The 72,089-nt window shown below is 41.1% G+C and overlaps 2 protein-coding genes across 2 annotated transcripts; one reads left to right on the top strand and one right to left on the bottom strand.

Moving 5' to 3' along the window:
• The first annotated feature begins 17,165 nt into the window (after positions 1-17,165).
• CBLL1 (Cbl proto-oncogene like 1) lies at positions 17,166-36,475 on the top strand. Its single transcript, XM_047095180.1, has 6 exons — positions 17,166-17,269; positions 22,331-22,498; positions 25,752-25,852; positions 26,506-26,589; positions 29,262-29,335; positions 31,851-36,475. The coding sequence occupies exons 1-6, from the start codon at positions 17,257-17,259 to the stop codon at positions 32,884-32,886; spliced, it is 1,476 nt and encodes a 491-aa protein (XP_046951136.1). The 5' UTR covers positions 17,166-17,256; the 3' UTR covers positions 32,887-36,475.
• A 4,464-nt stretch (positions 36,476-40,939) lies between these two features.
• Positions 40,940-68,585, bottom strand: SLC26A3 (solute carrier family 26 member 3). Its single transcript, XM_047096565.1, has 20 exons — positions 68,455-68,585; positions 67,631-67,770; positions 65,804-65,914; positions 65,376-65,548; positions 63,906-64,070; positions 61,470-61,622; positions 60,977-61,059; positions 56,441-56,588; positions 56,229-56,342; positions 56,045-56,122; positions 52,588-52,683; positions 51,580-51,686; positions 50,410-50,479; positions 50,226-50,318; positions 48,546-48,641; positions 47,762-47,995; positions 45,670-45,724; positions 43,585-43,727; positions 43,393-43,458; positions 40,940-40,963 (listed from the first exon to the last, which is right to left on the bottom strand). Exons 1-20 carry the CDS (start codon positions 68,583-68,585, stop codon positions 40,940-40,942), a joined length of 2,280 nt encoding a protein of 759 aa, XP_046952521.1.
• Between the last annotated feature and the right edge of the window lie 3,504 nt (positions 68,586-72,089).

Raw genomic sequence — 72,089 nt, 5'->3', positions numbered from 1 at the left:
GTAGGGTCCTAAGCCTTCAAGAAGCTGTAATGGGAAAGCACTTAAAGGTTTTAAACTGGGGGATGGTCAGTTTTGTGTTTCCGGAAGATTACTCTGAGAGATATATTGACTTGTTTCTATGTGCAGCTATATCTGAAGGGATCCACAAGGATCTGGTCATTCGGGTTACCGATAGGCAGAGAAACTAGGTGGCTGAGGGACAAGGGTGTGACGCAGTTTTACTGCGGACCTTTTATTAACTTCTGAGTTTGACAGTATCATATATATCCCAAGACCGGGAGCAGGAACAGAAGGCTACTGCAGATGTCCAGAACAAAATTCAGACACACTTCAAGAAACTCGGTGATCAGACTGTGGGAGTGAAGAAGGGGGAGGCATTAAGATAATCCCTGCAACTAAGTGGATGGTGATGATAAATGATATTGGAGAGAGGTGAAGAGGGACAGTTTGGGGGCACGGACAGTTGCAGAATTTCTATTAGGAGAGGCTTAGGGGTGGTTAGCGAATTGGAAGCAGGGGCTGGAAGAGATTTGTCTGCAACATGCATTTGCATAGCCTTTATATCATCAGGATAGGTTCGATTATCCAGCTGTAACCTAAACAACACACACAACATGCACACACCTCAGAACTAAAAATAACAAAAAACTCGGTGACTTATATAACAGAGATTTTTTTGTTTTCGTTTTTGTTTTTTTCCTTGCTCAAAGTTTGCTACAGGTCCAAATGACTCTCTGGGCAATTTTCCTGCACGTGATGGCTCAGCATTCCAGGCTGCTTTGATCTTAGGGATCTGTATCTCAACACATGATAACTTTGGGACAAAGAAAGGGGGGAAAAAAAAAAGAAAAAGAGAAAGAAAAACAGCAAAGAGAAATTGTGCACCTGTTCCTAAATATTTCCACCCACATGCGAGATGTGTAATTTCCCCTCATATTCCGGTGGCCAGAGTAACTGCCATCACCCAGTCTCCCTTCAAAGAGATGGATAAATATAATTCTCCCAAATGTCTAGGAAAGCAAGGAGAGCTAGAAATACACTTATTAGTAAAGCACTAGTGCTGTCACTATGATACTTTACATAAGAATGAAAAAACTTCTGGGGCACCTGGGTGGCTCAGTTGGTTGAGCGTCTGACCTCAGCTTAGGTCATGATCTTGCACTCTGTGAGTTCGAGCCCCGCGCCGGGCTCTGTGCTGACAGCTCAGAGCCTGGAGCCTGTTTCTGATTCTGCGTCTCCGCCTCTCTCTCTGCCCCTCCCCCGCTTATGCTCTGTCTCTCTCTCTCTCTCTCTCTCTGTCAAAATTAAATAAACATTAAAAAATTAAAAAAAAATGAAAAAACTTCCAAAGTTTGTATCAAAGAATGGGGTACATAAAAAAAGGGGGCTCCTGGCTGGCTCAGTTGGTAGAGCATGTGAGTCTTGATCTCGGGGTCATGAGTTTGAGCCCTATTGTGGGTGTAGACATTACTTTAAAAAAAAGGAATGGGGTACAGGTTATGAAGAGAGTTGAAACATAGGCCATCAATGAGCACGTTCCCCCTCCCTCCCTGTCAGTGCTGTGTTTTGTGTGTGTGTGTGTGTGTGTGTGTGTGTGTGTGTAGGGATGACTGAAAAATTCCAATATTGGACACATTAAATTCAAGATGCCTCTATCCAAGTGGGTGTCAAATAAGCAGCTAAAAGAAAATGTCAGAGGACAGATCTGGGCTAGGGATGGAATTTGGGGAGATTTTGGGGTGCCTGGGTGGCTCACTCAGTGGGATGTCTGGCTCTTGATTCCTGCTCAGGTCATGATCTCATGGTTCATGAGTCTGAGCCCCGCATCGGCTCTGTGTTAATGGGGCAGAGCCTGCTTGGGATTGTCTCCCTCTCTCTCTGCCCCTCCCTGCTTGCTCTGTATCTCCCTCTCAAAAGAAACAAAAATAAACAAACAAAAGAGTCTGGGAGATTTAAAAAATATCTATGTATATCTGGGTCTGAGAGTGGGAAGTCCAGGACAGGGGTCTAGGCTGTTGTGGTTGGGGAGAAGATGATCTAAGGAGGATGCAGAGGACAATTCAGACAGTTGTGGACAGAACCCTGCCACCGACCAAAATTAAAGAGGGGTCTGAAAAGGAGACAAGAAACAACCGCAGAAGAAGGGAAGAATCAAGAGTGACGTTGTTACACCTAAGGGGAAGAGCTTGAAAGGGTACGTGTCTTTCTTCTGAACTTGTCAGAGCAAACTCCTCCGACCAGGGCGATGGATCCCTGCCCCTTCCGTATCTCCACTCCTGTCTCTCCATTGAATTAGAGCTGTTAGCACTTAACGCGCTCTAGTGGCTTTTCATTGTGTGTTTACATGGTGGACGGGGGCAAGGGATCTTTGTGGGGTCTTGTATTAAGGGCACTATTCCTATTCGTGAGGGCTCTGCCCTCAGACCTTGTCGCCTCCCAAAGGTCCCATCTCCTAACACCGTCACCTTAGGGGTTAGGATTTCAACATATGAATTTTGGGGGGGGACACGAACATTCAGATTATAGCAGCGCTTCACGTCACACTGCCCTGCTGTTTCCTTTGCAGCATTTACAATTCAACACTTGATCTTAGAAAAGGCCAAGCAATGCTACAGCATTTACAATTCTAATTATTAATTAGATGTATAATGTATACTGTGAGTCCCCAGCCCCAACACAAAGCAAGCTACTGGAAGATATAGGAAAGCTTAGCTGGGGGAAGGGATGTGGATTGGCAAGCGTAAGTGGTGGTTATTTCCTTCCAAAGTATCACATTTTCACCAATTGTATGATAGTGTGTTGATAAGAGAGTTGTCGATATGATGAAAATAACATTTGAGCAAGCAGTCTGAAATTCAGATTGTGAAGCAAGCAGAGGAGTTAGTCAAAGTTTGGCACCTCAAAGTCATGGGCTCACCATCCCCCTCGACAGGGCCCCGGGACAGACAACTCTGATGCTACAACCTGGGTACCCCCTTGAGACAGGACCTCGTCTATCTATACATCACAGGGCCTAGAATGGTGCCAAACATAGTAGGTGCTCAATAATTACTGAAGTTGTATTTACACAATCTTACATAAATTATTTTATTTATGCTATAATATGTATAATTATATAACATACATTATTTCATTATTTATACAATAAATAAAGAAAGTTGCAAGTATTGTGGATAGCTTAGTTAGATTCAGGCTGAAAACTCCCTGGTGATTTTGACATGAAGTTCACTGGTAATCTCAGAGGGAGCATCTGCAGTCAGGTGTTGGCAAAATGGCCACAGTGCAGGGAAGGAACAGTAAGTGGAACCGGGGAGACTGCTCTTTCTAGAGGCTGGCAGCAAAGGGAAGAAAACAAGACAGTAAACTAGGAGGTGCAAAATGACAAGAGTTTTTGCTTTGTTTTAAAAGGTAGAGACTTTAATGGGGCGCCTGGGTGGCTCAGTTGGTTAAGTGTCTGACTTCGGCTCAGGTCATGATCTCGCGGTCCGTGGCTTCGAGCCCCGTGTCAGGCTCTGTGCTGACAGTTCAGAGCCTGGAGCCTGTTTCGGATCCTGTCTCCCTCTCTCTCTGACCCTCCCCATTCATGCTCTGTCTCTCTCTGTCTCAAAAAATAAACGTAAAAAAAAAAAATTTTAAAAAAGGTAGAGACTTTAACATCTTTTGTATGTGTAGAGAACAGAGCCAGCAAAGAAAGAACTGAGGGGGCTTAGAAATGACAACTGATGGTGTGTGGACAAGAGGAGATCTGGCATGTATAGAACCAGGAATTCCCTTTCCCCTGGGACAGAAACGAAGGACAGGCTGGGGGCCCGCCAGTGGCCTCTATCATCTTTCCAAACGCAAAGAGCTGAAGCGCGACCTTTCCAAACTGCTCTTTTCAACTTGCCCTCTTCCCCAACTTAATTTGCTTCCACATTTGTTTACAGACCCTCTTCGCTTCTGCCCACTTATGCGTCATCTGTCAACTCCTCCCTGTTCTGGATCCACCTGCAGCCCCGAGGTTTTCCACCGGCCTAGTGTATTACCATGGCCAGTTGTCTGGGATCGTGCTGCTCTTTGATACCCAAATGACAAACTCTTGCATCCCGTGGAACTGTAGGGATTCCAGGCTTTTATCTGCTGTCTCTGAGTACAGGTGAGGATCCTCATGGAGTGCCCTCACATCTCACAAACTCTTAGCACCCTACTTCTGTAGCTCAGTTCCAACTGGTCTAAAAATTCCGAAGATGGACACAAACCTCTCCCTTTTTTCCCCAAAATATAACTAAGAAATCTGAAACATTTTATTTGAAGGCTTAGGGATAACAGAAAAGAACGACAAGAAAGTAAAAAAGTGTTGTAACTCAAATGTCCAGGCCATTTTGTTCTTGCTGTACCTTGAGGTCATTTTCTCAGATGTCAGAAAAGCAGATCTCATTGCAAAAGCACTACTGATATTCCTTATCACATAGAAAAATCTGCTAAAGCCCCATTTGAACACTTCCGTACTTCCAACCAAGTTTCTGTCCCCATGTCATTTCTGTCATTTCCCTTCTCTGTCCTTGCAGAAGGTCCCTCCCACAGCGCAAAGTCTCTGGCCTTCCGCAGGGTCCTCCGATCATGTCACCTCAGCAGAACAAGAGCTGGAGGAACAGAGGTCTGCAAAACAAATGCCCCAGTTGTTACCCAAACCTGACCAAGTGTCACTCCGCTGTACCTGGAAACAGAATAGGAGGGTTTTTCAAAGTTTCTCTGCTGATCCCCAGCATCAGAATCTCCTGCGGTCAGGGAATCAAACCAAAACGATTTGACTTGTACTGGTTTTAGACAATTGCTTCAGGACATTATTATGAGTCAAACACTTAGTTTGGGGGCCAAACTGCATTTACATCTATATATGTACATCGCCTTATCACCACAGTTTTTATTGGTCTCCTCACGGGACTTCTGAACTTATGAAATAGTGTTATGTGGGAGATTTTATTTACCTGTGGTTGGTGCCACCTAGTGGACATCATCTCCTAAACAGCTTAGAGTCTAGGATTTTTATCTACCTGGCAAAGGTAGTGACGAAGATGAAGGGGGCTAACACCAAGTTTTGTTTTGTTTTTGTTTTTTGTGTTTTGAATGTAGGGCTCCACATCAGGTGCAGAGCCCAATGCAGGCTTGAACTCACAATCCTGAGATCAAGACCTGAGCTGAGATCAAGAGTCAGACGCTTAACTGAGCCACCCGGGAGGCCCAAAGACTCGGTAAGTTTTCTATTATTTGTTAGGCATGGTGTTAGAGGTGATGCTAATCTATTTAAATTCATCTGGCTCATTTAATCTCCAAAACAAAACTAAGAGGAGGGAACAACTATTCCCATTTTGCAAAATACAGAGACTGAGACAAGGAAAACTTGAGAGTTGCCTCTCAGGAAGTAAATGGCAGAGCTACAATTCCCGAGTCCAAGCCCTTAACAACTGAGCCAAAACACCGAGTAAATTCTGTTAATGAGAGATTTCAGTACAATGTGTGTATATATTGGGAGGTGATGTTGATGGTGTGGGGTAGCACCTAGGAGGTGGCTGAAGACTAGGTACGTAGTACTTCGTTAGGTACTAACACATTCCAAGGAGTAGCTCAGTTGTCCCTTGAGGCATTAAGAAGGGGCCAAAGAAACGTCCCGCATGGGCCACTGGGCAGACAGGATTCATTCTTCTGGGTCCTAAATTCCTCTGGTGTCCACGATGCAGGCAGACCAAGCCATCATTTTTATTGCCTTTCATCATGAGAGAGAAGCAAATATTCACAGCAAGTGGGACAACTAAAGTAGGGTGAAGAAGGATGGATAGTCCCCGCCCCCCACACATCAAATCAGAAAGCTCAGACGCTGACAACCTGGTGTCTTTATTCCTGACAAGGGAAGAGTGTATCACTCTCTAGCATCTCAGTGAGAAGTCCGATGCACTCATGAGGACTTTTTCTGTGGAGCGGACCTCATGGTGCCGTCAGGGCTTTTCTGTGTAACTCGGAAAAGTTAGGTCATTCCCAGATGTCTTAGTCAGCTGGGGCTGCCATGACAAAACACTATGGCTTACACAGCAGAATTCATTTCCTCACAGTTCTGGACGCCAGAGGTCCGAGAACTGGGTGCAGGTTGGTTGGGTTCCGGTGAGAGCTCTCTTTCCGGCTCACAGAGCTTTTCCTGAGTGCGTGTACCAGGAGAGAAAGAGAGCAAGTTCTCTGCTGTCTCTTCATATAAGGTTACTAATCCCATCACCAGGGCCCTACCCTTAGGACCTCAATCTAATCCTAACTACCCTTCAAAGGCCCCACCTCCATCGCACTGGAGGATAGGAGTTCAGTATGACTTTGGAGAGGGCACAGATATTCAGTCCATAACATTCTGCCACTGGACCACCAAAATCCACATCCTTGTCACATGCAAAATACATTTATTCCATCCCAACAACTCTCAAGTCCTGTCTCATTCTGTCAGCTCTGAAGTCTAAAGCCCAGAGTTACATCCAAATATCATCTAGATCAGGTAGGCGTGAGCCTCTAGATAGGATTCATCCTGAGGTGAAATTCCTCTCTGGCTGTGAACACGGGAAACCAGACAAGTCACGCGCTTCCAAAACACAATGGGGGACGGGCAGAGGACAGACATTCCCATTTCCAGAGGGAGAAACAGGAAAGAAGGAAGGGGTGATGGGTCTCAAGCAAGCCCAAAACTTAGCCAGGCAAACTCCATTAGCTCTTAAAGCTGGAGAATAATGGACTTTGGCTCAATGCTCTGCCCGCCCTCCAGGTCCACTGAGGTGGCCGAGTCACCGTATCACCGCCCCCCCCCCCCACATGGCAGCCCTGCCCACGTGGCTCTCCGTGATGGCACTGTCCATGCAGCACTGCTGAGCGGTCCCACCCTTTGAAAACGAGGCCTCGCCTGTGGAGTAGCAGCCTTAATGATCTCTGAAATCCCCTGTGTGGTCCTTCTTCCCTGTTCTTGAAGGACCGCACACACATCCACGGCCAAATGGCTCCATGGTCTCGTGCTGTAAATCCAAGAAGCCCGACAGCCACCCCTCATTCCATCTTGTCTTCTACATTCCCTTCCGCTCACGCCAGCAGAGCCTCGGCTGGTACAATCCCATCTCTACGTGTGGCTTCGTTGAGATGGCTAAGTCCATCAACTGTTGTACCGATGATCCGTATCTAACGGCTGTTCAGCCGCACCTTTAGGGATCACTTCAAAACCAGTTCTCATTTTACGCAACACGGACAGGCTGAGAGCTTCCCAAATCTTCCTTTTCCGGTTCCCTTTTGCCTAACGACTCCATCTCTCTCATTTTGCACATCACTAGGAGCAGTCAGGAAGAAGCGAGCTGCTCCTTTCATAGCTGCTTGGGGATCTCCTGAGCTAAATACCTGGTCTCATCACTTGCAAGTTCCACCTTCTACGAAACACCCAACCACAGTGTGGCCAAACTGTCACTTTACAAAGGATTGCCTTTTCTCCTGTAAACATATTCCTCCAATAACACGTTCATTTGTCTGCGACTTCACCAGAACTGCCCTTAGCGTCCATGTGTCTACTGTGCACTTCAAAGTTCTTCTAAAGCTGCCAAAGCCACTTCCGCACGTTTAGGTATCTGTTATAGCAGCACCCACGTCCTGATACCTAAATCTACACTCGTCAGCTGGGGCTGCCGTAACAAAATACGGCAGACTGGCTGGCTTAAACAACAGAAATTTATTTCCTCACTGTTCTGGAAGTCTGAGATCAGCATGCCAGCATGGTCAGGCCCTGGTGAGAGCCCTCTTCCTGGCTTCCCTCTCACTGTGGGCTCACGTTGCCTTTCACTGGTGTATGTGTGTGACGAGGGAAGGAACACACTCTCTGGGGATTCTTCTTGTAAAGATACTGATCCCATCGTAAGGGCCCCACTCTCATGACCTCATCTAATCCTAATTACCTCCCAAAGGCTTTACCTCCAAACACCAACACACTGGGGGGTTAGAGCTTCAACATTTGAATCTGGGGTGGGGAATACAAACATTCAGTCCCTAACACCAGATATTATTTTAATTCCTTTTATTGCTTACATTTGTTTTTATTGCAAATGAGTCTCTCATTTTTTTTCTAACTTTTCATTATATAATATTTTAAACACCAGAAAAGTTGAAAGAACACAACAGTATATCACTTAGATTCATTAATTACCACATTTGCCATATCTATACGTCTACATGCCTACCTAGCTACATACTTCTTTTCAAAGTAACTTGTGGACATCATGGTATCCTATCCCTGTCAGCATACATCTCCTAACCAAAACATCATTATTACACTTAAGAAAATAATTCCCTTATGTCATCTTTCAGCCAAGTCATATTGAAATTTCCCCAGTATCTTTTATACCTGTTCCCCTCTGAATTTGGATCAAATGAAGATTTTTTAAAAATATTTTTTTTAATTTAAATCCCAGTTAGTTAATATATAGTGTAATAATGGCTTCAGGAGTAGAATTAGTGATTCATCACTTACATAGAACACCCAGTGCTCATCACAAGTGTCTTCTACACTACATTAATGCCCATCACCTATTTACTCGCTCCACCCACCTCCCCTCTAGCAACCCTCAGTTGGTTCTCTGTATTAAGGGTTTTATGGTTTGCTTCCCTCTCTGTTTTTGTCTTATTTTTCCTTCTCTTCCCCTTGCTCATCTGTTTTTTTTTCTTAAATTCCACATATGATTGAAATCATATGATATTTGTCTTTCTCTGACTTATTTTGCTTAGCATAATACATTCTAGTTCCACCGGATCAAATGAAGCTTTAAGCATTGCATTTAGTTGGTTCAGCTCTTTAGTCTTATTAATCTGAAAAGCCCTCCTACCCATTTTCCCCCCATGACACTGACTTTTTGAAGAGACAATGTGATAATGGCATTGTGACCATGTTAACTCTTTGGGATATACAAAAATATTTGCCAGTGAAATGGGGGAAATGCTGTTACAAAAATACAATGCATACTTAACTGGCCTCAGATTTAATTTAGTCTTCTCACCTGAGTAGAATCTGAAAGCTTATCAGTTGAGATGCCTGGGTGGCTCAGTCAAGTCTCTGACTCTTGGTTTCAGCTCAGCTCATGATCTCGTGGTTCATGGATTCGAGCCCTGCTTGGGGCTCTGTGCTGGCAGTGCAGAGCCTGCTTGAGATTTTCTCTCTCCTCCTCTCTCTCTCTGCCCCTCCTCTGCTCGTGCACACACTCTCTCTCCCACTCTAAATATTAAAAAAAAAAAGCTTATCAGTTGCAGAAACTGACATATTATTACATGGTGAGAATACTGGAAAACACATAATTCTAGAACTCTGCCTAAATTTACCATAGTTTTAAACCGATGTTCATTGATGGTTCGGCTCATCAAAATGTGGATGAAAATTTTTAAAAATCCAACCTAAAAAAAATTCTCAGTGCAGAAAAATATGAAGTTGCCAGAATCACTCAAAATCAGTCTATCCATAAATAACTGTTATTGCTACTAGGTAAACAGCACGTGTAGCTATCTATACATCTCTACGGGGAGATAGGTAGCAATACTTTTATAAAAATAAATGGTACTCTATATTCAATGCAGGGCCTGTGTGACCGTTCCTTGCCCTCTCTATCAGCACAGGGGTTTTGACCCTACCAGGCTGCATATCCCGGGCTCCTATGTTGGCTAACATCTGGCTGGGGTCAATTAATGAAAGACTGTTGGGAGACTAGAGGGCACAAGAAAGAGGGAAGTGAGGGCTCTATTCTTGACAGCAGCTGTGTTTTTTCTAGCTCTCTACGATTCAGGTAACGCTGCTTTCTCCCCTTGTCCCCTCAGCCTACCCTCAGTGGCTTCTGGCTCTTTTACCAATCACTGGATTATCTCATTGGTCGTATTTAGCTTCTTAGATTTTCCTTTACCTGTATAATCAATTCCTTGCACTAAATTCCCTCACTGAAAATACTCGAAGCAGTTTCTGGTTAGACCCTGACTGCTCTATGATAGATGCCATTTTTAATGAAAATATTCTAATTTTAATGAATTTTACTTGAATTTGATGCAACAAAAGAACATGAAGTAGAAAACTTTTTCCTTTAACGTGAAGGGTGTTGTGTTCTAAAAGCTTTTTCTACGTTAAGAAAGGAAATTTTGAAAAGCTGTCAGAAGTTGGAGTTGTTAGGCTTAATATCTTTAACTACTTTTCAATTTTAGACAGTTAAAGTAGACAATTCATGAAAACTAGTATTCACATGCTTTCTGTGACCTCTTCAAAATTTTTCAGTTATGTTTATTTTGCTCAGGTTTATAACATTCGTATTCTATTCTGTAACCATAATTTCCATAGTTGCTCAGTATTGGTGAAGATACATGTTCAAATCATTTCCTATTTCACTTGGAATTGGGTTTCACACAGGCAAGTAGGCTTACTTACTTTGTTCACTGTTGATTCCTTTTTTTTAATTAAAGAGTTTACTTTTAAGTCCTCTCGACATCCAGTGTGGGGCTCAAATCCCAACCTCAAGATCAAGCGTCACACGCTCCGCTGACTGAGCCAGCCAGGTGCCCCACGTTCACTGATACATTCAAAGCAACTAGAAGAGCGTCTGACCCAAATAAATACTTGTTGAATAAATTATTTACCAAAATTATTCACTTTCTTAGTTTTAAATTTAATTTCCCTCCTAATTGGCCGGACTTCGTGGTTGTATACGTTGATACGTATAAACACACACTTACACATAGTTTGTCACTCAGGAAAAACTCAGACATGTAGTGCTGTTTGAGTTTCTTCATGTTTGAAGACCTGGGCTGTTGTCTTCTGGCATTAGTGTTCTCTGCTCATTTTATTGAATGAACTCTGAACACGGTCATAATAAGCTGTCACAAATTCTTTACAATCCTACTGGTCAGTGCCCTCCTATCATAATTATTTTATACTGTAAGCTTTTATCTAGTTGTTTGCCACATTTGTGTGCAGAACTTCTAAATGGTGTTTTGTTTTTTTTTTTTTTTTTGACAGGGCCACACTCACTATCTTTGATGATATTCTTTGGTAAGTCAAAAAATATTTCGTAAGTGCCTTCTGCTAAACACTGTGTATTATGTGCAAATATAGATAACCGATGGACCCTATCCTCAAGGAGCCTGTCCCTGGAGGGTAGATAAAATATGCCTGCTGCTATAGTATGAAGCAGAGTGAGGTCTTAGGAGAAACACAGTTCCTGGATGTTTTGAAAAGACGGTAATTACCAAGAGGAATGAAGGAAATGAACACTTAGAGAAGGCCTGTTGTCTGGTGAGTAAAGGCAACATAAAGAGCCTTCATAGATGTTATCTCCTTTGATCTTCAAAACAATTCTGCAAGAAAAATGATCATTATCCTCATTTCGGTGACACCAATATTGAGCTTAAGTAGTTGTCCAGTATCACACAGGGAGAGTTGAGACTTGGACCCAATTCTGCCTGATTCCAAAGCTCATTCACTTTCTCTATTATATATATTACCTGTGGCAAGAATGTCAGAGAAGGCTTGATGAAGAAAGTGGCATACGAGCAAGAACCTTGATGGGTAGGTAGGTTTTAATGTAGGAGTAAAAATTCTAAATCTACGCCCGGCGTTTTCCTCAACTGAGGTATAAGTGGGTGTTAAATCTACTGTCATGAAATTGTTTTTGTTCACGGGGAGGCCCAGCTCTGAGGAGGTAGCTATTACCAGTTACAGGAAAGAAATTCCCAATAGCCTTGTTCTTGAGCTTCCTGGCATTCTTTGGTCTTGGATATCTATCTTCTTCCTCCTCACCCCTCTGCACAGCCACACAAGAATTAAGTCCTCCTGGGGTTAAGATTTATCCTTCCTCTCAGACGTTTCTAGAATAGCATAAATTCTTCAAAACACCATGGGAGCTATAAAGCAGTGGTTTCCAACTTAAATTCCAAGTCATTAGTGCACTTTTAGACATTTTAGTGAGTCATAACCAGCATTTTTTTTTTAAAGGGACAGAAGAGAAAACAAACAGCACAGGGAACTGCATATAGTTACTTATAACATTTACGTGTGTGATATGCAGGTGAGCTTGTTTGTGTACTGTGCTATGATGTAAAGTACATTTCTGATAGCAACAGACTCTTGTTTAAACAGTAACAGGGCCTATTTACAAACCATGTATACCAGGGAAATCTGAAATCCTTTTCTAATTGGGATGGAGTGGCAGCTGGGCTTAGGGTCAGGGAACCCTGAGATGACAGCTTTCTCAAGTCTAGGAAACAGTTATCACAGACTGCTTGCTTAAAAACATGGCACAGCTATCAAGCAGTGTTAATATCCTAAGCATTCTTTCAAGAGTAAGTTGAACAGAAATGTAGAGGACAAAAGGCAATTATCTCTTAGCAGAGGCTCTGGAGGGAGGAGTAGGTCCATCTAGCTCAAAGGTTACTGAGTACAAAATGTGCCTTCTTAGAAGAGAGAGAGGCTGCAGGACTTCTTTAGATTAAAGTACTCCTCTCTGAATGGGTATATATATTTCCAGAATGACAGTGGAGAAATGCCTTCAATCAGCAATATTTAGTCCTTGTTAAGTCTTTACTTCCTTCTTATTCCCTGAATCTGTCTCTTGCTCAGTTTTTGATGGTGTATGGAAAGCCAGCTGCCATATTTGATAAGGCTTGCCTGGGGTAATATGGTAATTAGGGTTCAGTTCCAAGAGCCCGTAGGGAGAGGAGGAAGCTGGGACTGTGTGGGGCTAGAATTAAGGTTACTAACCCGATTTAATTAAACTGCTTCCAATATAGAGAAGTCAGAGTCTTAGCTAAACATCAGTTTTGCTTTGTGTGTGTATCAGTATGCTGATAGGTGCAAATCTGCCCTAGGAACTCTATCTTCGAAACCTATCGCCAACCATTTTAATAGGTAATAATAAAATTGTAGCTAACATTTAATATTCATTTAATAATGTGTCAGCTGCTATGCTAAGTATTGTCTCATTTAATCTTTACTATCACCTCAAGAAGCAATGACTCTAGCTAACTACCCAGGTAATAAGAACTACTATTTCGTGACGGCCTACTGTGTGCCAGGGGGTACTAAGTGCTCCAGATAGGTCAAAACATTTAGTTCTCACAACTCGAAAGATAGGTGCTATCATCATCCCCATTCCACAAAGGAAGGAAATCAGCCACAAAGATTAGGTAATCTGCGTGAAGTCTCACAGCTGGGAAATGACGGCTCTGGCCTTAGAACCCCCGGCTGTTAACGCTCAAGTTCATCTAGCCAATCACTATATTCTACTGCCTTTCCCGTCTACTTCTGCTGATCCAACTTGTTGATGTATAGTGGACACTATCCTGATCAATTCTTCTCTTACTAACAGTCCATTCATACTTACTAGCAATTTGGACACCATAGGAGTCTCTGGCTGGCTACTTGGTCAACTGTTCTCTCTAAGATTTTGTTTTTAAGGAATCTCTACACCCAGTATGGGTCTCAAACCTACAACTTTGAGATCAAGAGCTGCATGCTCCACCGAGCAAGCCAGCCAGGCGCCCTAGTGAACTGTTCTCTTACAGGCAATAGTATTGATTCACTCCCCTGCCCACCCCGCCCCCCCCAAAAAATTTAAGTTCTGATCATTGTTTTCAAATGTATCTTGCTGAACTATGTTGCTTATATGAATGATATACCATGTTAGGTTTTGTTTATGTGCCTTTTTTTATTAAAAAAAATTAAGTAAACGCCACACCACAGGTGGGACTTGAACTCATGACCCCAAGATCAAGAGTCACACGCTCCAACAACTGAGCCAGCCAGCCTAGGTGTGCTTTCTTAACTGTTACTCTGGAATCATCTCATGGTTCTGCGTAAGCACACCTAATTTTCTTTTTCAGTACTCTCAAACGAGGACCAACAACACAAGTCAAGCTGATCGCTGTCCTCTACAGAAGTTACAATAATTCTCTATCTGTGCCCTCGCTCTCACCTGTTTCATATGCCTTATTGCTGTCCTACTCTCCAAATCCTCCTCATTCATCAAGGCTCAGCTTAAATCCCTCCAGAGTCTACCTAACTACCCTTGGTCCTACTGCTCATTATTTTCTCTGAATGTATGCAGCACTGCATTCCCTCAAAACACTTAAATTATATGTGTTTTTAATTATTTCTATAAATGCTAGCCAGTGTAGTCGTGTGTTTTTAATTATTTCTATAAATGCTAGCCAGTGTAGTCGTTGTAGGGACCATTATTTAATACAGTTCTTGCCCTTTGCAGTGTTAGGCACAACAGGGTGATATTACTGAAGGAGCATTAAGGAGACATCCTGACCTGGTATTGAGGAGTCTCAGACAAGCTCCTGGGAAACAAGCTCTCTGCTACCCACTGTACTTTTCTCTTAGCATAAACTAAGTGCTATATAAATGACAGGCTATTAAAACATCTTAAAAACATCAGCTTATAAATGATGGGCTGGCAGTTTGTCCGTAAGATGAATATCTGCACCTCAGTGCTTTAGATCACCCATTACTATGATGTTTTGTTTTTATAAACCTTAGGGCAACACCATGCTACAAAGTGAATATGAATGTCGGCTTTTTTTGTTGTTTCAAATCATGCTAATTTTATTTTTATTTAATGTTCTCCATTTTATAAAAGTTGATTAACAATCAACATAATGATAGATTATTAAATAGAAGGCACATGGAGGGGATACTAATAAGAATGTCGACTTTTAGGGGCGTCTAGGTGGCTCAGTTGAGCCTCTTGGTTTCGGCTCAGGTCACGAACTTGCGGTTTTGTGGGTTCAAGTCCTGCGGTTGGGCTCTCAGCTGGCAGCACAAAGCCTACTTGGGATTCTCTCTCTTCCTCCCCCACTCACGCTGTCCCTCTCAAAATAAATAAATAAGTAAACTTAAAAAAAAAAAAAGAATGTCAGCTTTTAAAGAAATTGTGACTGGTTATAGCACAGAGATCACCAACAATGGATACCAGAGGGCAGTAATAAAAGTGTAAGTACAGTTCCACTTATCAGTTTATGTGAAGAGATAAATTTGTCACACTGCTACTGCCCTGGTAAAATGAGGCAGCTACAGCTAAGGGGGTAATGAATATAGAACACAGATGCTGCAAGCAATGCATGAAAGCAACACATGTCAAATAATTCGACAGATCTTTACCTAACATTTTTTCAACAGGAAATCTAATAAAAGAGTGTCCTGTCAGTAAATTTTCATAACTTCATGCACCATAAGAATGAAGACACAACTTCTGATTTACAGACTAAACTATGTAAAATATACTTTGAAGCTTCTTTTTTGCTCTAATTCTTAAATATGCTTTTTTGCTCTAATTCTTTAAACATGAGCATCAGCAGACACCAATAATATCATTATGAACCCGGATTTGCATTAATCTGAAGTATGGCTGACAGGCTAAATATGAGAGAAAAAAAAATAAAAAGAGCGCTTCCTAGGTGAAAACTACCTTCTTCTATACCTCAAATAGGTGAGAAATGACCCATCGTATCAGCACTGTATTTAGAGAAGTGGGAAGGTATGGTTAAACTTCCTTCCTCCAAACCTCCAAAACAAAAAATAAGCCCAGCAATTGAAAGCATCTTGGAAACCACTTACTAATACAGAAATCCACATGTCAACAAAAGCAGGGGTGATTCTGATTCACAATGGTCCTTGGTTGTAATTGTACCTAAAAACTTGTTCATAAAGCTTCAGGTGTAGCGGGCAGTCTTTTTAAAGACCCCAGTACAACACTCCCCAGATCAGCACAGAGCACTCACAGTGCTGATCTTTATGGCTCCAAGCTGTTACTGCCTAACTACAGATACAACGCATCGCTGCACATACTTAATCCAGAATTCGGCACCGTGACAACATCTCTGTCAGAGGGCAATATAGTAATCTCCTATTGATCCAGGAACTCTGGCACCGAAAGCGTGAACAACCCAAGGTACTGATGTCGTCACCAGGGGACGACAGGAATAGAACCCAAATCCCTAGGCTCCCAAGCTCGTGTTTTCTACTAATTGTGCTCCTTTCTACTCATCCGAGAGCATCAAGCGTAGAGGGCTGGAGAAGGGAGTGGACACAAATGAGCCAAGTCGGCGAGGTGGAGACCGCACTGAAGGTCCCCAGGAACCACTCTGTGGCACTTTCCTTTGTTTTGGTTGAGGACGATGAAGGCAGCCGCAGCCACAACCCCCGGGGACCAAGAACTGGAACTAGGTACTGCCTGTTGTGCTAACTCTCTCTTCCTCATTTTAGGCCTTTCCTTTTCAACCTCTCCCTTCCGGCCAGCCCTGCCGCTCCCTCCACCTCACGCCGCGTCCGTCCCGTCCCCCGGCTCCGCGTCGCACTTTACAGCCGGTGTCCCCCAGGGAAGCGGCAGCTGCGGGGCACTCGCCCGCCACCCGGCCCTAAGCCCAGTCCTTAGGTGGTCGGGGGGGGGGGGCTCCCAGCGCCACAACCGTTTGCTCTAAAACAAAACAAAACAAAACAAAAAACACACAAACGAGTGCTAGTCAAGCATTTTGTGTTTCAACGATCAGAAACTTAATTGGTGGGAACGGGGGTATACACCAAGTTGGCTCTGCGTAGCTGATCAGGACAAAGCAAAATTTAGACAATACGCAGAGAGCCTTTCTCTTCTCTCGTAGCTCGACCATGCCCTGGGCAACCTCCCACTGGAGGACGCCTTCCGGAGCGCGCGTGTTTACACTTTCCCTACCCCGGGTGCAGGAGACCAGCGCTCGCGCACTCCGGGGGATTCCAAACCGTTACTCCGCCCGCCGGGGTGGGGCCAGCCCAACGGCCGAGCCTGCGCAGTGAGCCTGGCCGACCCCGGGGCCCCAGCGCACTACAAGTCCCAGAAGGCAGCGCTCCCCGGGGGCGGGCGGCCGCCTTACCTGCCGCGAGCTTATGCCTCCGGCTGCTACCGCTCTCCCCCTCCCCCGTTCCCGTCGGTCGCCTTTCCCCAGTTAAAGGCTACTTTCTCGTGAAGCACGTGGGGAAGAGTCTTAGTAACCTCGACCTGGAAGCTCTTCGCGTGTCCTTTCTCTCCCCGAACTATGCCTGACTCCCTCACCGGAGTTGGGTAGTAGACAAGAGAGAAGGAAGCTTTCGGAGGCCAAAGCCGAGGCAACTTGGTCGCACTTCCGCCTCCCGGGCTCCGGAAGGTAGCGCGCACGCGCTCTCTGCGACTCCGGCGCGGTTGACTTCCGCTCCCACTGTGCCCTGCGAGCCGAATCATGGATCACACTGGTAAGGAGGCGGAGGCAGTGGGGGTCCCGGTTCCATGCCCCCTTGGCCGGCCTGGGACTTGCTGCCCAGCGGGCAGAGAGGGGATACGCTCGCCCTACAGCACTGGGGTCTGGCGGTGAGAAGGAAATCTCACAGACCCCTCCCTGTGCCCGGCAAGGGCCTGCTGCGTCCCGGCCTACCCTCCGGTGCGGTACCTACCGCCTCGGTGCCGGCAACAGCCACTTCTCTGGTTCTGCTGAGCTCTCAGCCCAGACGGTGGGAGGCGGGGGCCTCGTGGGGAGGAGAGAGCTCCGCTCCTTTTTTTCTCGTCCCGGGTGCTCTGCTCTCAGTTTGGGGGACTGGCGGGTAGATTCCAGTTTTGGAGTCGGGGAAGCCTTGTTACGCTGGGTGTCGATGCGCGGGAGTGGGTTAGAGACTTCCTGCTGTCTCAGTCAGTTTTGGGCGGGTGCTGCGGTGGTCACTGCCGGTCGTTATTGTCTCTCTGGTCCTTCACGGATTAGAGGTGGGAGAAGGGAGTCGGATATGGTTTTCGGAATCATACTCGGAGCGGCTTTTCTGCCTGAACCCAAAGCATGCCCCGCGCTACGGCTGTGGTCCTTACCCATCATTTGGGGGCGTTTACAAAGGAGAGCTTAAAATCAAGATATTCTCGTCTCTATGTCCAAGTAAGAATGACTCCGCTCTTCGTTACGTCTTGTTTGGCTTTTTCTTCTTTGTGGTTTTTGGATATTGAATGAGAGTGCACTTGGAGTTAGTGTTCCGTATAGTTATGCCAGCCATATCATAAGTAGGAAAAAAAGGATATTTCTTGTATTAAGCATTGGTTAGGGTGTTCTCAGTCATCAAATACCCACTTAGTTTTCTACATATAGATGTAAAATTATATCTATATGGTTTTAGTGAGTGTTAGTCAATGTAATATATGCCAGATACCTGTAGGTCTGGAGATTGAATGGTGCAATGGTAAGCAAGACGGTCTGAATCCCTGACCTCATGGAGATTACATTCTGTTGGGGAAGACACCATAAACAGGGCTTTTGTTTTTGTTTGTTTGGTTTTTAAAACCTAAAATTACAGATCATGATGAGTGCTTTGAAGAAAATAAACGGGTTCTGTGGTAAAGACTAATAGGAGGAGGCTTCAGAGAGAGTGGTCAGGGAAGGTCTCTCTGTAAAAGTAGAATTTATAAGTTGAGATCTGATGCATGAGAAGAATCCAGTCATGGAACTGATCAGGAGGAAAGCATTTCTAGCAAATACAAAGACTCTGAGGAAGGAAAACTTAAAGAAGATCAGTTAGCTGCAGCTTAGTTAGCAAGAGGGAAGGAACCCTGAGATTGAAAAGGAAGGCAGGAGTCAGGTCCTACAAGACTTTGAAGTCCATGATAAAGATTTGATTCTAAGTGCTGTGCGAAGCCATTGAACAGAAGTGGAGGAGGAACATAATTTCTTTTAAAAATACAATAGCTTGTTCATGGAGATGGTGTAAAAGAGGGATACAAAAATAATAGAGGATTTAGGAGGTGATCGCAGTAGACCAGAAGAGAGACTCGACTTAGTTAAGTTGGCTTGGTTTAGTAGAAGGGGAGTGGACAAATTCAGTATTTTGGTGGTAGAACTCAAATATGAGCTTTGTGAGAGAAAGGAGAGATGCCTAGGTTTCTGGTTTGATCACCTAGGTAGTGCCCATTACTGATTTGGGGAAAACACACTTTTTAAAAAAGGGGTAGAGGTGAGACCTGGGAATATGGGAACAAAATTTTGGGCTGCCAAGTATGAGCTGTGTATTGGGACATACAAGGGAAGTTGTCAGGTGGAAATCAGAGGAAAGATGTGGACTGAAAAATACATACTTGAGATTTAGTACCAGAGACTTAATATTTTAAGGATGGATGAGATCACTCAAGGAATGAGAATACAGAGGGCCTAGAATCAGGCTGTAAGAATCTCTAGTATTTGGAAATTTTGTAGAATTGAAACTCTGGGACCTTGGTGTTAGAGTAACAAATGTGCAACTTTAGCAAAATACTTCTCATTAGAGCCTATTACTAGAATTGGTAGTTAAGCCTGTTCCACAGTTTACAGGATGTTATGTTAAGAAGTTGTAGTATCGCTGGGTGTGTGTCTTGAGTATTTATTATCCTAGTTCTCTAAGTTAAAATATTGCCTGAGAAAGTAAGAGTCATCCTGACATGAAAATATTCACAAATGAGCTGACCATTTAAAAAAATCAGTTCCTACTCAGATATCCCTGCTAGATATTTTCTATTTTTGTTTTTTTTTTTTTAAGATTTTGTCTCTGAGTAATCTCTACACCCAACATGGGGCTCAAGCTTACAATGTAGATCAAGAGTCACATGCTGTACCAACTGACAGCCCTTTCTCTCTTCATTTAATTTCTTTATAAGTCATTATCTTTGCTTCATATCAGGAAACAGTGTCAAATACTGTATATTGATTGTGATTACAAACCTTGCAAAAGATTCAGGTTTTTTTTGGAATTCATAAACATGAATTTGATAACTATTTGAATCACAAATAAAATCCTTGGCCAATGAGGAAATTCCAGTCAGCCAATTGATTGAGGATGTTATGACAGGGTAGGTATTTTAAGAGAAAGATTTTAATGTCAAAGGATTAAGAGAGGCTCTTGGGGAAATTGATAAAACCCTTGAATATTATACAAAAGTGACTGATTTTATGATCATGCTGAAAAGTCAGACATAAAATGAAGGCTATCCTCTAGGGTTCTAATAGAATTTTGCCAGAAAAACTACTCCAGGAAACGCCCAGTTAGCACTCGATTCATTCTTTGGTCATTTTAAGAATTAGCACTTAGTTGTAACTGCAATCTAAATTTTATAAAATATTTCTTGGTTCTTTAATTCAGGATAAAATTCTAAATAAATCTTTAAAAAACTATAATATAAAAGTGTTACTCCTTTTTAAAGTGGATTCACCTTAAATGGCCAGTTATAGGGGCTACTGGCTGGCCCAGTTGGTAGAGCATGTGACTCAGTCTTGGGGTTGTAAGTTCGAGCCCCATGTTGAATGTAGATTACTTAAAAAAAAGTCTTTAAAAAATAAAAATAAATGACTAGTTATGTCTTCAGTTCTCTTTTTTCGTGTAACAATATCCATGGACTTTTATGGTTATGGGCTTTATGTTTTTAGTTGACGTATTCAAAAAGAAATTGTGCTGTATTTTCTGATTTTTTAATAATAAAAAAAAAAAAGACAAACCCAGAATGATATCACTGTTGAATGCTGTACTTTGTTTATGGACTTGCAATCTGAGAGGTAGGTGGCAAGGTGTTAAAGGGCAGAGGACTCCTGAAAGTCGTGGTAGGCTAAGCAAGCAACTGTTGTGATCTCAACTGCTCAAGGTGGAGGGAAAGGATTTGCAGTGATGAAGTGTTGGTATTTTGGTCCTTCGCCTAGTTGTAAAACCATTGAGTCCTAATATCAGAAGGAAAGCATTGAACTGTCAACTATCTGTCTACATCAGCTTGCTTTGTTCATTTATTGAAAAATCAGGAATACATTTTGAGCAAAAAAAAAGATTCTGTCATATCCATCCTTTGGCTATTACATTGCTTGTAGGTACTTTTACATAAGTAACTAGAAGAAAGCAGATGAAATACATTACTCAGCTTGGTTTAATACATTTGGTGAAGTGCTGAAAGTTGATCCAGTTGGGTTTATCCTAACTCAAGATTTTAGCTACCCATATACTTCCTTTCCATGAATTTTTTCTTTGAGGATTAGCTATTGTAAAAGTAATAGTAGAAAGTAGACTGAAAGATATTTAAATTAATCATTAAGAATTAAATTATTATTTTGAATTAAAATTATTTTGAATTAAAAAAATAATTGTTCAGGAAGAGTGCAAACTGATGTGAATTTAACATGTGTCTGTAAACCTAGTAGCATTGGAGAGGAGGTCATTAGTACTAGGTTACTGCTTTCAGATTTGGCTTTACTGAATGTAATGTGGACAGTGGGCCTATCAATCTTGGTTGCACTATCTCCTGCAGGGACAGTTCATTCAGTATGTCATATTTAAAATGTTACTATTTTTAAAAATTATTTTATTTGCATTTCCTATTTTGGGACATTTCCCTTTGTGTCTTTGGTGGGTAAAAGTGAATATTTTCTGTATTATAATATTTTGTCATAGACTTGAAAAAAAAAGGAGACTATTAACCTTCAAATGGAGTCAGTTCTATGAAATAATCCTCCTGTTACTCATGGGAAATGAGTTAATAGCTAATAACAAGGAGGGCCTTAGAAAGTGTCCCTTGTTTAGATCTAGTTGAATTACAGAAACCTTGCATCCTTCTAAACTCTATTTTTCCATTACGATGCAGCTTAGAATAACACACTCACATGTATATATCTATAAAGGTTGTAGCCCAAATACATCATTGTGTGCTTCTGCTACTAAATAGTGTAATAATCTTTACTATTCCTGAATACTTTTTAGAAAAGCTATTTTACACTTAGGGAATAATCACTTTCCTTAAAACTAATTTCATTTTCAATGCATTACTTTTTTAATTTTGCTATTGTCACTGTTAGTTTTTTGTTTGTTTTATTGATTGTCCTGATGTAGATTCACTTTTCTAACTTAACAAGTGTTTTGTGTGCTTGTTGGAGATGTGGATGGTTTTCTTTCTTTTCCTCCTCCTTCCTTTTATTTATTTTTTTTTAAAAAAATCTCTTATAGTTCAAGACAGAAGTTCTTGGGCTTATAAAGGCTTTATGTTTTTGTAAACTCTTTTGGAATCATGGAAATTTTTATTGTCTACTTTTAGAGAGAGGTTTTGTAGTTTTTGCCAACTCTTTAAAGGGTTCCATCTCAAAAAACATTGCTTTAAGGGTTTATCTAATATAGAGAAAATTAATGCTTAAACATATATAATATAATATTTAAAATCAGAACCCAGATATTCAGCCCTTGATAATGTTGGATATGTTACTTTAATACCTGTAGCAGAATAATCTTCAAAAATGAAAACTGAAAGAAATTACAACTTTTTTTTTTTTTTTTCTGACGTAGACAATGAGTTACAAGGCACTAATAGTTCTGGATCATTGGGTGGTCTTGATGTTCGAAGACGAATTCCTATAAAGCTTATCTCCAAACAAGGGAACAAAGCCAAAACTGCACCTCGAACTCCAAGGACTATAAACAGGATGCCTGCAAAGGCTCCACCTGGTGATGAAGGTAATTTGTTTAAACTGACAGATCCAAAAGTCTATTGTATCTGATTCCACCAAATATTCCATGTGGTCTTATTTATTTAAGATCTTTTTATCTTACTGTTTCATTTTTCATGCACTTTTCTCTTGCTGTATAATATTTTTGGTTTTTCTTTCGTTATTGAAAGTAACACTGCCTATCATTAAAAAAAAAAAAAAACCTAAATAACATTTCAGAGAGCAAAATATTAAAAGTGAAATTTGTCTCCCTACCTTGACAATACTGTACCAAAATAATTTCTTTTACAACTTTTTTATAGTAACTTTTTAATATATAACTGCCCTTTTTTCATGTAAGATGCAATTAAAATTTTGCCTTATCAGTGTGTACAGTTGTAGTCATTTAAGAAAATAGGCTTAGGTGTTTCATTTATAGATACACTATAATGTATCGAGAATTTTTCTGATTTTTTTTTGCTGTTAAAAACAATGCTGCAGGAAATATCCTTGTACATATAGCTTAGCATGTACGCTTGGTGTCGAATTTAAACTTTGCATGAATTTGGGTATTTTACAGCTTGATGGTATCCATCTGTACATCTTAGAATTTAACAGATATTGTCAAATGGCTCTGAAAAAAAAATCCATTTATATTCCCACGCACTAATATTGGGACTATTAACCTTTAAAAATTTTCATTTTGATACACATTTCTTTAATTATGAATGGAGTTACGTGGATATCTTTACATAGTATCGGTTATTTCTTTTGCCTAGGGTCTACCTGTTCATATCTTTTAACCATTTTTTTCTGTATTGTAGTCTTTCTCTTGATTTTTCTGAGTTCTTTACAAATTATTAAATTGGCTCTTTGTCACATATTGTGTATATTCACCATTTGTCTTTTGCACTTTATATATCCAATTTTTATTGTGGTGAAGTTTGAAGATTTTGTGTCATCAGATATCCAATCCAGTCTTCTGTTATGACTTCTGGGTTTTATAAAATTCTTAGAAGGGCCTTTTTTCTATTTCATGAACAGAAAATAATTTTCCCATTTTACCCGTTAGTATAGGGTCAGGAAACTATGGCCTGTGGACCAAATCCAGCCCTGTTTTTGTAAAGATTTTTTGGAACACAGCCATGCCCATTCATTTAAGTACTGTTTATGACTGCTTTCACACTATAATGGCATAGTTGAGTAATTGCAAGAGACCATATGGCCTACACAGCCTAAAATATTTACTAATCTAGCTTTCTACAGAAAAAGTTAGCTGATCCCTGCTGTGGGACATTTATGGACGTGTATTTGGTTATTTAAAAAAAAAAAAGTGGAGTCTGGCTCTATTTATTTTTTCTCTAAAACAGCTAGCTATTTGTCTTAACCATTGAATAATCTGTCTTTTCTGTGCTGAATAAGCATCCCACTATTATCCTACATTAAAGGCCTAAAAGTATTTATGTCAATTTCTAGATTTTCCCTTCTATTCCAGCAATCTATCTGTTTTTCTTTTTGGAATCAAAATGTTTTAATTATACCTCATTTTATGGTTCCTTTTATTGTAGGGTATCTCTCCAAGTTCATTTGAAGTCACATGTTCTAAATCGTGGTGGTAGTAACTTAGGGCGATTGCTGCACTCTTCATAACGTAGGGTGCCCTTTCTTTGACCTTTTTGTTTCTTTTAATAATTTTTAAAAAGTACACAGTAATGTGCAAGTACATTCTTGTTATCATAATCCAAACAAGGCAAAAAAGCTAAAATCCCCCTTCTTTCTTTTTCCTCTCAGATATCCCCTCATTCCCTCCCCTCTCATCCCCCAAGCTTACACCCCTTTCTAGAGGGAACTACTATTACCAATTTCTCTTTTAAGAGAACAAACTGAGGCTGGAGATAACTTTTGATTACTTTTGATTCAACTAATTTGGGTAAAAAATAATAAGTGATTGGTGTTTTTTCTAGGCAGATCAAAATAGGGAGATGTGGGTACTAATATGGTATTATACAATTATACATGTATACTTTAATGGTGGGAGTGCAGGTTGAACAACTTTGAAAAATGATTACTGAGCTCCTCATTTTGTTGGCTGTTGTTCAACACAATAACTCAGCATTTTAGATAAGAAGAACTGATCTTCCTTATTTTGAATTTTAGATGACAGAAGCTTTTTATAAGGTATAAATGGGCCATACAAGAGGCGAGGGTCACTCATTTGTAACTTTTAAGAATACTCCTTGAACTGTATACTTTGTATTGGAGACGATTCGTGCACTGGGAAAGTCTTGCTTCCCTGTATTTGTGTGTATGTCCATATGTACATCCATACACAGGTACTGTAATTTAGCCACATGGGTAAAGTTAAAACTTGTGCGCTTGGTCTACGCTGTTTACCAGTTCTAGGGCCTAAAGAGTCATGAGAAGCCTGGCATTTTGGAGGGATAGATTTGCCTTCTCACCTTTACTTTAGGTAATTGGATTCTACCAAGAATTACCATTGGACTGTCCATTGGTTTTCTCTTCTTTTGTATGAGATGAGATGCTTACCATCAAGGTTAGAGAAATTGAGCCCATATGATCTTCATAATTTTATTGATACATATAGTGGAGAGAAGGATACTTGTGACTAGATATGATATGGCTTCTGCTGTTTGGGTGATCAACCAGAGAGAGGTTTTAATTGAAAAGATGAAGTATGAATATGTTCTTATTTCTAAAATCAGTTTCAGTTTTAAGACTGAAGGAGAGGATACCTAATTTGCTTAGTTGTAAGAAGAAAAACCTGCAGAATTCTTTATATTTTCATCATATGCTTTTGGCAATAAAATCAGCCTCTTGCAGCATGATACCACTTTTGTAGGTAGATTACAGTAAGTGATCAGTATCTTAAAAGTTTGTGCGGCAAGTGTGACGATGGTAATTAGTAAAGGTTTATACTAGAGAGAGTTTGGTGAATTAATAAGAGCACTTGAATGGGACTGAAGTGTTCTGAAGTCTGTTCCTGGCTCTCCCACAATCTATGTATTGAGTTACTATAGGTCTCCATACTGCAGTATTCCCAACTATAAAATAAGAGGGTTGGAGTAGATGGTTGCCAAGATCATTTCTAGCTGATGTTATAATGATTTAAACTAGTCTTGATTATCTTGTCCTTAGAAGAGCTTTGAAAGGCATCAGATGGGCTTTTGGGTGAACAGGTCTGTGGTGCCATGTACATGTACTTCCAAAATGAAATTTAGGATTTGAAAAGTTTCTTTTCTCAGAACACTTTCTTTTCTCAGAAGGATTTGATTATAATGAAGAAGAACGGTATGACTGTAAAGGGGGCGAACTGTTTGGAAATCAGCGAAGATTTCCTGGACACCTTTTTTGGGACTTCCAGGTAAAACTAAAAATAAAAAAATTTATTAGAACAGCAAAATACTTTATTTTATTATATAAAAAAATATTTTCTTTAATGTTTATTTTTGAGAGAGAGACAGAGACAGAGAGTGGAGGGGTGGGGGCAGAGAGAGAAAGAGACACAGAATCTGAAGGAGGCTCCAGGCTCCGAGCTGTCAGTACAAAGCCCGACACGGGGCTCGACTCACAGACCGCGAGATCACGACCTGAGCCAAAGTCAGGTGCTCAACTGACTAAGCCACCCAGGCGCCCCAGAACAGCAAAATACTTTAAATATTTTATTAGAATAATCAGAATACTTAAAGAATGGTATGAACTTTTATTACAGCTATTATGCTTTGTTTAAGCACACTCAAATCATCTGTTTATTAATGCCCTATTTCCACTATTTTCAAAAATAATTTGAAATAATTTTCAGTAAAGTCAAGTAAAATCAATAACCGTAAACATTAGAAAAAAGAAACTAATGGGGGCACAGCTAATCATGTGGAATATGTGGGAATTATGCCAAGAAACCTTTATTTCTAATTGTATTAACAACTTTTATAAAATACTGACCAATTCATTGCAAAAATTATAAGTACAATTTTTAGAGATGCTTAAAAAGAAAATTTTAATTATATCATTCAACAGATAAACATCTTAGGTGAAAAGGATGATACGCCAGTTCATTTCTGTGACAAGTGTGGATTGCCTATTAAAATCTATGGGCGAATGGTAAGTATAACTAAATTAAATGTTTTAGTAAATGTAAACTTTTGTGTAGAGATGAGATTCTGAAATTTAAGTAGGTGGATTTATCACTGTTTAATGACTAAGTTTGTGACATTTTAATTAAGCATGGAATAGCCAAGGGAAATTTGGGGATACCATGCATTTAATATAATTATCTTGACAAATTCTTGAATTGCTTGAAAATTAACTTCTGAAAACGAATTTCTTTGGACTGTTTGATACATGTTAGTGGATATTTATTCTGGTTTATTAAGGAAAAATTGTTTTCTTGTTAAACAACAAAGTCAGTTACTTGTTTCTGAAGGCTGTAATTTTTAATGTAAAACTAATAATACTAATAATTCAAATAGAATTGAATTCTAATCATTAAAAACAATTATAACTCTAGTTGTAATTTTATAGTAATTTTGACATATCCTCTTTTAAAAGATAGTTTTGTATTTGTATTTGAAAAAAATTGAATTCAGTAACATCTGCCTGGTAGAGGGCATCGATCGGGCCCTCTTGCTTTGCTGTGTAGCGTAGCTAAATAAGAGTAATGGACTATGAGTTTTAAAATGGTCTAACATCATTTTACTGTGTTCTTCTGATTTATTTTTAGATTTTTATAAGTTCATTAACTGCCAGGGAAGAATGCTACTTACATTAAATGTAGGAGGTGTTTGTTATTTCACTGCTTTGACACAGTTTCAGGAGGAACAGGAAAAGATAGAACATGGTTATGGTATTCTTCTTTGGGAGTTTTCTTTTAATTATTTTTTTTACTTTTTACTTTATAAATTTTTATTGAAGTATGATTGACCTATAATATTAAATTAGTTTTGGGTGTACAACATAGCGATACGACAATTATGTACATTACACTGTGCTCACCGTGATAAGTGTGGTTACCGTCTTTCGGCATACAAAGTTACTACAATGTAATTGACTGTATTTTCTATGCTGTACTTTTCATTCCTGTGACTTCCCTGTTTTATAACTGGAAGTTTGTACCTCTTAATCACCTTCACTTTTGCCTCCCGCCCTAGTATGTTCTCTGTATTTATGACTGTTTCTCTTTTTGTTGTTGTTGTGTTTGTTTTGTTTCTTGGGTTCCACATATAAGTGAAATCATATGGTATTTGTCTTTCTCTGCCTGACTGACTTTACTTAGCATAACACCCTCTATGTTCATCCATGTCATAAATGGCAAGATTTCATTCTTTTTTATGGCTAAGTAATATTCCATCGTGTATATGTACCGCATCTTTTTTTTCTTGGCTATTATAATATGTTGCAATAATGGCGCATATACTTTTTTTGAGTTAGTGTTTTTGTTTTCCTCAGGTAAATTCCCAGAAGTGGAATTACTGAATTGTATGGTACTTCAATTTTTAGTTTTTTTGAGGAACTTCCATACTGTTTTCCATAGTGGCTGCAGCAATTTACATTCCAACCAATAGTGCGTGAGGGTTCTTTTTTTCCCCCACATCTTGGCCAACATGTTTCTCTTGTCTTTTTGATACTAACCATTCAGATGGATGTGAGGTGATACTTCATTGTGGTTTTGATTTGCTTTTCTCTGATTAGTGATACTGAGCATCTTTTCATGTACCTGTTGGCCATCTGTATGTCTTCTTTGGAAAAATGTTTATTCAGGTCCTCTGCCCATTTTTTAATCTGATTATTTGGGCATGGGGGGTTTGGTGTTGAATTGTATGAGTTCTTTATATATCTTAGGTATTAAGCCCTAATTGAATATATCATTTGCAAATATCTTCTCCCATTCAGTAGGTTGTCTTTTCATTTTGTTAATGGTTTCCATTGCTTTTGTTTTCCTTGCCTGAGGAGACATCTGGAAAAATGTTATTAAGTTTACTAAGAGATTGCTGCGTATGTTTTCTTTTAGGAATTTTATGGTTTCAAGTCATACATGTAGGTCCTTAATCCATTTTGAGTTTATTTTGTGTATGGTGTGAGAAAGTGGTCCAGTTTCATTCTTTTGCATGTAGCTCTTCAGTTTTCTCAACACCATTTACTGAAGAGACTGCCTTTTCCGTATTGTTTATTCTTACCTCCTTTGTCGTAGATTAATTGACTGTATATGCATAGGTTTATTTCTGGGCTCTCAATTGGGTTTCATAATCTGTGTCTGTTTTTGTGCCCGTACCGTACTGTTTTGATCACTATAGCTTTATAGTATAGTTTGAAAGCTGGGATTGTGGTACCTCTAGCTTTGTTCTTTCTTAAGATTGCTTTGACTATTTGGGGTCTTTTGTGGTTCCATATAAACGTTAGGATTTTGCGTTCTAGTTCTGTGAAAAACTGCGATGAATCTGTAGATTGCTTTGGATAGTGTGGGCTTCTTCAGGAGCTTTACCTCTATAGGAACCACAGATGAAATTCATAGCATTTATACTTCGAGAAATGTAAGCAGATGCATACGTATATATTTATTGGGGGAAAGGCCAAATATTTCATTATATCTCAAAGGGCTCTGTTACTGAAAAAAGGTTAATTGTTGCTTTTCTGTAATTAGTACTTAATAAATGCTTATCATAGTGAGCAATTATCAGGTGCCTTTTATGTCCAGGTTACTGTGCTTACAGTTATTTTTTATGGAAATAGTTTAAGTTGTTCTAGTATGCTTAACTGTAATATGTCTCTGTTCACAGATTCCGTGCAAGCATGTGTTTTGCTATGACTGTGCAATTTTACATGAAAAAAAAGGAGATAAGATGTGTCCAGGGTAAGGTTATTAGTAGATTTATTTTCATTTTTATTTTTTTTAACATTTTTATTTATTTTTGAGAGACAGAGCACGAGCACGAGCGGGAGAGGGGCAGAGAGAGAAGGAGACACAGAATCCGAAGCAGGCTCCAGGTTCCGAGCTGTCAGCACAGAGCCTGAAGCGGGGCTCGAACCCACAAACTGCGAGATCATGACCTGAGCTGAAGTCGGACACTCAACCGACTGAGCCACCGAGGCGCCCCATTAGTAGATTTTTAAATAATAAAAGTTTGTGATGTAATGAATTGGTAAAGATCAGAGTATGATGTAAGTCAGCAGCAGGATATCAAATATGTAGACATGGCTAACCTTTCTTTGTGAGCCTAGAGTTGGCCTTAGCCTTCTCCTTAGGATAGGGCTAGGTAGCTATTATCTGAGTGTTCACATTAGCCCAAACAAATACATGTGTCATCACAAAATTAGTGTTATAAACCAAAACAGTTGTTTTGTTTTTGTTTCTCTGATGGGACACTAGAGAGGTAGTATCAAGCAGCGATTGGAATTACAATTCCTGGCTTCAGATCCCTAGTCTGCCGCTTATTAGCTGTGTGACAGATTGTTTCTTCATCTGTAAAATGGAGTTAATAAATAGCATCTACGTTTCTGTGTTGTTAGAACTAAACTAGTAGGTCCATACATCTATATTTATAGTACCTAGCATATAATAAGTACTAGGTAAGTATAAGCTCTTATGTACTACCTGCAAATCTTATTATTTATGTCTTGAGTATGTCTTAGGACACCATCATGGTATTGGCTCAGACAAGTTATAAAGATCTAGAGGTATTGGTTGATACTGATCCAGTTCGGTATGGTCTTGAAAGATCCAGGATAACTTTTTATACCAGTTTAGAACCCCTGATAGAAGACTTGAGAAAGCTTTGAGACCAACTTCCTTGGAACAATTGTAGACTTCTGAGATTCCTTATGACCTGTGTCAGAAGCTATCCCAAGATTTGTAGTATGGGTTGATAACACAATTATGGACACTTACAAGGGATGATTTCTTTTTATGGTGTAGGAAGATTGGCGTCACTGAGAGAGAGAGAGGATGATTCAATAAGTGTTCTAATGGTAATATGGAAAAGGGAATTTAGTTTTCAAGATATTGAAAGTAACTCCAGTAAGCACCTCACTGGTTGGCACTTAGCTATTTGAGAACATAAACCTATCTGGCTCAACCGACTCAGATCAGGAAGTGAAGAAATGGCAACCCAAGTTGATATAAATATTATATACTGTTGCTTTTAAACACCACCCAAAAGAAAGTGTCTTACATTCCTGTTACCATGGAGACCTTTCTGAGTTTACAGCATATTAGAAGCAAACAAATGAGAACTGTGCCAAATGGCCACTAAAGGGAAGCCTGCTAGTCTCAAGGAGGGCCAGCCTTACAGCAAGGGTGAGAATAGAGACACAGCTCAAACTCAGGAATATAGAGCCATTTAACATAGTCTCAGATGACCTGATACACATATTCCGTGTTAATAGCCTATATCCATGCATATGTAGTGATTCCATGCTTAACTAGTGATTCGGTTCTGCCACTTTCATTGTTTTCAGTTATCCCAAGGATATTCTTTTAAGTAGGGCAAAGTAGATAAAAAACAAAAACAAAAAAACATTGTTAGAGTACATATTTTAACCCGTATTGCAGATGAAGAAATAAACACATTAAATGACTTCTCCAAGATTACAGAGCCAGCACTTGGTCCCCGTTCTTCTGATTCCTGGTTCAGTCCTCTTTTCCACTATTTCAAAAGACTCTAAAGGCAAGTGTGGATTAAATGTAGTGAGAAAGAGTTATAATTTTGACCCTGAGTCATTAAGAAAATGCTGAGTTAAATTTAGTGCTTACAGTTTAGAAAGGAGGGGGTCATACTTTTTTGTAGTAAAATTGTCTGATAATTCTTCCCTAAGGGACTCCTGATAGGGTTTGAATTTAAATAGTTTACGTTGCTTAATGTCAAGAACCCTGTCGATGAGGATGATCTTACACATTTTTGCAGTCTTTGCAGCGTCTTTTACTTCGTATTGTTCGCTCAGCAAATCCTTGTTGCTCCGTAAATACTGTACAAGTTTGAATTCCATGACTATGACAGACCTTTGGTTCATCCTTTCTGGCTGTTTTTGCAAATGGATGCAAAACATAGAGTTTGTTTGAGACAATCAGATAATTCTGTGTCTTAGGAACAATAGGTCTTTTCTTAAAACATACTCTTGTTTGATAAACAACTTTTAATTTTTACTTGTATGGAGAGTTCCAAGGTCAGTCGAAGGGTGGATGCTTAATGTGAAGCCAACAGACCACAGAGTGGCAGTGATTAAAGGTTCACTTATGGTCCCTGCAACTTGTAATTGTGAACTTTTGCAGTTCCCACAACAGATTTCAAGAACAGGCATATCTGTGAGAGTTTGTGCAGTATTTTGCTGGTCTGCTTTTAGTAAATCCGTTTTTTCCCCTTCTCATTCAGCTGTAGTGATCCCGTTCAGCGGATCGAGCAGTGTACGCGAGGTTCTCTCTTCATGTGTAGCATTGTTCAAGGGTGCAAGAGAACCTACCTGTCTCAGAGAGACTTACAGGCGCATATCAACCACCGCCACATGAGAGCTGGAAAACCTGTTCCCCGTGCTTCACTTGAAAACGTCCATCCTCCTATCGCCCCACCACCAGCTGAAATCCCTGATCGTTTTATAATGCCGCCAGACAAGCACCACATGAGCCATATTCCGCCAAAGCAGCACATCATGATGCCGCCACCTCCGTTGCAGCATGTGCCACATGAGCACTATAACCAGCCACACGAGGATATCCGTGCTCCGCCAGCAGAATTGGCCATGGCTCCACCTCCTCCTCGTTCGGTCAGTCAGGAAACCTTTCGTATTTCAACAAGAAAACACAGCAATTTAATAACTGTCCCTATTCAGGATGACTCCAATTCAGGTGCTAGAGAACCACCACCTCCTGCCCCAGCACCTGCTCACCACCATCCTGAATATCAGGGCCAACCAGTGGTCTCGCACCCTCATCATATTATGCCTCCACAGCAACATTACGCACCCCCCCCACCTCCTCCACCACCAATAAGCCATCCAATGCCACATCCTCCCCAGGCCACAGGGACTCCTCACTTGGTTTATAGCCAAGCTCCACCTCCACCAATGACCTCTGCTCCACCACCAATAACCCCTCCCCCCGGACATATTATTGCCCAGATGCCACCTTATATGAATCATCCTCCTCCAGGACCTCCCCCGCCTCAGCACGGCGGCCCACCTGTAACTGCACCCCCTCCTCACCATTATAATCCTAACTCTCTACCCCAGTTCACTGAAGATCAAGGAACTCTGAGCCCTCCATTTACACAACCAGGAGGAATGAGTCCTGGTATATGGCCTGCACCAAGAGGGCCACCTCCTCCTCCACGAATGCAGGGTCCGCCTTCTCAAACCCCACTTCCTGGACCACATCATCCAGATCAGACAAGATATAGACCGTATTACCAATGATTAATAGTGCTTTGAACTGAAGATACGATGAGGAGGAAAAAAAACAACAAAAACTTACGTATAGTCAATCTTTTAATTAAGCTTTGACTGTTCTGGGAAGGAGAAGCACCTCTTCCTGAGGTGACCGTAAAACACGTAGGGTCTTGTCTCTTAAAAATGGTTTTAAATCTTGACCTTAGGATCGATTTCAAGTACTATACTGTAGTGCAGATAAGTGGCTCAGTTGAGCACAGCTATATTTTAACAACTTTGTTCCCCTAGTGTGGTAAATTGACCCAGAGGTGACCATTTGTAAAGAATTTGGGAAGACTTTTTCATTGTTCCACTTTCAAAAATAGTGCTTTTGTTCAATCCAGTGTTCAGTTTTTCTTGTGATACATTTTGTTAACCTGTGTAAAAGGATTAAATTTCAAAATGGTTGTAAAAATGCTATTTTTATGTGAATTTAAGTGCAGCCACATACTGTTTTTTAAAAACCATATGTTTTACCACTAATTTCCCAAAGTTACAATAAAATCCTAAAAGTAAAAATCTACTAGAATTTACTGTAAGGCAGACTGTTAAGTGGTAGAGAATTATTTCACATTTTAGGCACTGAAAGTTTGAGGTATATTAAGTATATAATGCACTTCACTTGGATGCCTTTTCATTTTTAGGCAGCCTCAGGAGCACCAAAATACATTGGAATTCCAGTACTAAGATATTTTGATGTTCATAACATTAAAAGGCATTAGGAATTCTTTGGGAAGATCTGGCCAAAGTAATTGACTCTACAGGCTCCAAGCTATTGGGGGATACTGTTACTCATTAACATTTTTTCCTGAATGGTTGGAATCACATGATGCACCACATTTACTAATCTTACGTAACATTATTTTATAGAACTGTTTAAATTGTGTTCTCTAGATAAAGTGTTCTACTCTGCTCATTGTCTCAAACTAAGTATTTAGGGCTGAATAGACTTTATGTAATTCCTCATTTCGTGGTGGAGTTGGATCCTGTGCTCTAGGTGGGTTCTTGTTTATTGGGTTTTTAAAGTACAATTTGAATGCCGTAGAGGAATATTGTATTAATGAGGGACATTCTTGTAATCACAGACTTGCATTGCTCAGGTTTCATTACCGTGTGATAAGGTTTTTTTTCTCTAACTTGAAATTTTAAGACTATAATTTCCTGTTCCTTTTATGGGTTAAGCAGTATGAAACTGGGAACATTTTAAAATGGAGTCACCAGTGAAGACTACCAGATGATTTTGTTTGTATTGGAGAAAAGTAACGACTAAATTGTGATTTTCAGAGCTTTATAACGTGCCTTTAGAGTCAGCATTTGCATTATAGGGGCTTGCTACAGTCCAGCTAAGATGACCACTTACATTTTATATGGAACTCATGTGTATAAATCAACATTCTTAGGGTATGGTCCTATATCCTTTGAGTAAACCCCTGTGAAGTATTTCCTCCCCCCTAAAATGGTGCATAATATAAAAATGAAAAACGTAGTATGCAGATGTCATTTATTAAATAGTTTGTAGTGCGTACATTTAGAACATTTCTTTTTGACAAAGGGTGAGCTGATGGCTAATTTACCATTGGATTCTGTCAGACACAGGCAAAACAGTTTCTCGTCTTGGATAATGAGATGCAGAGTCGTCTCTGAACTTAGAGCTGAAGTTAGAGATAGGCGAAATGATTATTTCAACCTTGACCGGCCGGAAATAACTAAGACGCTTTTTTTTTTTTTTTTTTAAGTTGAGTGATTTTTCACATCTAGCAATTTGAGAGTCCAGTGTTAATGCAATATATCTAGTGAGAAATTCTTGTTATTAGGAGCATGGGAGTGAAATAAGAAATAGTATGAACTGGTGGTGGTGAGTGCTTCTGTCATTACTGTAGGTACTTGGACTGGTGCAAACTTGATTCCTTTTCATGCCCCTATTTAGGAGCTGTTAAAATATTACTGTTAAAAATCCAATACCATTCTTTGTTTCTTGTGATAAGAAAATAGCCAAATTCCTTTTAGGGCTTCTCAACTGTTTATGAGGAGCGCTCCTGTTTTTATTGAAATTCACTAGAGTCGAATGTGGTATGAAACCACTTAGCCTATGTATTGGACAAAATAATTAGTATCATGATAAACTTCCACATGTTTAAGAGAATTCTCGTAGACTTTTTAAAAAATGATTTATTTTCAGTTAGGTTTAAAAAATACGTGTTATGCAGGGAGGCAGATCAGATGAATGTGTTGTAGCAGACAAAATTTTTAAATGGCGTTAGACTTGAATTCATCCAGTTATTGTTTGAATGAGGGTTGGTGGGTAGAAGGATAACAAAATTACTGTTAGTGTTTATTTCCTCAAGGAAAAAGATGTGAATCCCAGCCTTATTTCAGGGAAGCCTTTGAAGCTATGATGGACATAAGTCTAAATTAAATGTATGTATGTTTCATTATATTGCTCTTAAGACTACTGAGGTGGCAGTTTAATTCTTAAAAACAATAAAATGGAAGCATAAATACTATTTTGCCTAGGTGGATTTTTACCTACTGATGACACATTTGGGAGAATGCAAAATTTTCTGTGTGTCTGTGTCGGTACAACTTTTACAGTAAAATTAGCTTCACTTTTGTTGAGATTGAAACCAGCAAGTCGAATTTTAGTGTTTCTTCAGTGGCGTGCCCGTTCACAATATAACCTAGTATTTGGGAAATATCAGTTGCAAAAACCATAAGAAACTATATCTGTTTTGCCCTGTAAAAATCATTTGCTCAAAATCATTGTGTAAATACTAACTAGATACCACTGACGTAAACGGAAAAGACATTTGAACGTATTTTTAAACTCACAATTAAGTGACTTTATGAGGTATACAGAGCTGCTGACTTCTGTTCTAACATACTGGAAAGGTATCATACCTCTTTTTGAAAAGTCCTATAGTCCTTCCTATGTCATGAAAATTTTGGAAAGGTCCTATGTTATAAGTACACTTGACCCTGAACAACGTGAGAATTCGGGGTGCTGGCCCCCTGCACAGATGAAAATCCATGTATAACTTTTGACTCACTGAAAACTCTAATAATAGCCTGATAACGTAGTTGATTAGTACATCTTATATATATTTATATGTATCCTACACTGTATTCTTACCATGAAGCTAGAAAAGGTGTTACTAAAAGTTCTAATGAAGAGAAAATACAGTTCTGTGTAGAAAAACACTCCGTGTATAAGTAAGTGGACCCGTGCAATTCAAACCCCTGTTGTTCAAGGGTCAGCTGTACATGGAAAAAAATCACAAGTACCAAGAACAAAAAATATATTTTTCTAATTATTAGATTAGCCACCAAATATTGATGTCAATTGAGGAAGTTTTACATAATCATACTCTATTTTGACCAAAGTAGATTTGTGTTTCTTCACTGGTTTGTAACTAATCTGTTAAATTTTAGCCTAGACACTAAGTAGCATTTACTTATTACAATATACGCACAGTCTAATAAAGCAATATTGGATATACTTCACTTCAAGGGGACAGAGAGATAAGCCAGTGAAAATACTTGATAGTGATACTAATAAAAACATTTGGATTTTCAAACATTTTTTGTTTTGATTCATGCCCCTTCAGTTTTCTACCATTGAGGGGAAAAGTGCTAAGACAATTCCGAGGGCAAGATTTTAGTGTTCAAAGCTTAATTTTCCCATCTCCCTCTCTTTAAGAATTAAGACTTTTTAGGCAGTACAGAATCCCACAACTGAAATGAACAATGCTAGGTCATGGGTTTAGGTCTCACACTTGGGCAGGACCATGTCTTAAAAAATTTGGTATTTTGAAATGTTAATCGATTCTGGTACTCTGAATACTCCGTTTCTATTCCAAGTAGTTGTAAGCACCAACTTCATGTTGCATTAAGCCCATTTCTATTAATCTTCCTTTAAAATTGTTCTCCTTTTGCCTTCAGAGTGAAAGATTCTGCTCCCTTTTACTTTTCTTCCCAAGTGTTAACTTTGAAAACTTAAAATCTTTTGTTTTAAAATTGGCACTTGAGTTACGTAAGTAATAAATCTCTTGGGGGAAGCGTAATATGTTAATGCTACGAATAAAGCTATAGATCCCCTTGCAATGAATATTTCCCTTGCAGAAATAAGTAGTTATAATTTTGGTGTATGTTATCAGTAATCAGTTACAGAGCTGATAACTAAGTAGGCTCCATGCTCTGATTTAGCATCCTAATTCATGGGAAATGGGAGTACTTCATGACCGATACCTCATAAACATATGAGCACATACCATGTGGAATATAAATCATTCACTCATGCACTCATTCGTTCAGGTATGTGCCAGCATTCTAAGCACCTGGGGTTCACAAGTCTTTAGAGATAGACGATCAACAAATTTCATTAAGTTACCTAACATGTTAGGAGTACGATAAAATCCTATGGCATGAAGGAAAAATAAGGATAATGGGGTGGAAGGAGGTTCGCAGTTTTAATTAGTGAGGTCTGGGTAGAATCCACTGAAGAGATGACATTTGACCCACGATTTGAAGTGGGTGAGAGTTAGCCATGTAGGTAACCGGGGGCAGACTTTTCTAAGCAGACATAGTCTGTAAAAGTCTTAAAATGGGGGCTGCACCTGGCATATTTGGGGACCAGCAAGGAAATGGGAATGGAATGAGTGAGATGAGCAGGAAGAGGAGGTCAGAGGTAATAACAGAGGGAATGAGATCACAGGCTTTCTGGGCCATCGTAAACTTGGACCTTACTCTGATCTGGGAAGCCATCCTGGGATTCTGAGCAAAGGTGTGGAATGATCTGGCTCTTTTTAGGAGGATTATTCTGGCTGTGTGTTTGGAACAGATGAAGAAGGTAAAGATAGACCAGTCAGAGGGCTTTAATAATTTACACAAGAGATGATGGTGGTACTTGTGGAAGGATAAATATGTAAGATAATAAATATATATTATAATGTAATAAATTTATGTATATCAATTAAGCACTTACTATATGTGAGATACGGGTATCCACTGATGAACAAAATAGGTATGGTCACTGACCTATAGAAGCTTACATTTTAACTCTTCTAGGAATTGTTCTTGGTAGTCATTCCTAAATTTTCCTCAAAAAACTTACTAAATTCTTTTCCAAAGGATAGTGGCCAGAAAAAAAGGGAATTACATTGGAAAATGGATTACAAAAGTACACATACATGTACAGCCATAATGCGAGCGAAATATTAAGTTTATTTGATTCTGGACATTCCTGTTTCCTAAAAGCTCTTCTGGGTACATTTTCAACGTGCAGTACTGAATTACGACTTTGAAACAAATCTGTAGAACACAGCTATATTGTTCCTGAGTTTAGTCCTGCCTTAGGCTAGATCGGTGTTTAGACAGGTGTTCATTTGTTTTGTGAGGCAATATTTCCTAATGATTAAGAGCCTGGCTCTGGAGTTGGACCGTCTAGACTGAATTCGGGCTTTCCCACCTGCAACTACATAACGGACTAATAACTTACCCTCCTTGGACCTTGATTTATTTTGTTTTTCCCCATAATGGGGTTAAACTTAGTACCTACCTTATGCGGTCTATTTGGAGAATTAAAGGAATTGATTCTAGATATATTTTAAGGGTAGAGACAGTAGAATATCCTGACAGATTTTTCAACCTGAGCAGCTAGAAGGATGGAGTTGGCATTAGCCGGGGTGGAAAAGATGCTGGGAAAGCAGATTAGGGGGAGAAGGTCAGTAGATCAGTTTTGACATGTAGACGTCCAGGTGAAGATGACAGAAAATGAATTAAAGGTTCCTGTTGTCTGTCCTTTATGCAGTGTAAAGCCAAGCTTGCATTTAAAACCTCTCATTTGCATCTCTAAGTGGTAAGCTACTGCATTTAGATAAGAATGTGTATCATTCTTTTTTAAAATTTTTTTTTTCAACGTTTATTTATTTTCGGGACAGAGAGAGACAGAGCATGAACGGGGGAGGGGCAGAGAGAGAGGGAGACACAGAATCAGAAACAGGCTCCAGGCTCTGAGCCATCAGCCCAGAGCCTGACGCGGGGCTCGAACTCCCGGACTGCGAGATCGTGACCTGGCTGAAGTCGGACGCTTAACCGACTGCGCCACCCAGGCGCCCCAAGAATGTGTATCATTCTTAAATAATTATTGGCAAAAAATTTTAAGGATAAACTGGCACGTTATTAGCTTCAAGCTTTCTTAATTTCGGTAATGTATCTGTCTCTTCCCAAGCTGTTCTGTCTCCTGGTTGCAGTACTGGGTATCTTCTCCCCTTCAGTCTTGCTCTGATTTATGTCGCTTTTATTTTTATCTTCCAACATGATCTCTTGGCCTCTTCCTAAATCAGGGATCAGATTTTTGTACCAATTTCCAATAATTGCTTTTAGGCAGGCAAGTAGAGGCCGAGTGCCACGTATACCCAGAGCATATCCACCTTAGAGGCCTAGGGAGAAAAAACATTTAAGGGTGGGGATAAGGGAACCTCTAAGATGTTAAGGTTGAATAGGCTGAAATGGCACCATGCTTGGAGTGCTCCATGGCTCTTTGGTTAGCGAGAAGGGTGTAAAGAGTACCTTTACTTGGCAAGATGCAGACATCAGCCACGATCCCGTGTGGGGCTTTGGCCCCACCCCCAAATGATGGATGAAATGGGCTTGTGTTTCCAATTCCTATTCCCTGACCTCTACAGAGAAAGAGCTCTGAATCTGACATTCATGGAGTATCCTATACAAACGCATCATATATAAATCATGTCTAAAATGTGTGTTTCCCTAAAGTCTGCAGGGCGCAGGAAGCTCTATAAAGTATGCATGACTCAGAAATTTAAGAAACGTGCCTTCAAAGAGTGCTTACGTTCCAGTTTTTAAGACTAGCTATGTAAATAAACTTTGTTTTACCTTACTGTAATTGGTTTAAGTCTAATAGACAAGCCCTTTCAGTAAAGACAGTAATAAAGAGTGGGAGGGAGCTTTGACAATAAACCTTCAGAGGCGAGATCTAGAACAATTGGGATTTCCCCATTGACAAAGTTATTTTTTACAAAGTTACAAAATTATCTGTTACATAAAATAAATACAAATTTGTACTGAGAACAATGCCAGCAAAACAGAGAAGCGCGTATCCGGAATCTTATTCTCTAGCCAAATTGAGCTCTAGAGTGATTATTCTGCCCTGTGTGTTACAAATGGCCAGCAGTGAAGAAAAAGTCAAACTGGGTCCTACCATCTTTTCTTTTCTCTAAGACTGGAAAGAACTGTTTATCCATCATGTTTTCTGTTCGTTTTTCACCTTCTTGCCTTTTCATTTTATATCTTCATTAGCTTATACAATTTGCATACTACGAGGTGGAAGAAAAGGACTTGCCTCCAAAGCTTAGTATAGTTACAGATATGACATTAGAAGGATTGTGTCAAAGTCTGTATAGGAGGTTGTTGAATGCGTTAAAAAGCTATAGTGATAATCACAAACTCTGGGCAAAGTTAAGGATCACTGCAGAAGTTTTAGACGATTCTCATGTGGCAGGTTTCCAGCCAGACCTCTACCAAGGGGACCCACAACAAGCATATTCCAGAAAGCTAACAAATTTAACAAAACAAGACATATCCACTGTACAATGGAATTTTTTTAAATGGAGATATATCAGTATGAACTGTATACAGTATGAACTGTATATAGTATGAATTTATACAATATGAACTGTATAAATTACGAGATTCAAAGCAGTGGTGTAAATACAGTGCAAAACATATGCATGAAGGTATAGTGACCTGGAGGGAAATCTGTCAGTGCTATAAAAATACATATAAACAAAAAATTGTCTTCCTTTGAGAAATCTACAAGATAAAAAATTGAGAGTATTTACAAAATTTTATACTAGATAGGTGAAAAATATATGATGCTAGAACAATCTCGTTCCAAAGTCTGAAACATAATTCTGCTGAGTAAAAACATTCCTCATACAATGTATGAACTTATCAATAACTTTCTGGGTATAAGGTTGTTCTTTATGTGACAGTCAGATGAGGGTCCTTCCGAGTTATGTGTTGATTAGAATTTTGTTTCAACTGGTACCTGAAAGAAGATAGAAAGTTCTTGTTTTAAAAGATTTGTTAATTTCTATCCCTTTCAATAATCCTATCTTGTATTTACAGTCCATTTTATTAAAATTAAGACCTAGAATTTATCAGAGTCATTGACAAATTTTTCATCTTGATTTTTTAAAATTTAAAATGTTTTTGTTTATTTTTGAAAGAGACAGAGTGTGATCGGGGGAGGTGCAAGGAGAGAGGGAGACACAGAATCTGAAGCAGGCTCCAGGCTCCGAACTGTCAGTACAGAGCCCGATGTGGGGCTTGAACCCATGAACTGTGAGATCATGACCTGAGCTGAAGTAGGATACTTAACCGACTGAGCTACCCAGGTGCCCCTTGTCTTGAATTTTAATGATCATGTACCTTCCATTGCAACTTGGTTCATATAGACCCATGGGATACCATGTTGTGATATGTGTATCTTTCAAAGGCCTGATTTAACTTAATCATCAATATAATGGTTGTAGCAATATATTTCCTTCACAACTGTTTCAGAGGCCACACAAGCTCCAAGGGGCTATGTGTACTGGCTTTCAGCTTTTCTGTGAATCACCACTGATGACCTTATTTATCTTCCTCTAAGTGATGAGGTAGGGAATTGGTGTTAAATTTTTTGTTTGTCAGTTTTAATATGGGAAACAGGTACAGGATGGTACTGACCACATTCTGCTAGACAGTTAGTTCTGAAGCTTTGATCAGGTTGCAGGTTGGGGTGCCTGGGTGGCTCAGTCAGTTAAGCAGCCAACTTCGGCTCGGGTCATAATCCCATGGTTTGTGACGTTGAGCCCCTCGCCAGACTCTGTGCTGACAGCTTGGAGCCTGGAGCCTGCTTCAGATTCTGTCCCCCCCCCCCCCCACCGCCCCACCCTCTCTGGCTCTCACTCTCTGTCCCTCCCCTGCTCACACTCTCTCAAAACTGAATAAATGGAAAAAAAAAATTAAGATAAATAAATAAATAAAAAGTAAAACTTGGTAACAATTCTGAATCCAGACATTGGGGACAGGATTTCTAGTAAGGCTCTCCTTGTAGGGGGCTCAGGCAAAGTGCCACATGTGGATTTCTCTAGAATGCAGCCATGAGAAACATGGCTAGTTAGAAATATGACTGGTGCTCTTGGACACTGGGCTCTGGGCTGTCACTGAGACCTATCTAGCTCCTGGGATGGCTTTTTCATAGAACCTTTTTCTATTTGACATAATTTTTTTTTTTTTTTTGAGAGAGAGAGAGAAAGCACACATGTGAGTAGGGGAGGGGCAAAGAGAGAATCTCAAGCAGACTTCATGCTGTCAGCACAGAGCCTGAAGTGGGGCTCAATTTCATGAACCACGAAGTCATGACCTGAACCAAAATCGAGATTTGGATGCTTACCCCACTGAGCCACCCAGGCGCCCCTATTTGACATAACTTTTAATAATGGTCTCGGGTTATCTTATGCAATATACTTCTTCATTTCTAATGTAAATTCCTTTTTTTCTTTTCTTCTTAATCCTTTGTTCAAATAAGAGAAACACCACCAGCCATCTCCCATACTTGAAGAGAATCATTAGATTCTTTCTTAGGACCCTAACTCCATTAGTCTTTCACCAAACGATAGAGCCAGTATGGCCTGGTGAGTAGAGCCCAGGTCTTGGCATCAGACAGATCTTGGTTCAAATCATGTTGCTGTCACTTTGGTGTGTGACCTTAAGCAAATTAGTTAAGCTCTCTGAGCCCTTCCTAATTTTCTCATTTATGAAATGAAGATATCTTCTTTGTGTATTGTAAGATATGAGATATTGAATGTAAACTGCCAGGTACCTGACCTGGAGCAGATACCCATTTTGACTTGTGATTCTGGTTTTACCAAACTGGAGACATTTCCTTAAAGGACTGAATATTCTAGAAATGAATGTTCTAAAATGAAATAGAACTATTCAGTTAAGTGACTTGACAAATCTTTCTAATAAGGAAGGAGAGGAACCTCACTTTCATTGCTGCACTGGGCCCTGTGCTAGGGACTTCCTGGGTGCATCTGGGAGTCAGGAAGTGGGTATTGGCTTCTCAGCATCCTCACTAATTCATCTGTAAGTGGAAACAGCATCCCTTTCTCTGCCCCAAGCCTAGAATAAGATTTTAGTTGTAAGTACTTTAAAAACAAAGAGATCTCTCTCTATATGATCAATATTGCACTAAAAGAGATCTAATATCATTATTTTCTATCCTTTTTTGTCCTGAGTTTATTCCTACCCACCCCCCCAACCCCCCGCCAGGTCCCTGTGAAAACTGGCATTGTTTCCATTTTCTAGGGAAGAAGCACAGGGGCTCAAACTAGTGCCGGACTTTCTGCAGCATGCTGGAAGAGGCCTTACTGCTTTTCAGCTTTGCTGTTGTGTTGTCCAGACAAAGCTACACTTGTTGAAGAATCTTACCTGACATTCTCGATTACGTAATCCTCCATTTGTATTTATGGTAAAATCAAATTTCGGTTGTTTTTCCTGAGAAAACCAGAATGGAATTATGGATTAGGAACATTTTTTTTTTTTTTTAAGGTCGAAAAAGAAAGGCAAATGTAATCACAGATGGTTTTTATACAAACAAGAAAACCACCAGAGAGCTGGTACCTGACTGGAATTAAACTTTGAAGCACTGTAATCCTTCTTCATCAGAATGTGCAAAACAGCATCATGGATTGTTAAGAAGAAGATGGAGTCCTTGACTTCATCATCAAAAAATTCACACTGTACAAGCTTCTCGATGAAATCATCTAAAGAGAGGAAAGGGAGAATCACAGGAAGAAGCACCTGTGTGGCCACGGGCTTCTTCCTGAGACGGCAGATTTGAACTTCCATTCGCCAAGGTGCAGTTCATTTGTATTCGGTTAGGTGTTTGGGGATTGCAATGGTGTGATACCAGTGTGCCATTAGTTTAGTGTTTTCTGGAACAAAAGGATACTTTTTTTATTATTTATTTATTTATTTATTTATAGCTTTATTTTTGAGAGAGAGAAAGGGAGAGAGAGAGAGGGAGACACAGAATCCGGAACAGGCTCTAGGCTCTGAGCGGTCAGCACAGAGCCCAACGTGGGGCTCGAACTCACAGACCGTGAGATCTTGACCCGAGCTGAAGTTGGATGCTTAATTCACTGAGCCAGGTGCCCCAAAAGGATACCTTTCTGGTAAAAGTATACATTGAATGCCCCATTGTCAAAAGAATGAAGGAAAAGATTGAAATGAGGAAGGCTTTTAGTACTTCTCAGAAGAAAAGCAATCTGTTTTTGCTCTAGTTGGGAGCCTAGTGGATTCTCTCCCTGGCTAATGACAAGAACAGTGAGTGTGGCTTATAAAAAATTGGGGTTCTGCCAAAATAGAACATATGCTCATAGACCAGTGACATGGTCTTGTTCTGGATTGCTGGACCTGTTACTTACCATAGTCTGTTTCCTTAAAGCTGCTGTGTTCCATCAGAAAACACCTTCCTTGGCACCCTGCATCTTTGAGAAACCCCCTTCCCGTAGGCACTAACCAGCACTTGTTTGTACAGATCCCTCAACCAAAGATTACCTCATGTGAACTATGTGCAGAGCCCTGGCTGGGTAATGGGGAGGATGAAGAGATAAATTAGACAGACATATGAAACTCACCATCAAGGAAGATAGAACTTGTATATACACCTATAGTAATGAACGGAAAAGTGATGTGGAAGAATAAAGACAGAAAGCGATCAGAGTTTTTTCTTGAACGTTTTCTTGGTTCTTCAAATCATGACCCGCGCATAGTAGGTCCCTGGGGTTTTGTTGAACGAGCAAGACAGGTACAGAAAACGTGCTATGGAAATTCAGAGAGAGGAAAGATGGTTTCTTCTTGATGGGCGTCTGGGAAAACCTGACAGAGCAGATACCATTGCCAAGAATGCCCAGGTTTGGAGAAAGATGGAGGAGGGAAGCTACAAAGGCGTGGAGGTGGGCAAGTCTGTTCTCAGGCAAGCTTCCGACACTGGCAAGACTTAGTAGTGCCTGCAGGGGGAGGAGACAGGAGCACAGTGTGGTCTCCAGAGCCTGGATGGGACTGTGTGGTGCGCAACGGGCAGGAAGGTGATGATCTTAGTTCAGGGCTAAGAGAGGGATGCCAGGCAGCTGAGGCAGCAGGACAAGACACTTTCAAAGAGATCTGTGATGATGTGGAAGGAGTATAATTGTTTAGTAGATTAAAGGGTTACTGAGCTCAACGGAGTATTTTTAATTATAAGCAAGCCTCGAAACTAGAATATAGATTTTACGGGCAGGAGCCAGTAGAGAGGAAAAACAGAAGATGCCAATTTCATGCCTCCCTCGGGACCCGGGCACTTGTCCCCTCTCCTTAAAATGCTTTCCCCCAAACTACTGTATTATGGGCTGAGGAATCAGGGGAGGGGAGGAAGAGAGAAAGCAAGCCTGCTTTCTCAGGAAGATGAGGGTTAAAAGTGGTTGTATCTTCACTCTTCTGCTGCCTATTGAAATAGGCCTCACCTTGTAAAGTGGATTTAATTACATATCAATACATCTAAAATATGAAGAGGCTATTTCTGTGGGGATTTCTGTTGGTTTGGCTACACGTTGGATTTCCTTCTTGATCTATAAACAAGCTCTATACTTTGGAGAGGCTGTCTACCTTGACAGTTCGCCATGAGCCTGAAGTGATTGTCAGAACAAAAAAAACCAAACAACTTACCGTCACTTCCAACAATATACACATCTACGTTGATCCTGATAAATTCTTGCAAAAGCTGTTAGAAAGAAAATAGATCTTCCTTAGGGAACAGCGTTACTTGCAAGAAATATAAAGAAAACTCATAATTATACCTTATGGGTGATGTGTTGGTTAAATACCCTTTTACATTTTTTTTTCAACGTTTATTTATTTTTTTTGGGACAGAGAGAGACAGAGCATGAACGGGGGAGGGGCAGAGAGAGAGAGAGAGACACAGAATCGGAAACAGGCTCCAGGCTCTGAGCCATCAGCCCAGAGCCCGACGCGGGGCTCGAACTCACGGACCGCGAGATCGTGACCTGGCTGAAGTCGGACGCTTAACCGACTGCGCCACCCAGGCGCCCCTATACCCTTTTACATTTTGAAAAACGACGACAGTGTAAAGAGAAACTAAAGTTAAAAACGAGACTCTGACAGAAGGAAATAAAACCGAAGGAAGGAACTCTCCTCCTCAGGGACAAGTTAAAAATCACCATTCTTGCGGGGAAGGACAACAGGGAAATCTTCTGCTTCAACTCACAAGATGAACTCTGATTTAACTTGAAAGCTGTTTCTTTTATGGGATGACCTTGGCCAGAGTTTTCTAGCTACACAGAATTAGAAAAAACCAAAGCCCTAATGACATCATTGTCCCTGCCCACAGTGACTAGATGTATCTAACACCAATGAACCGTTATGTTTTCCAGGTCTCTAGGCTAAGAATAAATACCAGTAGTGATGTAAGGTCATATAAAGGTAAGAAAAGTCACTTGTACTATTGATCCATTTAGATGATCAATAAATTATTGTCATCATCAGTGAACACCGAACTTCTACTAGGTTCTGAGTTAACAATTAGGGCTTTAAAAAATCACAACACAGAGTCCCTGTTCTTTCTGCTAAACTGCTGGGATTGTGTGTGTGAGTGTGTGTGTGTGTGTGTGTGTGTGGTTTCTCCTTGAAAGCTAAAACAAGCAAACACAAAAACGGAGAAAGAAAATAAAAGGCAAGCAGTTGTGAGAGTTCTGTGATGTTAAGATTTTTTTTTTTCAAGATTGAGGGAAACAAAATTGATTCCGTTTTCTAATTTTGTATCCAGTTCACCCATGTTTAATAGATCTTATCTTAGCTCAGCTTTTATGTAGGCAGATTTCTGGGGAAAAAAAACAAGAAAAAGAGTGGTAAATGTGGAATTTCTTAAATTTTCTTTACTTCTGTTTGTGCATCTCCTTTGGAAACTAATTTATTTTGAAATGCTGACAGAACCATGGAAAGAGAACAGAGTACAACTGGAAGGTTCCAGTCCTATTTTTAAATCACATGTGACATCATTTCTTTCACATAGCTACTTTTTTGGCGGAGCGGTGGGGGCGGCGGGGAGCAGATTTTATACAGCCAACGGAAGTTTCTTCGGTGTATAATGGGTAAAGACAAAAACGAGAGGATCCACGAGTCCACTTTGGTCCAAGACCTTCTCAAATATTCTGTATTTCAGGACAACTTAGATCCAGTGCCCACAAGGATCGGAAGGTCCTGCAGAACTAGAATTTGGTAGGAGTGTCTACTGACAATTTCAGCATACATTAGACATGTAGGTGTGGTTGTCTTCAAAATTATATGCCACTCTCCTGGGAAATGCTGTTTGAAAGACTTCACTAAACATGCCCCACCCCACTCCCTCTCTCTCCATGGAATATCCTGAGATGTAAATCCTGACGATTTACTTCTACTTAAGTGTGTATTATCTAGAGGAGCATCTTTCTACAAATAGAACTTTTTACCTTTGGTTACTGACTTTTTTTCCCATTTTTAAAAAAGTTTTTTTTTTGATGTTTATTTTTGAAAGAGAGAAAGAGACAGAGTGCAGGTGGGGGAGAGGCAGAGAGAGAGAGAGAGAGAGAGAGAATCCGAAGCAGGCTCCAGGCTCTGAGCTGTCAGCACAGAGCCCCAAAAAATCACAAGCCGTGAGATGATCTCGCGGCTCGTGAGTTCCAGCCCCGAAATCGGCCACTTAACTGACTGAGCCACCCAGGCGCCAGTGATTGGTTGTTTTTATTAGGAAAAAAGAAATTACCGTTTTGAGACCTCTCATTGAAGAAATGTCAAGAAATGACACAGCTGAAAAGTCGAGAATGAGGCTATGCAGGCTGATTTTAGGGACCATAGTGTTGAGAGGAAGGTCGGCATTCCAGTCTATCTCGAAAGGCAGGTCGGTGGTATTGATCGGTTGATCCAGTCCTTCTATCTGATTGTTGTCCAGCTCTTCGTCGGAATCTTTAAAGCCATCATTGGTACATATAATTCCTTTCTGCGAGAGAAGACAATATGCATGATAACTCTGACCAAGAAAAACAGTGCATATGTCAAAAATAACCAGTGGGTTTCTGAGGCACAGATTCAAAGTTAGGTCAAGCAATGACCTTTTCTCTGGAAAATAAACACTTTCCCAGGAAAACAAAAGTTTTAAGGAGACCCTCAAAGAAGCCATTTAAAGATATGACATCCTTGTTACCTAGTATTTCATTTAAAGAAATGGAGCCAACACCTTGAACTACTACGTTTTATATACCTTCAGCTCTAACACCCAGAAATGTGGTCAAGAAACTTACTGGTTTCATTTCCAGGAAGTAGATCTGATTCTCACGGGACTAAAGAAGCCCTTAGGAGGATTAAGGAGGCCTAGAAGGTTTTTGAGAAAATGCTCTAATTTGGTCAAATTGTCAGGTGTATACATACACAGTCAATGCTGGGCTAAGGTTCTGTTGGTTCCAGGAATCAGTGCATAGCTGAAATGATAACCCACGTGCTGTTAAATATAAAAAATAATACTTTTTCCCATAAAAAAAAAAGACATTTACTGGTGTCACTTGCAGCAAGCCTTTTTTCTGCAGTTTTCGGATTTTCTTCAAAGCTTTGTTGCGCTTGCGTAGAATTCGTAGTGGATTAAAGCCAACCTGAAAAATCCATTGCTATGTTACAAGAGTGCTGGATATTATACTGCTGAATATTATAGCGCAGAATTTTAATAACTGTAAGTGGGATGGGTTGGGGTTGGGGCACGTAATAAAGATACTTGTAATAAAATTTTAAAATGGTTCAAACAACGTCAGTGATGACATTGTGTCTGACTCTGGTCTGCTCAGGCTGTGTGCTGTTATCAACATGCAAAAACCTCTGTGCCGCCCGGGTTTGTTATAAATTATCCATCAGTAGGTCTAAACTCTATTTAAATCTGTGTGTGTGTGTTTGGCTTATGCAACCCTTAGGGGATTTTATTTACTTTCTATTTGTTGGATATGGTGACACTTAATTAGTACTCTGCTTCTATGTAATTTTGATTCTATTAAACTTTATATGATTGTATTTTACGATATCTATCATTTTATGATTTTATAATTTTAGCATTAGATCTGAGGGCAACCTTCATTTCCTCCTTTTCAAAGTAAATGTGTTCTGTGGCAATATTTAGCTCCAGAGTCATAGGGAAGAAGAATCACATTATGTGGCAATATTTAGCTCCAGAGTCATAGGGAAGAAGAATCACATTATGTAATAAAAAAAATCCTTGGGGCGCCTGGGTGGCGCAGTCGGTTAAGCGTCCGACTTCAGCCAGGTCACGATCTCGCGGTCCGTGAGTTCGAGCCCCGCATCGGGCTCTGGGCTGATGGCTCAGAGCCTGGAGCCTGTTTCCAATTCTGTGTCTCCCTCTCTCTCTGCCCCTCCCCCGTTCATGCTCTGTCTCTCTCTGTCCCAAAAATAAATAAAAACGTTGAAAAAGAAAAAAAAAATTAAAAAAAAAAATCCTTGACAAAAAAATGTAATTAGATGGAAGATAAGATTAAGTGAAAAGGACAATATAAAAAGCCATATGAGCAATATAATAGCATCTTTGAAAAAAATAGCTGGGCAGGAAAATATTTGATGCACACCAAATGAATAATAATAGGGCTTAAGGCAGAAGCTCTATGCAAAGTACAGAGCGACCAAAAGGCAGGTTAGAGAATAAGTGCTGGTCTTTTGTTTCTTAACCTTAAAGGCTGCTTCTCTGTCATCTTCTCTTCAGCCCATCAGGGACATTCAGCTGTCCTTTGGTGTTAAATATTCATGTAAGTTACATTTACTCATTTCCATTTAGATCATAAATATTCACTTGCTATCCTGAATATCTTCAATGACAGTCAAATAATAAGTACTCTCTTGTTTCTGAAGTTGGTGCCTAACGAAAATCTGTAGGTTACTATCTACGAAAACCCAGCAACCCCAAATCCGTGATACGTCCTTTCATTCTATAGCAAAATTGGATAAAAGTTGGCTCTGTATTGAATCTCATCCAAAGGGCCTTACTTCCCAACATATGCCTGGGCCCCTTACAAGGTAGTTTCACCTGCTCTGGAACACGGGACAGAAAAATACTAACACAATCCGGCGTCAACATATGTGAAATCATTAACCCTCTGTTGGCAGAACAAACATTTCACTCCTAGATATTCAGTGGAGTTACAAAAAGTATATATATATGTAACAACTTCAAACCTTACAGCATCGATAAGTTTCTGCTTAAAGAAATGAATGTTTGCAAAGTAGATGGGAGATGGACACCTGAAGATCTTCACCCCTTCTGGTTCATACATCTGTAAGGCAGAGAAGTACTATGAGATGATGCCCATTGGATTCATATTAATATCTTTCATCAAGTCAAAGTCAAAAATGAATCTTCCTTACGTCAGCGTAATCTTTTTTATTCTTATAGACGTTGCTCCTTCCAACATTCGCCAGTGTGCTGCATTTTGGACTGTAGGGGAAAATCAACACCAAGTGAATCACTCGTGCGTGTTTGTTAACACGGACCTTTCCCAGCCTATCAAAGACAGCTCACTTTCAAAATTTAAAAGGCTGGGGATTCATCATGCCATTAGGCACCCTGGAGGGCAAACAACTCGTTGCCCTCCCACGCCTCCTAGAACAGGGCCTCCCACTTACCACCTCCCACTCTACAAAGTGCTTCCATATGCTTTTGCTGTTTGGATCCCGAATATCACAGTTATTCAGTGAAATAGACAGATGGGGTTACCCATTTGTAGTGATAAGGATGTGGTAAAGCATAATGTTTTGCCTGTAACCACTTGGTTTGTCTCTATGATTGATGGGTCCCCAAGAAATGAGTGAAAACATAAATGAATAAGAGAGTGCAGGAACATTTCAACATAAACGTATTCCATCAGTCAGGTATTAACGTTAACTATACCACCTTCTGTTCTAGAACTCTTAAAGCAACCAAGAAGCCTGTTTCTCTGTCACACCATGTCACCTAACACAGGCTGAGTGACCACATGGTGGTGACACTGTATGACAGAGATTTAAGAATCAGGAAGATGTTTGGACTGGACGTTAAGAATCAAGAATGCTAACTAGCTTTTGTGTTATTTTCAGACAAGAGGCGACTTGGAGAAGTTCTCTAGTCCGGCTCCCTGTTTTTCAGGTGGGAGCACAATCTAGCAATCCCTAAAGAGGAACAGCCCTCCATTAGACGTGGAGAATCCCACAGTCTTTGTGGGAACACATTTCCATGTCCAGCAAGGCTAGGGCAAAGACATCAAACCTGCTCAGAGGATAATGACTTTCGGTTTACAGCTGGGCAAACAGGCTCCAAGATTTATATGATTTCTTTGAATTTGTGGCAAAGCCATTGGCCCACCAACAGCTGGTGGGACCTGGGCTGACGTTCTGGGGTCACCTTGAGGCGAGCGACATGAGGAAGAACAGACTGGCCCATCTTGATAGATAAGCATGCCTGTTAACCAAACTACATTCCCCTTAATCAGTGACAAGTATTTTTCCCCTTCCAAGGGCAGGTTGAAGTCTGCAAGGATGCAGAGCACGACAAACACTCACAACTGGGTCCTGAACACAATGGTCAGGAGCTGGAATGCCACGCTGGCCGCCAGGCCCAACCCGAGTCCCAGGACAATGGCAAAGATGAAGGTCATGATCCATATCAGCTGTAAAGAGAAGACAACGCATGCAGCACAATTTAGTCCGACTCAAGTCCAGTGTCTTAGGTCCGGAGCTCTGAGAAAGCATGAGCTTCTAAAATCAAAGCAGAGGCTGGACGTGTGCAGGACAAGGGACCTGCCTCGAGAGGTCATTTCTGTGGGTTCATTCGGAGCCGCAGAAACGCATGCAAATATTTTTACAAGTCCGAAGAGAGTGGGTCCATTTCTAATCCCATCCCTGAGCCAGTTAAGGAAAGGACTGAGCCTAACACCGTGGAAACAGCACCTGTTGGTTACAGTCAGCAAACTAATGGGCAGCAAATTAATTTCTTACTTGTGACCTGCTGTTTTAATCAATGGCTACTATCTGTACAAGAATCATAGCTTGCCCAAAGGGTGTTAAGATCCCCAACAATTATCTATCAGGAACTAAAGTAAACCAAGTATAGCTGATTACTTTATTCCTGTTAAGTACCATAGGAGATGTAAGCAACCTTTTTATGCCCCAGACTTTGATCCTGATAAAATTATGGACTCTGCTTCTCCTCCTCGCAAGGCATGCCAAGTGCGAGGGGAGACTTTGTAGAGTATTTCCAAGAGGAATGCTCAGAATTTAAATTCCTCCCAGATCCTCTGGAAACGAACGTGTGATCTAATGAAGAACAGGAGTACTAGTGTTTCATGGGCATTTCCTACTTGCAAGTGGCTCGTTCTTTTAAATTAAAATCCCTGAGGATGATCGTTAGCGTATGCAGTTTAAAAGCAGAAAGCAAAATAAGCTCAGATATTTGAACAGACGTAGGCAAACAACATTGCACTTAGCTTACACTACGAACACGCACTTCCCATCAGCATCAGGACGGCGTCCCGATTCCTCCCTCTTTCAAATGTCCTCGCCTCTACTCACACAATCGTATTTATCCTTTTGCCACAGTCTTCGTATTTCTGTGAACTGCATCAGCATTCCCTTCAGGTTCCCAAGTGCTAACGCTGCCAGGACAGACTGCAAAAAAAACATCGAACAGCAGATGTACTGAAAGATAATCAAAGAAGCCATGCAAAGCAAAGGTGAAGGCTGTAGATAAGTTGTGTCCTTTAAAGGGCCTCAAAGCCTATCACAGAACACACCCTTTTCCGGTATACAGTGCCATCAAGATGCACCAGGTCTGAGACTCTGACCTGTTCCCAGTCATGGCTTTGTCTCCACCATAGTGTCGGCTGCAGGCTATGGATGGGATGAAAGCACTTACTAGCCTGTCCTTTGGGACAGAGCCAGGCAGCTCTTAAGACCTACACCTTGAAAATTTTTTCCCAAAGATAACCCGTTTGGTGATGGGGAGGCAGGTTGCTTTTTGTTAAAAACAAAAAACAAAAAACCTTGGGAAGCTTGGCACACCTGGAATCGTAATTCAAGCCTTTGATGATGATCAGCATTCAACCATTTGTTAAGAGGAAGCTGAGGTTAGTCGAGATTTGAGGCACCCTCTCTGGCACAGCATAAGCCATGTCTGTCTTGTTCCCTGCTACATCCCCGGGACTGCCAGGACTGGGAAACAAATGCATATAGGATGGGTTTTGAAACTTATTCGGTGAGTGAGTGGATATGTTAATGAATTAATATTTCCCAATATTAGCCAGCCCTAACCACTCATTAACACGGCCTCTTTTAAGAAACCCTGATGTTGGGGCGCCTGGGTGGCGCAGTCGGTTAAGCGTCCGACTTCAGCCAGGTCACGATCTCGCGGTCCGTGAGTTCGAGCCCCGCGTCGGGCTCTGTGCTGATGGCTCAGAGCCTGGAGCCTGTTTCTGATTCTGTGTCTCCCTCTCTCTCTGCCCCTCCCCCGTTCATGCTCTGTCTCTCTCTGTCCCAAAAAAAATAAATAAACATTGAAAAAAAATTTTTTAAAAAGAAACCCTGATGTTGATACAACTTGATTAGTAGATTCACGAAGAATGATCTGGGTGGTAAACTCTCCTCTAACCCCAGCAACACTTGGGGCTTCTGCTTCTCCACGTGCCAAAATGAAATCATTTGTCTTGCAGGAATTAGGATAGTTCTGGTAGAAAAAAAAAATGCGGACTAGGCAACTATGCTCTCTTCCTTATTTGGATTTTAACACAACGGTAGGAACATGCTCCCGACACCCACCCCCCACCCCCAATTCAAGCTGTTCGTTCTGAATGGACGATGGCATTTGTGTATCGACCGCTGTTATGCCGTCACGGTGCAGTGCGTGAAGAAGAGCCCTACAGCTTTTATTTTCCCATCTCAAAGATAGTTTGACTGGTCTGGGTGTTTTTTGATTTTCACAAGTAACATTCAGAACTTAATATCTAACCGGTTAATTTTACTCACTGTGAGAACAGAGGCCATTGTTTAGGGCACTAAATAATGGTCTTGGTGGCATGAAAGGGAAATTGCCAGTTAAAAAAATGGTGAAAACCGAATAGAGCCTGTAATCTAGTTAGCAGTATGGTTTTGTACTGGTTTTGGTAATGTACTGTGGCTACATAAGATGTCACCACCGTGGTGGCCGGGCGAGGGGTCTGCCGGACTCTGTACAATGTGCTCTCCCCCCTCACCTGGTCAGTATTCCACAGAGAAACAATTTTTGAAAAATTTTCATTGAGATCCCTACACAACAGAGCCCTTTCAAAAAATAAAGATTACAGAGCACTGAGAAGCCATAGAAAGGAAAAGGGGGATAATCTTAGAGGGAACCAGGCATCCATACTGCAGTTGATATAAAGCATTAAACACGGATGAAAGGCTTCGAAGTCCGCTGATCCTTAATCAGCACTCAAGAGACATTTATCATTAGCTACTGGCATATTTCCTATGACACGGAGAAGCAAGCCAGCTGTTCCAAGCAAACAGATGTTGCACGACAATGGCAGAACGTGTCACATGGATCCTTTGTAGCAGGGCCTTTGATTCAGGCCCTCGGTGTGCTTTATTCATGAGAGAGAGAGGATTTTAAATGGCAATTACTTCTTGAGGTTCTCTATCTCGATGTGCGTGAGGTAGAGCCCAAGCGTATCCACGGGAAAAGCACAGTAAGGCAGAATTCTCAGTGGGGAGGGGGGCTGTATGCGCACTTGTTTCTATTGAGATCTACATTCTTCTATTTCTTTGAGGGACTTCTTGATTCCTTTGGAAATCAGTTAGCTCGTGGAGAAGGCACCTTTTCGGCCAATAGTACTCTGCAATGTTTGAAGACAGATTTGGCCAGTGGGGCTCTTTGGCACAACCACACTGTTTGTCCAGAAACCTGGCAACATCGTCACTTTCCAGCCACCAACCAACAAGGAAAAAGGCCTAGATACCAACCAATAAACCCTGGGGGCCCGTGTCCTACCTCTATGCCCTTTGTAGTCAGAAGTGTAATATAATGTTTATAGAGTAACAACAATACGACGGTAATAATATCAATAATAATGGCTGCCATTCGTTACCTGCTTGCCCCGTGCCAGGCCCTGGGCTAAGTCCTTAATGTACAATATTTCATTTCGTTTTCACAGTGACTCTGTGACGCGGGTACTGTTTCCCTCCCTATTTTACAAATGTAGGTTCAGAGAGGTTAAGTAATTTGCCCCAAAGCACACAGAGAATAAGTGCCAGGGCCGGGATGAGAAAAGTAGGCCTACAGGACTTGAGCGCCAGGGGTCCGTGGAGCACCTCAAAATTATATTACCACCACGAAGAGCAATGCGTTTACCATTGTCGGTCTCCTAGAGATCCTCTGTTTCCCAGGGCCTGCTGCTGTTTTTAAAAATCTGGGTGCTGTCGCAGGTTGCAAAGCACGAATCTAAACCCTCAAAGATGACAGCAGAGATGGACGAAGGAGCACGAGGGTGAGGATGGGAGGCCTGTGTGTGGCGCTCGCTTCCATCCCGCAGTCACCCGGCGCCGGGCTTGGAGTCCAGACTAACTCCGGGAGCTGCAGGGCGGATCCCTAAGGACGGGTTGTGTGGCTGGTAGCACCACTCCTGGAAGCTGATAGGGGCCCCGGCTACCTCGGCCTTTAGGAAGATCTTCACTCCCGTCAATGCACATGGAGGCTGCGGTGCCAGTGTGTCTTCCCGTCCAAAGATTAGTTATATTCGGGGCTATGGACACGCCGGAGGGTAGAGTAGATAAGGTAGCTGGGGCATTTTGCATTCCTGACATTCATAAAATGCCGCCAGTGGAAAAAAATAAGTATTTTTGGCCCACGAGTATTGATTAGGAAGAGTGCTTGAGAGTCTGCAGTGAGCTCATTTTCCCATTCAGTTTGTGCTTCCAGAGTTGAAGAACCAGGGTCTTGGATTCCTCCCGCAAAGCGGAGAGACAGAGAGAGCACCCAAAGGCAGACAGGCGTTACCTTTTGTAGTGGCTCCAGAAGAAATCCAATGGATACAATGACAATCAGAACGATGATAGCAGAGAGAAGCCCAGCAATCTGTTAACGATGAAAAGATGCTCATCATGGAATTGCCTTCTCCCCTGGCTTGGATTTCCCCGGCACATTCGCCAGGGGGGCCCTGGCAGCAAAGACCCTGAAATACCTGTGTTTTGCCTCCAGTGCTCTCCTGAACCCCCGATCTGGAGAGGGCAGTACTCGCGGCAAAGCCTTTGAATGATCCACTGAATATGTTACTCAATCCTAAGGCTATTAACTCCTGGCAGGAGAATGAAGAGGAGAATCTTTTTTAGAGGTGGCACCGTCGAATATTACTTAGAGTGGCCAAAGGACCCCCAGCATAGGTTGTAAACTTACCTGATTGCCATCAATCGGGTAATCATACTTGAGGGAATAGACGCTGGCCACTGAGAAGGCCACCACAAAGCCAACGATCGCGATGCCGAAGCTATCCCCAATGGTCTCTTGGAAAATCTGCATGTCGGGTGCGCTGGGGGACTGAAATCTGAAAAGGAAATTGAGCCGAGTTTGAATGTCACCAACCTACTAATAAACCTTCAGTGGCATCCATTTGCCCTCAGGAAAAGCCCGAATTCTTTAGCAAGGCCCCCATCCTTCCCTTCCCCCCCCAACTCCTGCTCAATCGCTATCATTTCCCAGAATTTATTCTCCAGCAATACCAAGCTTTTTTGTTTCTCAAAGGCATCACCTGTACTCTTAACTTGGAAGCTTCGAATTTGCTGTTCCTTCTGCCCCTACCATTCCCCTAACCCTAACCCTAACCCTAACCCTCCCTCCTTCCAGAAAGTCCTCCCTCACCACCAAGGTCAGGGTTAGTTGACATTCTCCAGGCTTCTCCAGCTCTGGATGCTTCCCTTCCTTATCCCTCCCTCCCACCCCCCCCCCCCCAACTCCCTACCCCGACACAAAGCAGGGACTATGACTACTTCATTATTCTATCACCAGGACTGAGCATTCTTCATGGCGTACATCATGGCGTACGTCAATAATCGTCTGGCGAATCAATGAATGAATGCAGTCCAGGCTGACTTTTGTCTCACTGTGGAGTGTGGCCAGCAAGAATTTAGCACCACCACAAACTTTGGAATCTGTTATCTTACTGTTGAAAAGCAATGCTGCCTGATTTTGATACAAGAATGCCAATCCAGTCCCATGATAACGGTGCATCTGATATTTTGCTAGTATAGCCACACCATAAGGTACACTTTTATCCCTCTAAGCTTCATGCAACATGTCTTAGATCCCACTGGTATTGTTACGCTGGATTGAAAAGCATCACCCGTAATCCCTCCAAGAGTCATCCATGGATGAAGGTCTTTGAACGAACACAGTTCAAGACAAGGGAAGCGAGAAAATCTCCCCTCCATTGATAGCAATACCTTTCATGAAAAGCTGTTCACAAACACATGGGCCTCGGACTCTGCCCTAGGTTCCACAGAACTGCTAGAGCCAGCTATAGCCCGGATGGAGAAGGGCATTTATAGTGACGTAGTGGTCAGGGAAACGTTCAACTCAGAGAAGAGCCATCTGTGTTTGTACCTCATGAATTTAGAACAGTTCAGTGATACTTACTAATTGTATTATAAAAGGTACAAGTATCTCCAAGTCAACGCCAATTTACTGACATGCTCAACTCCTGTCAACATCTGTTTCTGACCTAAATCTTAATGAAAGTAGGTTTATTGGATCCATTGGACAATTTCCTACTTGCTGTTCATATTTTGTCAGTATCTGTGCTAATATACTTTCAACCTTAATCTTTAAAGAAATTTTTTTACGTTTATTCATTTATTTTTTAAGAGACAGAGTACAAGCGGGGGAGGGGAAGAGAGAGAGAGAGAGAGAGAGACACAGAATCCGAAGCAGGCTCCAGGCTCTGACCTGGCAGCACAGAGACCGACACGGGGCTCGAACTCACGAGCCATGAGATCGTGGCCACGAGATGAGCCGAAGTTGGATGCTCAACCGACTGAACCACCCAGGTGCCCCAGCTTTAATCTTGAAGAAGTACCATGACCACAAATTCTGCAGCTACCATGAATCAGAAAGTTAGCTTGGAATATTGTTTTCTACAAAACAAACCCCAAATCCATGATACAATGAAGATTTGCGTTTTATACCAAAATAACCAGAGGCCTGCTATTATTCTTGTGTCCTGGCCTCTAAATACCTTAGACAGAGTGGTGTGGTGGAGATTTACAGTCTGAAAACTGGACTCAGTTCCTAGCTCTGCTATGTACCCTTGCCTGAGCCAGTTTCCTCATTTGTAAAGGGAAGATAATAATGCTTATTTTATTTGCTTCATAATTTGGGGGGGGGTCAGATAAAATAGTGAATACTGTTAGAACTATTAGAATACTAATAGAACATGAATACTATTTACACACTGTAAGGTACGGAGTGCCTGTTAGCTATTATTATAAGATCCCTCTGGAATCAGAATATGTCCTCTGTGTCTCCTTTACTGCTTCGATGATCACTTTCTTTCAGTCAATGGGTGTGACTTCACAAAATCATTTCTGGGGTGTCACACTTATGAACAGCAGCTGAGCAATAATTAATAATCATTGTTTTCCAGGTGTATTCTTTTTGCAGTCAGCGGAAATTTAAAATGCCCTCTCGGGGTCCTGGATGGCTTAGTCAGTCGAGCTTTTTTTTTTTTTTTTAAATTTTTTAATGTTTTTATTTATTTTTATTTTTGAGATAGAGAGAGACAGAGCATGAGCAGGGGAGGGGCAGAGAGAGAGGGAGACACAGAATCTGAAGCGGGCTCCAGGCTCTGAGCTGTCAGCACAGGGCTCGAACTCATGAGCTGTGAGATCGTGACGTGAGCTGAAGTCGGAGGCTTAACCGACTGAGCCACCCAGGTGCCCCCAGTCGAGCTTTGGACCCTTGATCCCAGGGTTATGGGGTCAAGCCCTGAGTTGGACTCTGCACTGAGCATGGAGTCTGCTTAAGATTCTCTCTCTCTCTGTCGCTCACTCTGCCCCCTCCTCTGCTCACGCATGCGCTCTTTCTCTTAAAAAAAAATTAAAAAAATTAAATGCCCACTCAATTATCACCCAGAAAAAAAATGGAGTGTAAAGAGCCCAGCACCTAATTTAAGTGCTAAATTAGCAACAGTTAGTAGTCATGCAGTGTGAGCGCTTACTCTAGGCCAGGCACCTAGGCATGTCACATGTATTAACACACTTAATCCCTACAAGAAGCCAATGTGAGAGCTACTATTTTTAGCCCTGTGTTTTCAGCCAACAACACTGAGGCATAGAGTTTAGTTATTTGCCCAAGATCAAAAAATAACTCAAGTAAATCCGAGGCACTCTGCTTCGAGAACAGCCGAGCTTGCCTACCAGGCTACACTGTCTCCCTAAATGAGAGTTATTCCTTCCCCCACCCCACAAACACTGTGGAGAGAGGTCCACCGACATTCAAGGTTTATTCACTAAGAAAAGTCTCTAAGACTGTAACTAAGTGTTCTTTTTTTTTTTTTTTTAACGTTTGTTTATTTTTGAGACAGAGAGAGACAGAGCATGAATGGGGGAGGGGCAGAGAGAGAGGGAGACACAGAATCAGAAGCAGGGGGGCTCGAACTCACAGACTGCGAGATCGTGACCTGAGCTGAAGTCGGACGCCCAACCGACTGAGCCACCCAGGCGCCCCTGTAACTAAGTGTTCTTAAGTTTATCTTTTATTTCCCAAATCCTTATGAAAAGATCCTCTTTAATTTTTCTATTTTAATTTAATTTTAATTTTATTCTATTCTATTTTAATTTTAATCTATCATCTATCTGCCTACCTACCTATCATCTATTATCTATCATCTATCTATCTGTCATCTAGCTAGCTAGCTGTCATCTGTCTATGTAATTCATGTCTTCTAAAACTTTTAAATAAAGTACAACCACTTGCAAGTTGCAGAGTGAAGAGAAACCCTAGAAATGGTCTTTCAGTTTCAGACTAATTCCTGCTTAAAAATCTTTTAAATTAAAAGTGGTGTTTGAAATTCATTAAGTGTAACAGATGACTCTCCGGTGATAAAAATATTTTTGCTTTAAAATACGCATACTTGCTTTTTAAAAAAAAATGGTTATTTTAAAGTCCACACAGCATATGAATGCTGATTCCTGGAATTCTCAAAAACTCTTTAGGCATGGGGAGGGAGGGAAGTCTTTTTTTTTTTTTTTTTTTTTTTTAACAGGAACACAATTTGTCCTTGGGAAGCAAATCGAAAGACATTGAGGCTATGGTCAGAGGGCAGAGAGAAGAAAGCCCAAAACTGGATCCCTCTTCTCAATCCGATAAATGCAATGCAATCAATACATTTTCAATGTCCTGGCATGAACTGGACCTCCCGTCCTGATCTGCAGCGTTAACTGTTGCTCTGGCCTTGTTTTGAATTTGATCACGAGGAAGGACAGAGTGTGCCCTATCTGGATTGCTCAAGCAGTGTGCCACAGGTATTCCTTCTGTGTCTCTTTTGAACTGTTGGAACTTGGCCCCAGTAACCTCAAACAGAACACTACATATTGTTTATAGTAATTTATGGACAAGGAAATCTGGCTTCATTTGGTTCCTTTTTTGGGAGGAAAAGCAGGTTTGATTTTCCTATTTTTTTACTTTGTTCTACTTTTACCTGCGTGTGAATCTCTGCTCATCTGGCATGTGCATTCTTCCACGAGGACAGACTTTCTGACATTAAGAACTGCAGAGCCTCTGCGGCTCCTTCCTAGAAGGAGAGTATCGTGCCTTCCTCATCCTCCCAAGAGGTAGGGAGGGTTCTGAGCTGGATTAGTGCATTTCAGCTTGCGGCCCTCCGTAGCTACTGCCCACTCTCTAATCAGTGCTTGGAGACTGATCATAAAAGACACTTACCCTCTTTTCATCTCCCCAACCACAGCCACCTCAAACCTGTTTTTGAAGTCAAAGCCATAGGACACACCTGTTGCGATCACAGTCTGCAAAGTTGCAAATTGCCCAAGTTAGAAATATGAGATAATGACTAACAGTCTGCTTAGATAAGAATCTCAAGCCCAGGCTTTGCTACTTTTTACAAAAGTCCTGAAGCAATTCTAATGTGTCACCAGAGTTAAGAACCACAGCTCTGATTCCCGTGGGTCTGTCACCCTCTCTGAGACCTTGCTCTCTGAGCCGGCCACGTCTTACATGGAGAGAACGAACCCAAAATCATAAAAGGAAGTCATTTAATTCTGCATGAAGAGAACGCCATACTAAAGATTACACCCAGAAAATGCAGAGATGGCATCTGTCCCACTAACACCTCCTGATCTGCAAATGGCAAAGGGCTTTCAACAGAACAACAGGAGACTAATGAATTCTGGAAGAAAGTCTGAAGATGATCAGTTACCATGATGAGTTCAATTGGGATGGGCACCGGAAGTTTGGCTTTGTAGCGCTGATTTATTTCTTTAACCACAAATACAATCAGCAGAATAATCAAGGATGTCACAAGGTCTGCAATATTAGTCTTCTCTATTTGTGTGAATATGGAATTCAGTACCTAAAATCATAAAAGCGAAAGACAGCCAAGTGCTATACTTTTTCTTTCTTTTTAAAAATCTTTTTTATTCTTACTTTCTTGTGAACTTTTTAAAAATTTGAGTGCAGTGGACACATGATGTTAGTTTCAGGTGTACAATACAGTGATTCGGCCTCTCCAGACGTTATGCTGTGCACACCACAGGCATAGCTCCCATCTGTCACCATGCAACTCTATTACAAGATCACTGACTGCATTCCCTATGCTGTGCCTTTATTTCCGTGACACATTCATTTTACAACTCGACTATATCTCCCTCTTCCCTTTACCAACTCTGCCCAAACCCCAGCCCCACCCCTCTGGCAACCATCAATTTCTTCTCTGTCTTTGTAGGTCTGATCCTGCTTTTTGTTTGTTCATTGGTTTTGCTTCCCCCCGGCCAAGTGTTATATTAATGTACAATGTGGATGCAACATTTGATTATTTCCAAACAGATTTACAAGAAACATTGAGGCAAAAAGGCAGACATAGATGGCATAGCAGTCCTCTGTTCTGCTCATGTTAACCACGAATCAGTAATTGTAGCTACCAGCATGGAGGTAGGAGAAAGGTAGGTTAGCATAGTATTGGCACCACACTGGTTTAGGGATGCTTTTGGCATTTTTGCTGGGAAGCTCTTTGGCCGGTGTCCAAAATTTTCACATTTTCACAACTGGTCTCTCTGCTTTTCGGTCTCATTGGCCATTATTCCACAATCATCATCATTGCTCTATCCAGGGAATAACCTCTGGTCCCCAAAAGTTTTCTTAGCATGTGTCTCCTTAATTCCTGGCCTTTTTTTTTTTTTTAAAGGTCAAAGCCATTCAAATTTCTTGGTTTACTGTCTGTGTCACTTTTGGGAATTCATTTCCTAGCTAATTTTGTGCACTGTGCATAATCTTAATTTTTTTTTTAGTTTTATTTATTTATTTTGAGAGGCAGAGAGAGAGTTTGTGTGTGTGCACATGAGCAGGGGAGGGACAGAGAGAGAGAGGGAGAGACAGAGAATTCCAAGCAGGCTTCTCATTGTCAGCCTGCCTTGGGGCTTGAACTCACGAACCGTGAGGTCATGATCTGAGCCAAAATGAAGAGCCACTTAACCGACTGAGCCACCCAAGAGACCCTGCATAATCTTAATTTTTGAGGCCACTTGGATTCCATATCCATGGGATCCATATAGCTTAAGCAGGCCCAAAATAGATCTCAAATTGTTCCTCGAACATTCCACTTCTAGAATAGCTCTCGATGGGAGTGAGAGAGTGTTGGTTCCAATATGGAGCAAATTCTGTCTCAACTCCCAATAACTAATAAGCCCAACTAATAAGCCCAAAGTTAATCAAAGCAAGGACATAACAAAGATCAGAGTGGAAATAAATGAAATAGAACTAAAAGGACAATAGAAAAGATCGATGTAACCAAAAGCTGATTTTTTGGAAAAGATAAATAAAACAGGCAAGCATTTAGTTAGACTCGGCAAGACAAAAAGAGAGAACTTAAAATCAGAAGGGCTAAGAGGCACCTGAGTGGCACAGTCAGTTAAGTGTCCAACTCTTGATTTCCGCTCAGGTCATGATCTATGGTCGTGAGATAGAGCCCTATGTGGGGTTCCACCTTGAGCTGGGAGCCTGCTTAAGACTCTCTCTCTCTCCCTATTTCTCTGCCCCTCCTCTGCTCTCTCTCTCTCAAAAAAATAAAATAAAATAAATTGGGCTTTAAATAATCAGAAGCACTAAGGACACGGTCATTCTACAGTACATCCTCAGGTAGAAGAAAGAGCGACTGCCCTATTTACACATTGGTTAATGTCCTTTTGCTTTATAAACAGGGATGCATCGAAGAGTCAGAAGAACCTCAATTTTAAAAGAACAAGACCTGCCTTTGAGAAACAGCGAAACGTTAACGTTCAATTAGCACATTTCTTTCAAAATAAAATTTGGAGGAAAGTTTTAAATCTTGGGACAAAATAGGAAAGCCTTTAATAAGGCACTTCAAGTTTTTCTTTTAAATAATACTTAAGAGTCAAATCTCAGAGCACTGGTACTTAATTTCCTTTGTTCCCGTTGACCGGATGGTAGACGTGGTTGATATTCAGTGTTCTCCCCTTTGCCACTAATTTTTTCCTAATGTGACTAAGTATCACCACCCGTTGACTTCTTGGAAGTTGTAGGCAAGCCCCACGACGAAGGCATTACCGGAAAGTTCTCCCAGACACATGATAGTAAATTTCACAGACTTCGATACTTTTTAGGCCAAAGGACTACTCACTTTGAAAATTGAAAATGGATCAGTGTGTGCAGGAACATTCAGCTGAAGCATAAACTTGAGCTGAGAAACCAAAACGTGCACGGCAGCAGCTGTGGTGAAGCCACTGATTAGGGACTCCGATAGATAGATCACCACGAACCCAATCTGCAGAACTCCCATGAGCAACTGGGAAGAGAAGGGCAAAGGCCTTTGTTAGTGTAGATTACCGACACAGCTCAACAAACTAAAGCACCAGCCGCTGAAATGATTCAAAATGTAAAGGTTCAGCCTGTATGCCTGTGTCTTGAAGCAGGTGTCCTTGTCTCCTGGAACACCTCGGGTTCAGGGTGCCTCCCTCCCCTTCCTTCTCGTATCCTACCCGCAAGGTCGATCATGACATAGTGTTCACATAGCGTGTGAGTCTAGTATACCCCAAGAAGTAGCAGGCTTATTCCTCCCCGCTCCACCTTTTAAGATGCCATACCTTTAGAAGACTCACCCAACATACCTTCCATAGCAAAAGCTTATCTAGAATCAGCCCTCATAAATTTTCCCATGTAATTTTAAGTGACTTTCTAGCTGCTGTGGCATTCATGGGTGATCATCCATTCATGTTCCTTCCAACAAGTTACTTTCATAGGAAGGACACAACTGTGTATTAAACCTCAGAAGTGTTCGCTTTTAACCAGGGGCCACAGTTGTTAATTCCCCCAAAGCATCAGTATTTTGCAGTAACATGAATGGACAGATTCTCCTTCCTTTGGATATCTGGGTGGCCTTTCCATTCGCGTCTTGGAATGCAGCTGGATCTGTGGGCACGCAAAGGCACTAGATGCAGAAACGTTATTTAAAAGAACCGGCCGTGTTGTCTGTCAGTTGGACACACTGCTGATGTCCTTGTTTAAATTGACTTTTTTCTTTCTTTAAAAAATGGCCTTAGCCAATAATATCACTAATCATAAACGTAGGCAACATCTTGAGGAATCCATGACATTTTCACTATTCCCTAGCAATGGTGTCAGGGGCATGAATGAGGCTTTAGCCTCTCCATAATCCTCTATAGCTTTCCCGAAAGTCTGGTGTGGACAGTTCAAAGTGCTAAACCCCAACCCTTCCAGCTAGATTACAGTCCCTGAGGAATTAGAATGAGAAAAGTTCCGAAGATGCCAGTATCACTGTTACTTGCATATAGTTATGTTTAGTGACTATATTAATTTCAGGTATTTTACTGCATTAAGCATTTCTCTTCTCGCCATTGGTGCCTCCCTGTTCCCACCTTTCCTTCTCTCTAGACCCACATTCACTCATCTTTGCAAGGTGGATCTTCTCTTCTGCTTCTGGTTGGGGGGAGGGACCCTTCTTATTTCCCGAAAGAGGGATACAGTCCAAAGGGAAGAGTGGAGGGGTGGCAGGAAGGAGAAAGAACAGAAAGATGTGCACCAGGGAGGGCAAGCAGAATGGGGAGGGCATATCACATGAGAAAGTGCTCACCTGAATGATTCCAGAAAGGATTGTAACCGTGGCAGCCACCATCACCTTATACTCATCTGCTGATGAATCATTACTCATCGAGCTGTTAGAGAGTTCCAGAGCAGCTGTACTCTCCGACGGGGTTAATCTCACAACTACTGCTCCCACCATCATACTCAGAACTGGAAACGGACCTAATTAGCAGAGGATGCATTGTAGTCAATATACGCCTCCCTAAGGCACAATTATCTTTCAACCATAATGTAGCGGATAAAAAGACTGCTCCCTGTAGCTCTGGCCTCCTTCCCCAGCCCCCAGTCCCAATTCTTACAAGAAACCATGACTACCTTCCTGGGTTATGCACAATTTGAAATTAATCCAGTGCGTGGCTAATGGAGTCAACAAAGAAAAAGCAGTGTGAGCATTAATTAGCCGAAGAATTCACTTACCCACAGATATGTGTTTAGAAGTGCCCAAGAAAAAGTAGATTATAACTGGGAAAAAGGCTGCATACAGTCCGTAGCTTGGGGGGATGGTGACCAGCAGAGCAAATGCTAAACCTGTAAATACACAAGCATCAGGGTCTTTACTTCATGCAAGGGGAATCATAGAAGTCTTCATTAAGTCCTTCAAGTGTTTCAGACTGAACCTTAAAAATAAGTTACTTGATTAGCTCAAAGTGATTGAAGATGTAAATGTAGGAGCTCAAACTATAATACTCTTAGAAGAAAATATAGGCGTAAGTCTTCTTAACCTTGGATGAGGCAATGGTTTTCTCATAAATGACACCTACAGCGTGAGCAACAAATTGAAAACAGATAAAATTGAGCTCTGTCAAAATTAAATGTGTGCTTCAAAGGATACCATCAAGAAAGTGAAATGACAATCCACAGAATGGGAGAAATTATTTGCAAACCATATCTTGGATAAGACTGTAGTATCCAGAATATATAAATAGCTCTTGCAACTCAACAATACAAAAAATAACCTAATTTTAAAATGTGCAGAAGATTCATTTCCCCACGGATATATAAATTGCCAGTAAGCCCGTGTAAAGATGTTCGACATCATTAGCCGTCAGGGAAATCAAAATCAAAAGTAAATGAGATACCACTTCAGACTCACTCGGATAGCTAAAACAAGAAAGGCAGATACTAGCTAGTGTCCACAAGGCTGTGGAGAAATTTGAACCCTTGTATGTGGCTAGTGGGTTACCATGTGGCAGCAATTACTCTCCTAGGGATATACCGAAAAGAATTGAAACATAGGTTCACACAAAAACTGGCACACAACTGTTCATAACAACATTATTCATAATAGCCAAAAAATGAAAACAACCCAAATGTCCATCAACTGATGAATGGATAAACAAATGTGGTATACCCATACCATAGGATGACAGTCATCATGGAAAGAGGGGAATTACCCTCACATGCTACCACCTGGATGAACCTTGAAAACATTGTGTTAAGTGGAAGAAGCCAGATACAAAAAATTCTGTGATTCTGTTTATATGAAATGCCCAGAATCGGCAAATCAATAGAGACAGAAAGTTGTTACCAGGGAGATGGATGGATGGATGGATGGATGGAAAGTGACTACTAATGGACAAGAAGGTTTGGGGATGGTGCTGGTGATAAAAACGTTCTGGAATTGCATAATAATGATGGTTGCACAACCTTGTGAATATACACAAAGAACATTGAATTTTATACATTAAAAGGATGACTTTTATGATATATGAACTACGTGTCATTGTTACTTTATTTTTTGTAAATGTTTTTATTCACCGTTGAGAGAGAGAGAGAGTGAGGGAGAGAGAGAGAGAGACAGAGAGACAGAGCGTGAGCAGGGGTGGGGCAGAGAGAGAGGGAGACACAGAATCCGAAGCAGGCTCCAGGCTCCGAGCGGTCAGCAACACAGCCCAGTGTGGGGCTTGAACTCACGAACTGTGAGGTCATGACCTGAGCCAAGCTGGACACTTAAGCGACTGAGCCACCCAGGCACCCCAATTACATCTCAGTTTTATTTTTTAATCTTTTTTTATTTTTATTTTTTACATTTTATTTATTTTTGAGAGACAGAGCACGAGCAGGGGAGGGGCAGAGAGAGAGGGAGACATAGAATCCAAAGCAGGCTCCGGGCTCTGGGCTGTCAGCACAAAGCCTGATGCAGGGCTCGAAATCACAAACCGTGAGATCATGACCTGAGCCGAAATCAGACACTTAACTAACTGAGGCACCCAGGCGCCCCACATCTCAATTTAAAAAAGTTACCTTGCAGTACAGCTACCAGCCCTGTGCTGATTCCGGAAACAATGTCACTGAGTAGCCATTCCTTTATCCGGTAGGCTGGTAACCAAGATGCTATGGGGAACAAAGACAGGGCGATTCTCTTGGCCTTTTGTGTGGAACAGCTGAAAACATTGAAAACCATACTCAGTTAATTATTATCAAATTTTAACATTGGGACCTCATTGTAGAGGAAAATTGATAAAGGTGATACCATATTCAAGAATGAATGACCACGTTCACTACCTTTCCCACTAACATTTGCCTGCTTATCCATATGGATTGCCTCCTGGTCACTACCAAAGGATTTTCTTCCTTTCTTTCCTTCTTTCCTTTCTTTCTTTCTTTCTTTCTTCCTTTCTTCCTTTCTTCTTTCTTTCTTCTTTCTTTCTTCCTTCCTTCCTTCCTTCCTTCCTTCCTTCCTTCCTTCCTTCTTTCCTCCCTCCCTCCCTCTCTCCCTCTCTCTCTCTCTCTTTCTTTCTTTCTCTCTTTCTTTCAAAACATGCTGATTCTCTTTGGCCATAATAGAGCTTATGTGTCATCCTCAGCTTGGATTTTACAACGTTTCAGTGGAGAATTTTCCTCCGCCCTCATTTATTAGTCCTCTGATAGGGAAGTTGGGGTTGAGAGCTGAGACGATGTTCATTTTAGAGATTCCCTTTCCAGCTCTGACAGGGAGTAGGAGGTTTGGACACCAAAGATAAAAAGACTCTGGAGGCTATGGGCTAAAGCCAGAAAGGAGAGCTTGAGAAGTTAAGGAGAAGGTGTCTCACTTATTCCTCATACCAGTACCTTAAAAAGTATCTTACCTACAACACACTTTGAGATGATCCAGAAAGGTCTTGTGATGCCTCTGCTTCTTCTTATGTTCTTCCCCAAAAGCATTCGCAGAATACACTGGCCTGGCTACAATGTACTGATTCCCAATGGGTTCGATCATTTTGCTTGCTCTGACGACTGTGGTAAGTGGGAGACCTTTGGAACTGTGTGGCAAACTGTTCTTGCCTTCAGCAGGTTCAAATGCCTGAAACCAAACAGGGCTTGCTTCTTAAATAACTCGGAGATAATGTGATGCAATTTACAGATGAGTGATCTCCGAACTGAATGTTACCACCTTTTGAGATCAAAAGAGACAGGATTAAGGGACCTAGATTGTGTTTTGTGACAGTGATATCACTTTTTACTCCAGTGAGCTGGACGCAGCTCCTTTGGGTAAGTAAACAAGGGCTTTTATTATTTATTTTTAAAAGATCACCAAAAAGCAATAAAAATGGACTCAGTTTACTAATCAGTGAGTGCATTTTTGTTGTTGTTGTTGTTGTTGTTTTTTACTTGTTAGGTGTGATCTTATCAAGAAAAGGAATTTAATTTTTTTTCCTTAGGAACGTTTCCAAGGTTATGGCATTAGAGTCCTGGGACAGCTGAGATTTAAAGTCTATTTATTGCCTCTTAACTTCCTGTCAAGGCTATTCCATTTTATACATCTGAATTTTTGTAATACCTATGAAATGCTTGAAATTTGGGAAATTCAAGGATATTGCCCATTTATTTTTCTATTGTTTCTAGGAGAGTTTTTCCGACATGTAGCTGAGGAAACTATTGCACAAAGCAAGTATTACTTGCTTACTTCGTTGACCAGTGAGATCTTTTTAAGAGATTTTGGGCAACTTTGTCAACCTCTCTGAGCCTCATCTATATCATTGAGCTTATAATACTCAAGGTTCAGGGCACCTGGGTGGCTCAGTCAGTTAAGCGTCTGACTTCAGCTCAGGTCATGATCTCACGGTTTGTTGGTTTGAGACCCGCGTTGGGCTCTGTGATGACAGCCAGGAGCCTGCTTTGGATTTTGTGTCTCCCTCCCTCCCCAGCTTCTACTCTGTCTCTCTCTCTCAAAAATAAGTACATTAGAAGTTTTTTTAAAAAATAATACTCAAGTTTCAAGGTAACTCTGAAGATTATATGAGAACGTTTTTGCAACATCTGGAGCATCTGGCATGGCGCCTGGCACACTACAGACTTTCGCTAAGTGATAGTTCATATCCTAGCTATTTGCATTTTCTGCCTAAGATGTTTGTATTTTTCATTGTTGTTGTTGTTCTTATCTCAATCAATTTTGCAAAATCTTTTTAATGCACCTGACCTATTTGGCCCTCACACTCCTTTAAGGCGCTTCTTGTTCTTATTGTCCTCTTCCTACTAATGAGAAAATAATAGCACGCTCCTCACCACAAAAATCCAAGTACTCTTCCTCGGGTAAGAGAGCTAGCGGAGGGTCAAAAACACAGCTTCCGATTTCAGATTTCTTTGCTGTGTCTTCTACAGCATGTGCGGCTTCTCTATTGTCCAACGTGCAGGTGAGTGAGGACCTTTCCAACTACCATTAGCATTTTCCCCTGTAACCTTGTTTCTGTGTCACTACCCACAATCCCCAGAATTTTGTTCCCTGACCTCAATCACAGTTATTAATTGAATCGTTTCAAACTAGATCGTACCTGTGGCATGGAGCTCTCTCACTGCTCAAGGGATTTCCGGCGTGTTTGCGGAGCTCAAGTGACAACCGGGAATCAGACAGGGCCACAATTTCCGTTCCACCTGTCTTGTCTTTGACCACCCATTTCTCTCCCCCATCCTATTCCCTAGTGTCCTCTAAAGTCCTCTCTACTGATCTTCTCTGACCACTGTGGAGTGCTTCTGCCTCATCTTCTGGCTTGACCTCCAGAATTTGGGGTGTTTTTGAGCTTTGTTGTGACTGTTAGACCTCCTCTGTTCTTTCTGAGACTTCTCCCCTCCAAACGAGCTGCTTGTTTTCCTGGCCTCTTCTCTATCTGCCCCCCCTCCACCCCATCCCTCCACCCCAGGCCCCAAGTGTCAAATCTCACCAATTACACACTACTCCTCATTGTCAGAAGAATGTTCAAGAAGTGGGATTGGCTCACTTATTGCTATGCATGGCACGGATTTTTGTCCTTCTGTGCCAATTACCGACAATACAGCTGGGGCGTTAACACTTCACAGCTAATCCCCGTCAATGACTCTTGACACCTTAGATCTCTTGCAAACGCTGTCTGGATGTCTTTCAAGGATAGCTTTCATCCTGTGAGGTATCCCACCTAGCCACCCTTAGGATGGAGAAGACGCCAGCACCGTGCCCTTATTTCATATGTCAGATGCTGCTGTGGACAGAAAAGAGATTCCACTATTTTGTCACTTTACTCTTATTTTCACCAAGTTGTCCAGAAAAAATCATCAACTTTCTTAAGAAAGTACTTCTTTTTCTTCCTTTTGCTTCTGTATGTTTTTTCTCTGCTAAGACACGGTTTGATTTTTTTTTTTTTTTCCAGTTACATCGATGGTGGAAATAACTTCGTTTCTCTTTGCTTCCTTGCCGGAGGATGACCATGGCTGGTTCTTGAGTGGGTTCTGTCATACCTCCAGCTGGATCAAGGGCCTGGACCCCGCCATCCTGCCCCATATTGGAAAGTTCCTCCTCACCCCAAGCACCTACTACAAGGGGAAGCGCTCAAGGGTAGGCATCAGGGCAGCTAAAGAAATCTTTCCAGAATTTAGAGGAAGAGACCTTGAGGGTCACATTCCAGTCTTGTGGTTTGTTCTTTTGCTGCCCTCCTTGCTTCCAAAGCTGCTGCCTCCTGGTCCACACGTAGCACACAATGTGAGCCACTGAATCAACCACCGTGATGGCAATTCTGCCTGGAGAAGGTCCAGATAGTCATAAATTACTGTCATTCTCCATTTCATCGTTTCTGGGATTCTTTAGTATGACCTACATTAGTTAGGAATTTGAAAACAATTTTCTTAACTTTTTTTTTTGTTTGTTTTTTTACCTGAACAAATTACCTTGCCTCGGAAATTCTTGGAAAAAAATTTTTCTTGGTTCCTAGAATTACAATTCCGGTCTCGTCTCCAGGATCGCACCCATATTAATATATGCCTTTTCATGTTCTGATTTATTGTCATGCCTCACATTTCTCTCTGGGTTTCCTAGGGTGTCAGTGGCTTTTAGGGGATTGAAATTTTTTCTTAGGCATCTCTCCTCCTAATAATTTTAGAACTCAAAGCCTTGTTTGTACACATTTCCACTTTTATTTCCTTTCCGATGATGTGTTATTTAAAATTTTTTGGCCTTTGTGACATATATGTCATATACGTAGACTCACATATATGCATATGTATAGACCTACGTGGTTCTGAGGCTCAGTCATACACACTCGTCTTTCTCGGCTTTTTTTTTTTTTTTTTTCTGAGCAGGAATTTAATCCTGGATTTGATTTCTGAGGTTCAGTTTTTTTTAATTGAACTATTCTGGTTTATGAATAACTTTTTGATATTTCTAGTGATTAAGGATGATCATGTGCATTACCCCCCCCAACCCCACCCTGCACCCAGTTCCGCCCATCTCCACCCTGTAGCCAGGCACTGAGTGTCA

This window comes from Lynx rufus, unplaced genomic scaffold (genome assembly GCF_022079265.1).
Source record: "Lynx rufus isolate CCGP_SWC_20201006 ecotype Redwood Valley unplaced genomic scaffold, mLynRuf1.p SCAF_4, whole genome shotgun sequence".
In the NCBI taxonomy this organism is placed as follows: Eukaryota; Metazoa; Chordata; class Mammalia; order Carnivora; family Felidae; genus Lynx; species Lynx rufus.
Note: the sequence above shows the minus strand (reverse complement) of the source record. Positions and strands in the feature narration are given on the sequence as shown.

Coding starts and splice junctions, on each gene's coding strand:
- CBLL1 (XM_047095180.1), top strand. Junction 25,853..26,505: donor ACCTTTTTTGGGACTTCCAG/GTAAAACTAAAA, acceptor ATCATTCAACAG/ATAAACATCTTAGGTGAAAA. Junction 29,336..31,850: donor GGAGATAAGATGTGTCCAGG/GTAAGGTTATTA, acceptor CTTCTCATTCAG/CTGTAGTGATCCCGTTCAGC.
- SLC26A3 (XM_047096565.1), bottom strand. CDS start 68,585: ATGATCGAACCCATTGGGAATCAGTACATTGTAGCCAGGCCAGTGTAT. Junction 65,549..65,803: donor TTCTAAACACATATCTGTGG/GTAAGTGAATTC, acceptor TCTGCTAATTAG/GTCCGTTTCCAGTTCTGAGT. Junction 52,684..56,044: donor TTCTGGAGCCACTACAAAAG/GTAACGCCTGTC, acceptor TTTTTTTTGCAG/TCTGTCCTGGCAGCGTTAGC.